Source organism: Elephas maximus, chromosome 6 (assembly GCF_024166365.1).
Source record: "Elephas maximus indicus isolate mEleMax1 chromosome 6, mEleMax1 primary haplotype, whole genome shotgun sequence".
Classification (NCBI taxonomy): Eukaryota; Metazoa; Chordata; class Mammalia; order Proboscidea; family Elephantidae; genus Elephas; species Elephas maximus.
Genome location: NC_064824.1, coordinates 41,128,912 through 41,201,000, shown reverse-complemented (window position 1 = coordinate 41,201,000; position 72,089 = coordinate 41,128,912). Strand labels below are relative to the sequence as shown.

At 38.0% G+C, this 72,089-nt stretch overlaps 1 long non-coding RNA gene across 1 annotated transcript; it reads right to left on the bottom strand.

The window, feature by feature from the left end:
• Positions 1–28,946: 28,946 nt before the first annotated feature.
• On the bottom strand, positions 28,947–36,466 carry LOC126078428 (uncharacterized). Its single transcript, XR_007518036.1, has 3 exons — positions 36,414–36,466; positions 35,439–35,475; positions 28,947–28,957 (listed from the first exon to the last, which is right to left on the bottom strand). It is a non-coding gene; the product is annotated as an uncharacterized LOC126078428 (long non-coding RNA).
• Between the last annotated feature and the right edge of the window lie 35,623 nt (positions 36,467–72,089).

Sequence of the window (72,089 nt, the reverse complement as noted above, 5' to 3'; positions counted from 1 at the left end):
GCTCAATTCTGCTCCTCTGACTTTCTACTGGGTTGTCTACTTCTGTAATTTTATTGTTAGTCTTCTGAATTTCTGATTGCTGTCTATGGATTTTTCCAGCTTATTAAATTTTTCATTATGTTCCTTAATAATCTTTTTAATTTCTTCAATTGCTTTATCTGTGTGTTCCTTGTATTGTTCTGCATATTGCCTACTTTCCTTCCTGATGTCTTGAAGGGTTCTGTATATTAATCTTTTGTATTCTGCCTTTGGTAATTCCAGAAAACCACTTTCAGCTAGAAGATCCCTTGATTCTTTGTTTTAAGAGCTTGTTGAGGCAATCTTGGTCTGTTTCTTTATGTGACTTGATATTGACTGTTGTCTCCAAGCCATCTATAAGGTATTGTATTAGTTTATTTTGTGTTTGCTTACTGTGTCATAGCTTTTTGCTTTGTTTTGTTTTGATATTCCCAGATGGGTTGCTTGAGTGAGCTAGCTTGATTATATTTACCTTTGGAGCTCTGACATCCTGTCCCCGGATGGCTAGAGCTGTTACCAGCTATATCAGTCTAGGATTCCATTCACTTTTCTTGTATGAATTCAGCTCAGGTGTCCAGGTAGCTGATCATCAAGTGTGTGGTACAGGCTCTGTCCTACAGTCTCAGAGGGGCAGGGGTGATTGGTGTAGGTACCGGTATCTGGTTGCACCATGGTATCACACTCTGAACAAGGCAGGGGGCTGAGAATCGTCCCCCACATGTCTCTGAGGAAAGCGTGTCCTCATTCCCTAGAGTATACAGGTGGGTGGGTTCTGCAGACGGTCCATGGGCACACAATATTTTTGGCTGTAAGAACTGGGAGGTACTGGTTATCCTTGGAACCCTGTCATGTGTGGCTGGGTGACTTGAGTGGAGCTACCAGTCCTTAGGCCCCTGATGTGGGTAGGTGAGGACCCTGTTTAATAGGCAAAGCAATGTCAAACATCAAACACCCACCTTTCTGCCGTACAGCTGAAATGGTTGGAGTCTGCCAACGAGGGCCTATATTCTCCTAAAACAAGCCCACACAAGTTCACACAGAGGGGAAAGGCACTCAACATCCACAGACTGTTTTTACTTGGATAGGAGCTGCTTCTGTCCTGAGCTCCCCTGCTTAGTGGAGCTGGCAAATTATCGTTTCCCCCCCAATTGCAAATTTATTCCTTCTCCAAGGCCAAGAGGATGGCTCTAGGTGCTTAACAGAGCCTATCTCAGGCCCAGGGAAGTCATCCACTGTAACCAGCTTGGGAGCGGGGGGAGGGGGGGGCACAGCAAAATATATGCAAGTACTTAGGTTTTGCCGGGAGTGCCATTCTTCTCTGGTTCCGGAGGTGTGAATAGGCTGTGTGGCTGGCTGCTTCTCCCTGAGGAAACTGTGGCCGAATGCTAGTACCAGCCCACTGCTGTCATTCCGGGAATGGTGCCTGAGGGCTCCCCACCATTCAGGTCCAGTAACTCCTCTCTGCTTCTGAACCATCTCTTCCTCCCCCTGCCCCTCAGTTTGTTTTCTAAGCATGCTTTTGATGTCCAGGGCTCCTAGCTTGACATAAATATACTCGTTTCACTTGTTTTTTGGGTCTTTGTTGTAAGACGGCTTGCCGGAAGTGTCTTTCTATTCTGCCATCTTGGCTCCGTCTACTCTGATTTGATTCCTGTGTATTCTGTCTGGCAAGGTCTATGTGTTTATTTGCCATTTATGTTGGTGAAAAACGGTATTTGCAACAAAGAAGTCGTTGGTCTTGCAAAATTCTATCATGCAATCTCCAGCATTGTTTCTATCACTAAGGCTGTATTTTCCAACTACCGATCCTTTTTCTTTGTTTCCAAATTTTGCATTCTAATCAGCAGTAATTATCAGTGCATCCTAATTGCATGTTCAACAGTTTCAGACTGAAGTTGGTAAAGATCTTCAATTTCTTCATCTTTGGCCTTAGTGATTGGTGTGTAAATTTGAATAATAATTGTATTAACTGGTCTTCCTTGTAGGCATATGAATATATCCTTCCACTGACAACGTTGTACTTCAGGACAGAATTTTGACATGTTCTTTTTGATGATGAATGCAACGCCATTCTTTTTCAAGTTGTCATTCCTGGCATAGAGTAGACCATATGATTGTCCAATTCAAAATGATCAATACCAGTCCATTTCAGCTCACTAATGCCTAGGATATCAATGTTTATGCATTCTATTTCATTTTTGATGATTTCCAATTTTCCTGGATTCGTACTTCATACATTCCAAGTTCTAATTATTAATGGATGTTTTCAGCTGTTTCTTCTCATTGTGAGTTGTGCCACATTAGCAAATGAAGGTCCTGAAAGCTTGACTCTATCCATATCATTAAGGTCAACTCTACTTTGAGGAGACAGCTCTTCCCCAGTCACATTTTGAATGCCTTCCAACCTGAGGGGCTCATCTTCCAGCACTACATCAGATAATGTTCTGCTGGTATTTGTAATGTTTTCACTGGGTAATTATGTTCAGAAGTAGACTGCTGGGTCCTTCTTCCTAGTCTGTCTTAGTCTGGAAGCTCAGCTGACACCTGTCTACCATGGGTGACCCTGCTGGTATTTTAGCATCACAGCAACACACAAGCCCCCACAGTATGACAAACTGACAGACATGTGGGTGGTTGAATGTATTGTATCAGGCATAAATATAGACACTTGTATGCATCAGCTAACAAAGTACACAATTATCATGGCCTCATGTAGCTTACATTCCCTACAAGGAATGACAAATAGTAACTATAATAAATAAGTCATGTAGTATATTAGAAGATGATAAGTACTATCCAAAAATCAAAAAAAGGGAAATGATTAAAGGCAGCTTGTTGGGGTGGAAAGGGGATGAGGTGAAATGTTGCAGTGTTAATCCTGTTATGATATATGGCCTTATTGAGAGGTGAGGTTGATCAATGAATGAAAGGACTGGAGAGATCAATCAAATGGACATCTGTGGAAAAATACTTCAAGGAGAGAAAACTCTCAGGTAAATGCCTTACTGAAGGATAGAGATTCCTCAGTGTCCTGGAGCCAACAAGGATGCTAGTGTGGCTGGAGCAGAGCGAGCCAGGGGAAGAGGCCAGGAGAGCCTGTCTGAGAAGAAGCAGGAGGCCAGATCATGGAAGGCCTTGTAGGGTGTTTTAGTTTGCTAGTGCTGCTGTGACAGGAAAACCACAAGTTCTTTAAAGAGCTGAAATTAATTTTCTCACAGTTTAGGAGGCTAGAAGTCCAAATCCAGGGCACGAGTTATAGGGGAAGGCTCTTTCTCTGTCATCTCTGGGGGAGGATTCATGTCTCTTTCAGCTTGTAGCCTGATGTTCCCCAGTTCCTTGGTGATCCATATGTGACATCTACTCCTCCTCCCCCAAATCTGCTCTCCTTCCTGTGTCTAATTGTCTCTTTTTGTCATTCAGAAGTGATTAGGTTTAGAACACACCCTACACTGATATGAGCTCATTAACATAACAAAGAATATCGTATTCCCTAATGGAATTACATCCACAGGTATATGGGTTAGGATTCCAACATATATTTTGGGGGGACATTATTCAACCTGTACCATAAGCTATTGTAAGGGTGCTGGCATTTGTTATAATGAATAAACAGATTGATACTGGATAAAAATACGTTTCAATGAACCAAAAAGTAGAAATTATAATGTGGCAATATTTTCTCTATTTTAATATTACTAAGAATTAACATCTATCAACCAATAGGATGGAGAATCTCACCATGAACAAATTATTTTTAATTCATAATTATGTAAAATGGACCTTGAATGTACATTCTTTATGTCATGGTCATTTTGCACACAGACAAATGGAGGCCGAAGATAAGAAATACAAGTGGAATGAGAATTCAAGACCTCAAAAATCCTTTTTACCATTTCATTTATTTATTTATTTGGCTTTAACAAAGAGAAATTTATTTTCTCTCAATCTAGTAGTTTACAAGTCCAAATTCAGGGTGTCGACTCCAGGGGAAGGCTTTCTCTCTCTTTCTGCTCCTTGTCCTCAATCTTCCCCTGGCCCAGGAGCTTCTCAGGCACAGGGACTCCATGTCCAAAGGACGAGCTCTTCTCCTGGTGCTGCTTTCTTGGTGGTACGAGGTCCCCCCACTTTATTTTATTTTTTATCATATTCCAAGGCAGATATTTACTCACTGTCCATCAGAACTTAAGAAAAATGTCCCAAAATAGAAAATAGAATTGAAGTAAAGTTAGCATGTTTTAATAATACATAGTAATATGAAATATATTTTAAATATTATGTTACAAATATACTAGTATCATACATATAAAATATAAGCACAACATATAAAGTATAGAGTACAGAAGTATTCAACATTAAAATGATATTAGTTTATAATATACTCTATTCTGAGATTTTATAATAGAGCTATTTCCTATATTTAAACAGCATATCCATCCTGCAAATTCTTTATTGTGAAAAACACACAAACACACACACACACTCACCTTCCTAAAAATATTTCCATTACCCCTCAGAAGTCACCAGACAGCAAGCCTAAATGATTAGACTAACTCACCCAGCTCACTAGTCAATTTAGAAAGAGAAGGAGGTCTTTGGAGTGAGGTAAGTGGACAGATTGAAGAACGAGGAGGTGAGTAATGTTTTCTGGAAGTAGCTCTTAGAAATCCTGTTCACAGCCTGGAACTGCATAAATTTTCTCTGCATATGTTATTGCTACCTTGGGGGCCATGATAGCATATGCATTTTGGGTTTTTCAAAAAATAGATATATGTACATGAATATGTGTGTTTAATGCATAAATATTATGATGACTTTTCTTTCATGGGGCTCCATAGTCCCTTCAGACTTATGATAGTATATACAGTAAACAAACAGTAATCCATTGAGATTGCATATATTTTTTGAGAAAACACAAAGTATGGTTGAAATGGGACTGGATATTATCGTCCAATTTAGAATATCCCAGAAGTGAAAAATTTTCAAGCAAAATAAACTCAGCAAGACAATGAAGACTTTTGATGGCAACACTGAATGCAGCAGAAGAATTGATATGAATACATCAACTGGAACACTGAAAAGCAAGAAAATCACACTTATGCACAAGTGTAACAGAAAGAGAAGTTAAAAATGCAAGCTAACATTGTTAAAATGCATTATATCATAGGATTAGAAGAAAACATACCTCTGGTCAGGCGACTTTAATAAAACCAGTAAGTTTAGTTTCCTGAATACCTATAGGTTATTATTATGAAAAGAATATTATTATTTGAACACATATTCAGTCCTTGATGTATTTCATTTCTGAGAAAAGATATATGTTCAATATAGTTAGTATTACTATTCATCGTATACATGATAGAACAGTACGATAAAAGCAAATGATTGTAACATATTTTGTTTCCTGGTAAGTTTCATCAAACACAGACTGACAAATCTAATATGAATCCACAGAAATTCAGTTACTTTTAGGCTTCAGTACTCTGGAATACATAAAAAAAAAAAAAAAAAATGTGATCAATGAAATGAAATATGACAAAATGCTTCATATTGATGTTTTCTTCTTTCAAAAATGCCTTTTTGGTTAATGCCCTAAGTCACTTTTTCCATACATTTCGGTTTTTGCAATGTATAGATTTCCTAGTTCTGATTTCAAGTTCAGGGAGCCTGGGGAGAAGTGGGCGATTTCTTCAAACCAGGGCTGTTCCTCAGCCTTTCACATGAGAAAATTGTTAGGAGCGTTAAAGTATTCCTGACTATGCTGCATTCCTTTGTTCAGAGTGAGTTTTGGGAACACATCCTTTTCTCATTATATTTCCATAAAATATATTTGATCTATTCTATTCTTAGAATACCTCTGATGTGGTCTGTGAGTGGAGCACAGTATAAAAATATTTCTTTTTTATATGAGACAAAATGTTTCCATTTCTTAGACACATTAAAAAAAAATCACTATATAGCACTCTAAGAAAGTAAAACTTGTCTGATACATTTTGTGGAGCTCAAAACAGACCACAGAGGCCCCTCCTCTTCCATTGTAGTTCAGAACCTCACCCAAGGCACGGAGTTGTCTGCAGAACAAAAGGAAGGCAGAAGAGAAAAGGAGAGCGAGGAGGGCTGGGAAAGATCCTGGATAATACGACTAAGAAAGCAAGTTTATATTTAGAAGAAAAGAAAGAAGTTAAGCCTCTTTTGCTGGGATCAAATGAGTTCTACTAAATTTATATTGGGAACCAAAACATCGTCAAAAATTTTAATGGTTTAATGTTAATAGCTAACGTTTCCAACTGGCGGTGAATAGTTGAAATATTTGCTTGGTTAATTCAATTTGGAAACCACTGGAAGCCAAACATGTCTTTCCTGCAGTTTTCTACCACAAGACCCCAGTACCGAGCACCAGGCCACACATCTATAACCTGGCCTGGTCAGGATTGTTGATCGTTCCATTAGCAAGCAATTCTTTTTGAGAACATTTTCTTCAAAATATCTATTTTGGCATTCCCTTCTAGAAAAAATGACTACCTAAATCTAATTTGTCAAGGTCCAATTGAAACTAAGATTTTATTCAGAAGGATTGCCACCTTCAGGAGAATTGCCACCCAAAAACTAACTCCAAAACCAAAGACAGAAGAATTCTACCATTCTCTTTTAATACCCATGAGCTCACATAATATTAATGCCAAATATAAGCTCAACAAGGGGAAGGATTTGGTCTGTCTTGCCCCAATGTCCAGCATGTCTAGAACAGTGCATGATACACAGTAATTACTCAATAAATATTGGGTTAATGCATGAATAAATGAATTGCGAATTTGAATATCATTCCCTGTTCTCCTAAGAACAGAAAGGGAAATATGCAAATGGGTAATAATCAGCCCAGTTAACCAAGAACATACTGATTATCCAAGAAGACCTTATCCTTCCCAGAAGAAATGGGGAAGATGCCTGTATGTTTGGGAAACACTGGCACCTTGCAAAAGATATTGTCATAATTACAGACATGTCTGAATTATTTCTATAAGAAGTGAGTGCATTGTTCCAAAAATTTTAAATATTTCTGCACTAGATGGAAATACAGGACAGTTATGTAGTTTTAATCTTTCACAAACCTCCCAGTGTCGGAGATTTAACATCATCAGTATTACTACCTTTATATTATACCAAAATAAGCATAAATATGCACAGTCCCGCTATCATGGGATAGATGCAAAATCGTACAATAAAACAACAGGGCTTATGAGGAAAAGAGTGTTGGGGTACAACACTAAAAACTTTGTCAGTGTCACATAAAAAAAAAGATAGGAACCTAGTAAAAATAGGAGTGTAGTTTTACACATGATTATTGTATTTTTATGCAAATAATCGGCCACACTTTTTGTTTCTTTGCTTACTGCGCCATCCTTCCCCCCTCCCCCTTGAAGTATTTTTGTAAAAATTATCAGATTAGCATATTAGCCTTTCTGAAAATACCTCACAAGGGGAGGACGTGGTTGGCAAAGAAAACATAGAACACACACATTATTTGCATAAAAATACGGTAATGGTTAAAACCAAAAACCAAACCCAGTGCCGTCGAGTCAATTCCGACTCATAGCGACCCTACAGGATAGAGTAGAACTGCCCCATAGAGTTTCCAAGGAGCGCCTGGCAGATTTGAACTGCCAACCTTTTGGTTAGCAGAGGTAGCTCTTAGCCACTATGCCACCAGGGTTTCCACGGTAATGGTTAAGAAATACATACATACTACAATAAATACTACTTTACCTTGAAAAGGAAACCTGGTGGTATAGTGGTTAAGTGCTATGGCTGCTAACCAAGAGTTCAGCAGGTTGAATCTACCAGGAGCTCCTTGGAAACTCTGGGGGGCAGTTGTCCTCTGTCTTATAAGAGTCGCTATGAGTCAGAATGGACTTGACGGCAATGGGTTTGGTTTTTTGTTTTTGTTTTTTTTCAGTTTTACCTTGAAAAAGACCAGTAGCTTGCTTCTAGAAGTGGGTCTCAAAGGTTGCAGTTCATGAGTTTTTGTGAAGGGGTGGGAAGAAGACTACCTGGAATTAGAATCAAAGTTGTAATACCTGGTGTATATGGGTGTGGCTCTTAACATGTGCTGTGAACAAGATAGATGTCTGAGGTGTGTGCCTGTGTGTATTTGTGTATTCCTACATTTGTGTATTCCTACTGCCTGCATTTCTCTGTGTTCACCTTGCTTTTCTCACAAACAAAATCATGCATAAACAAGCACAAAATTTGTTTTATTCAAATTGTTCCCTGATACCTCAATCACACCAGAATAAATTTGTGTGTTCAAAAGAAGCGTTATGGAAACTGACTGTATCATCTTCTAGTAGAATGAACAAGAAACTACTATACACATCTTGGCCCAAATCAGTACAGGATTCTTCTAGCACAGTTTGCATTTGACTCTGAAGCCCTAAATAAAATCTGTTTTATCTGGATTTTATGCTTCTTAAGAGCAATAGATATACAGTACCCGGAAGCCTCTTCTCCAACCATGTTTAGTATAATAGGATTTAAGAAATACTGTTTGGTGAAAATGCTAGAGGAACCATTGTAATATACAGCTCTAGGTATGTAGCCTTTGACTCCGAAAGTAGCAGGGGGTAAAGTGTAGAAATGACAGTATAAAACAGTGACATTATAAGGCCATTGTGGTTTTAAATGGAGTTTGGCCCTTGAGACCTGAAAATTTATATGCACAGATAGGCATCTAATAAACTATACAACAGCTACCCATCTAAATAGAAATTGGTGATGTTAAATTCGCATGATTCTATATAATATTGAAATTTATTAAAACTTAATTTTGAGGATCTTTGGAAAGCTGATCAAGGTAGTTCAATATTTTTACCTGTAAGTTAGTTATGTTTTCTATAAGTTAGGTAGATGTATAGATCTTGACATGTAGCTCCATATTTTTGGTTATTCTGGCTATTTAATGACACCTGGCTGGATGCGAATTACTTAAGAATTAACCACTTGCTGAATACCTCCAATATATGATTCACTGTTCAAAATCATATGCAGGATATTGTTTCAAATCCTTTTTTTTCCCTCCTGTATTACCTATTTTAATTCATTATGCCTTCGTCCATTGCTATTTGAAAAAAGAAAATGATCTTTTCCTTCTTGCTTTCCACTGTTTGTTACATTTTCATTGAAAATATATTTGCTCATCTAAATAGAAAGCATTTATCTGTTCCTCATCCCAACTGAGGAAACAAAGATAAAGATGTTATCTAATTGAGACAAAGTAAATTGTACCTATGAACATACTTCAGTCATTATCACCTCCCTTTCTCATGTTTACCTCAAAAGCGCAGACATTCGTGCAGTATTTGTAGAATTTTTGCCGTATCTATCCAAAACTTGTCTTCTTGTTCACTTAATACTTTATTAACTTTTTATCTGCAAATGAATGTATTTAAAAGTGAACTTTATATGACTGTTGTTGCTGTTGTTAGGTGCTGTTGGTTGGTACCGACTCACAGTGACACTTTTACAACAGAATGAAACAGTGCCAATCCTGTGCCATCCTCACAATCATTGCTGTGTTTGAGCTGATAGTTGCAGCCACTGTGTCAATCCATGTTATTGAGGGTCTTTGTCTTTTTCACTGACCCTCCACTTTACCACACTCGATGTCCTTCTCCAGGGACTGATTCCGCTTGACGTCATGTCCAAAGTACATGAGATGAAGTCTCGCCATCCTAAGTTCTAAGGGGCATTCTGGCTGTACTTCCTCCAAGACAGATTTGTTTGTTCTTCTGTCAGTCAGTGCTATATGTATTCAATTCTTCACCATCAACATAATTCAAAGACAACAATTCTTCTGTCTTCCTTTTTCATTGTCCAGTTTTCACATGCATATGAGGCAATTGAAAATATCGTGGCTTGGCTCAGGTGTACTTTAGCCCTTAAATTGACATTTTTGCTTTTTAACACTTTAAAGATGTCTTTTGTAACAGATTTGCCCGTTGCAATACGTCATTTGATTTCTAACTGTTGCTTTCACGAATGCAGATAATGGATTCAGGAAAAATGAAATCCTTAGCAACTTCAATCTTTTCTCCATTTGTTATCATGTTGCTTCTCGGTCCATTGTAAGGACTTTTGTTTTACGTTGAGAGGTAATCCATGCTAAATGCTGTGGTCTTTGATCTTCATCAGTAAGCACTTCAAGTCCTCTTTGCTGTCAGCAAGCAATGTTTTGTCATCTGCATATCGAAGGTTGTTAATAAGTCTTCCCCCAATCCTGATGTCACATTCTTCTTCATATAAGCCAGCTTCATGGATTATTTGCTCAGCATACAGTTTGAATAAGTGTGGTAAAAGGATACAACCTTGACGCATACCTGTCCTGATTTTAAACCATGCAGTATCCCGTTGTTCTACTTGAACGACTGTTTCTTGGTCTATGTACAGGTTCCACAAAAGCACAATTAAGTGTTCTGGAATTTGCGGTGTTATTTATAATTTCTTATGATCCACACAGTCGAATGCCTTTGTATCGTGTATTAAACCAAGATCATGTCCTATATAAAGAAAGTATCTGTAAAATTAACCACAATGAAAACAAAACAATCTTATTATATTCCATTTAGATGTTGGTGCCCAAGGAAGACTCAGAGTCTGAGTGCTTTTCTCTCATTAATAATAGTAAAAAGAACTTTTTTTAAAGGTATTAACAAGTGTTAAAAAGTAAAAACACACTTAAAGATACATTAGCACCAAATGGAAATTTTTCATTTCATTAATCGAAAGGAATGAAAGAGAATTAAAAACAGATTCATTCTCTCTATGTGATTCATTATCATTTAAGTTAATATTCATATCACACCTAAATTCACCTCATGGAGGCCATTGGTACATATGTCAAATTAGGAAAACATTGGTGTAGTGGACAGAATATACTACTCCGGGCAGCAGATAACTGATTCTGGAATTGAATCTGTCTTGATCTCGTTTGTAGCTGCAGGCAAGTGCTGAGACTTCTCAGGGCCTCCATTTTTTTGTTAGTTGTCTTAGTTATCCAGTGCTGCTATAACAGAAATTCCACAAGTGGATGGCTTTAACAAAGAGAAATTTATTCTCTCACAGTCTAGGTGGCTAGAAGTCTGAAGTCAGGGCACCAGGGAAGGGCTTTCTCTCTCTGTCAGCTCTGGGGGAAAGTTCTTGTCATCAACCTTCCCCTGGTCAAGGAGCTTCTCAGTGCAGATACCTCATGTCCAATGGGCACTCTATGCTCCTGGTACTTCTTTCTTGGTGGTAAGAGGTCTCCATGTGTCTTTGCTTGCTTCTCTCTTTTATATCTCAAAAGAGATTGGTTTAAAACACAACCTAATCTTGTAGATTGAGTTCTGCCTTGTTAACATAACAAAGGTAGGATTTACAAACCACAAGAAAATCATGTCAGATGACAAAATGGTAGACAATCACCCAATACAGTGTTTCATGGCCTAGCCAAGTTGACACATATTTTGGGGGGACACAATTCAATCCATGACATTGATAAAATGAAGAATTTGGACTTCGTATAAGCAGGATAGTCTGGGTTATGCCGTGGTAACAAACAATCACAAAAATTTCATTGGCTGTAAACAACAAAGTTTTATTTCTCCTTTCACCTACATGTCTGTGCAGATCAGCTGGGGCCATTTTCCTGATTTATCTTTATCTTCACCCTGAGACTCAAGATAACAGTGCTATCTCTATCTGGAATATCACCAGTTACACTGGCAAAAGAAAATCACGTACTGCCTCTTAAAATCTTTGACGAGTAGTGATGTGTTACCTCTGCACATGTTTCATTGGCTAAAGCATGTCATGTCACTACACCTAGTTTCAAGTTGATGGGGAAACACAGTTCTATGGGCCCCGGAGGTGGGAATGCCAAAATATTTATGAACAGTCATAGTAACATCCATCAATTTAGTATTCTCCGAAGTCTTTTTTTACTAATTAAATTCCATAGCTATTAGAAAAGAGCACTTTGCAATTTATGTGTGTGATTTTTTGAAATGTGTCAGATTATTTAATTTGGAAATTTCTCTTATATGAAAAAGACATTGTAGAAATTCACCATATCCTATCCTTCAGAGATCCGTTAGTAATCCCAGTATAAAATTTCAGGAGATTTCAATTTGATTAAAACCAATCAACCAGGGTTTTAATGGTTAACAGCGAAAGAAAGGATTTTTTGTTTTTTGTTTTGAACGTTATTTAGCTAACACAAAAACTCTTCGCATGAATCTTTTTGATGGCAGTGAGAATTGTGTGGAATAAAGGGAAATAAATGTTTTTAGAAACTTGTAAATGTTAGGAAAGTTTTATAATCATTAAATAGCTAAGGTCTGATGTTAGCGGAAAAACATGGTTTGATCTCCATTAACGTGCCCTCATTCAAACTCTGCAGGCTCACATGTCTGCCGTGGACTTGCCATGTCTGGTTAGATTTGTCTTCTTCAGTTACCACTCAGTCACTAACATAACCAGGCTCAGCACCTCCTCCCCAGCATGGCTTGGCCATCACATGTAAAAGTGATCTGGTTCGTTTAAACAAAATATTTTCTTACTGTTCTCTTTGTTATTATATATCATAGCAGAGAGATTCGAGTTAATAAACCAGCATTTTTCCAGTGCCCACATGTCAAAAGAGGTCATAGAACATTCAAGGAACATCAAATCAGAAGATCAATAACTTCACCATAGCTTGTGCCATACATTTTGGAACCACTCTGCCTTTCAGTCCATCACCAATGTATTCTGCCTTCAATTAGTCTTTCATGTTCTTTGAGTGAGTATTAATCTTCTCTCTCCAACTTGATTAAAAACTTCTTAGTGCAAAAACCAAGTTGTGCATGTAATACAATGCTGATGCATAGTGAGTCCTCTGAAACATTTTGTGACAGTTATTTAAAACGTAGGGAAGACAAGAGATTTTTCTTCATTCACTTGAAAAAAATATTTGGGGTTTTACCAGAGCCTGGACTTTATAACATTTAGGTAAACAACAGAAAACAAGATACAAATCCTAGAGCAGCAATTCTCAACCAGGGTCAATTTTGCCTCCCAAGGGACATTTGGCAATGTCTGAACACAGTTTTGATTGTCACAATTGGGAGATGCTACTGTTATCTAACAGGTAAAGTCTAGGAAAACTGCTAAATATCTTAGTGCACAGCAGAGCCCACGATAAAGAATTCGCTGCCAAAGGAAAAAAAAAAATTTTTTTTCTCAGGTTGAGACCATGCCTGAGAATATAATGGGGAAATCAGAGAATGAAAAGCAATTTTAATACAAACTTTCCAGTAATGGCTTCTTCTTTTTCCCATTCTTCTTAAAGGCAACAATTTCAATATTGGTATCTCATTAAACAATGTAACACTGATAATGACGACTTAACATGCAGACGCATGACAAGATCTATATAAAGGAGTTACTGAGAAGATTGTGGATGGAAATATAAACAGTTATTTCAATTATTTCTTAGAATAGAATTAGCATCTTCCTCATTAACGGAAATAAAGAAGATAATAGTAGGTGAGGTTAAGTTTAGGAAAGCTATATTTATACTACTATTGTGTTTCTGAAACTCCGATAACTACTGGGGCTACTCCACAGCTTGAGATCTAGTTAAGATTGGCTAAGACCCAAATCCTCTTTGCTCAAGAGTGTTGAATAGGAAAATAATGTCCAATAATTTTATATGTAATAATAAATATGTAATGCAATAATAATATTTCAAAAGAATAGGCAATATCCAGTTCACTTACTGAGGTTATGTTTTAGCCAGATAAAGATGAACCATAACAAGGCAGCATCACTGGGATTTTGAAGCCTTACCTTCTTGCCACTGTTGCACAGTTTATGTTGAAAATGTTGTGCCAGTAATTTAATGCAAACTAGCATTTGTTTGACAGTAAAGTCTCCACTATTAAAGAGCTAGCCTAGAGTTGGGGAAAATCCTGTGTGCAATCTAATTTTTCTAACCCATGGGGAAAGTGCCAAAAGGCAACACCCCATTTATGTCTATTATTGCAAAACTGAAATAAAGTGTTAACTCTTTATGCCCATCATAGCTTCAGAGAGTTATAGTGATAAAATGTTTCAAGGACACCCACTGCACTTCCCTTTTCTATATGAGAGCCTACTTATATTACTATGTTGGTCTCTCTCTCTTTCTATGTGTGTGAGCTTGCGCATATGCACGTTAATACTTCCTCTACATCTTTTTTAATCTTTTTTTTCTGATGTCCTGGGAAACATCGGCAAAGAGTATGTCCTTCTCTCGGTACCTCTTTCTCTACCTTACCTAGAGAAGAATTAGCAAACTACTCATCTCTGTCTTTATATTTGCTAATCTGTTATCACATTTTACCCTTTGAGTCCTTTATTCTTGTTCTTATTTAGCTATGAGTCTCTCTTTCACTTAGTTAGCCGTTCTGAAGAATTTCCTCTGCTCTTGTTTTTCTTGTTTTAGTAATTGAATTATTTTACATTTCATTTTCAAAGTTCATTTATTCATTCATTCAATTATTTCACATAATATTATTAAAGACCTACTGCATTCCTGGTTCATGTGAAGCCCTAGAAATACGACAATTAATGAAACATATGTTGCTTTTACCATTAGGTGCCTTATAATAGTCTTTACACTATTATAAAATAGACAAGTAATTGGGTGATGATAATACAGGATGATAAGCACTTTAATATGAGAAAGGAAGTACTATGAAGACAGGCATCTAAGTTATTCTTAATGGGTTTGGGTCTTGAGGAAAAAAAAAAAAAACCCGGATGTTTTGATATTTAGGCTCAAATTTAAAGAAATATTAGCTGCTGGAACACAGAAAATGAGTATTCCAAGTGGTAGAAACAGCATCTAAAAAGTAACATAATCAGATGTGTATTTTCAAAATTTCACTTTCTTTTCCATACAGTACTGCAATGGGGGCAGGATTGGAAGCAGGGAGATCAGCCAGGAGACTATTGCAATCATCCATTCAAGAGGTGAAATAAGTCTGTAGTAGAAGACAGATAGAAGAAAATGAAAGAGATGAACATAAGAATTCTTAGTCAGGGATGAGAGCAGAAGAACCAAGGCTGATCCCAAGGTCTCTGACTTAGACAATTAGTAGATTGTAGGATCATTCCCTGAACTTGGAGACCATACAAAGGGAAGCAGCTTCAGGGTCAAGAGATGAAGAAAGAATAGAATGTGTTCAGTTTTAGACATATTCTATTTGAGTTATCTGGGGGGTCTCCACACAGAACAACCATGGGGACAGTTGGCTATATAGATCTGAAACTCAGAAGAGAAGAAAGTACAATAAACAAATTTTGAAGTTTTTTTTTCTTAATAGAATAAGGAAACTGTATAGATAGTAAATCTTTCAAATACGGAGCCAGGAGAGAAGGGTCTCTTACCTTCATATGTATCTTCAAAAACTGTGGACATTTATGTATCCTTGATTTGTATCATCAAAAGCTTTGGACTTTTTTTCCCCTCTTACCACTATACACTTGCATTCTTTATTAGTGCTTTTGTCAGAAGGTTGAATCAAAATAACATTATTAATCTCTTACATTTGTATAGTCAGTCACAGTTTACAAAAATAATTTCCCATACAGTTCTGGACAAAGTCTCAAGTTTGTGAGCTGGCATTAGAGAAGCAGCCTAGAGCCAGGAAACCATGATAGAACCACAGACCAGAAGTTCTAATGAGGTTGCTGCAAGTATTTATTCTGGGGTCACAGCCAGTGTTCAGAACCAGAAGTCACAGAGTTAACTAAGCCAAGGCCCAAGATCCATGCCAAGAGTAGGAGCCAAGGCTAAGGAAAAGCCAAGAAGCGGTCACAGGATTAGCACATCAGAACAAGCCCCAGAACTGCTGTTGAACCCAGGTCCTCCCTCAGGCCCAAAACCTTTGGAGTCATCCTTGGTTCATGAACTGGTACTCTTGGAGGAAATGTGATAAAAGAGGTGAAAGGGAGCATGTGAGAATTTCCTCTGCTCTGGAAGACATTTGTTTGGAGACCACAACCAGAAATCCATCTATCTAAAGCATCTTGACTATCATCTGTGAGTTCTTTTAAGCAGGTGAAGTTATTTTTTTAAAAAGCAATTTTGAGTATCATTTATGGATTCATTATAACCCCAAGATGTAAAAAATCATTCTTTTATGTTCAATTAGAATCTACAAGAAAAAATAAAAGAATGCATTCCGAATTCAACAGAATTTCTTTCAAAGAATCATAAAAATAGAAAATGCCAGGAGGTGGACCCAAGATGGCAGAATAGACAGATGCTTGCAGCTAGCACTCTTTACAACAAAGACCCAAAAAAACAACTGAAACGAGTATATCTATAACAAGCTATGAGCCCTGAGAATCAAAGACAAGCTTAGAAAACAACCTGAGGGGCAGGGAAGGAAGAGACAGTTCAGGAGCAAAGAGAAGTTACCACACCTGAATCGCAGGGACCCCTCAAGCACCATTCCCGGAGCAGCAGTGGTGGGATGGTACGAGAGTTCGGCCACAGATTCCTCAGGGAGAAGGAGCCAACCACACAGCTTACTAACACCTCTGGAACCAGAGAAGAACGGCGCTCTCGGCAAAAGCTAAGTACTTACATATATTTTACCATGCCCTGCCCCCGCCCCCCCCCCCCCCGCCCAAGCCTTCTTCAGACGCTGAATTCCGTGGGCCTGAGTTGGCCCTGTTGAGTGCCTAGAGCCATAAACCTGGCCTTGGAGAAGAAAAAAATTTGCAATTGGGGGAGAAGATAATTTGCCAGCTCCACTAACTGGGGGAGCTCAGGACAGAAGCGACTCCTGTCCAGGCAAAAACAGTCCGTGGACTTTACCCTCTGCAAGGACCCGTGTGGGCCTATTTCAGGAGAATAGGCCCTTGTTGGCAGATTCCAACCATTTCAGCTGTACGGCAGAAAGGTGGGTGTTTGATGTTTGACTTTGATTTGCTTATTAACCAGGATCCTCACCTACCCACATCAGGGGCCTAAGAACTGGTAGGTCCACTCAGCTCACCCAGCTACCCGAGACAGGGATTCAAGGATAATTGGTACCTCCCAGTTCTTACAACCAAAAACACCAGGTGCCCATGGTCCATCTGCAGAACCCACCCACCTGTACACTCTAGGGAACAAGGACACGCTTTCCTCAGAGACACATGGGGGACGATTCTCAGCCCCATGTTTCTTCAGAGTGTGACCCCCTGCTGCAACTAGATACCGATACCTACACCAATCACCCCACCCCTCTAAGGCTGTAGGACAGAGCCTGTACCACACACTTGATGATCAGCTACCTGGACTCCTGAGCTGAATTCATACAAGAAAAGTGAATGGAATCCTAGACTGATATACTTGATAACAGCTCTAGCCATCTGGGGACAGGACATCAGAGCTCCAAAGGTAAAAATAATCAAGCTAGCTCACTCAAGTAACCCATCTGGGAATATCAAAACAAAACAAAGCAAGAAGCTATGACACAGTAAGCAAACATAAAATAACAAATACAATAACTCATAGATGGCTCAGAGACAACAGTCAATATCAAGTCACATAAAGAAAGAGACCACGATTGCCTCAAAAAGCTCTCAGAACAAAGAATCAAGGGATCTTCTAGCTGAAAGTGGCTTCCTGGAATTACCAGAGGCAGAATACAAAAGATTAATATACAGAACCTTTCAAGACATCAGGAAGGAAAGTAGACAATATGCAGAACAATCCAAGGAACACAAGGGTAAAGCAACAGAAGAAATTAAAAGGATTATTCAGGAACATAATGAAAAATTTAACAAGCTAGAAAAATCCATAGACAGAGAGCAATCAGAAATTCAGATTAACAAGAAAATTACAGAAGTAGACAACCCAGCAGAAAGTCAGAGGAGCAGAATTGAGCCAGTGGAAGGCAGAATTGGTGAACTTGAAGATAAATCACTTGGCACTAATATATTTGAAGAAAAATCAGTTAAAAGAATTAAAAAATAAAGAAATCTTAAGAATTATATGGGATTCTATCAATAGAAATAGCCTACGAGTGACTGCAGTACCAGACCAGGGAGGGATAACAGAAAATACAGAGAGAATTGTTGAAGATTTGTTGGCAGATATCATGAAAGATGATATCTATCCAAGATGCTCATTGAACTCCACATAATGTAGATATCAAAAGAAAGTCACCAAGACATATTATAATCAAACTTACCAAAGCCAAAGATAAAGAGAGAATTTTAAGAGCAGCTAGAGATAAACAAAAAGTCACCTACAAAGGGGAGCCAATAAGAATAAGCGTGGACTACTCAGCAGAAACCATGCAGACAAGAAGGCAATGGGATGACTCATTTAAAAACTTGAAGGAAAAAAATTGCCAGCCAAGAATCATATACCCTGCAAAACTGTCTCTTAAAAATGAAGTTGGAATTAGGACATTTCCAGATAAACAGAAGTTTAGGGAGTTTATAGAAACCAAACCAAAACTACAAGAAATATTAAATGGAGTTCTTTGGTTAGAAAATCAACACTATCAGGTACCAACCCAAGACTATAACATGGGACAGAGCAATCAGAAGTCAACCAAGACAGAGAAATCAAAAAAACAAATCAAGATTTTAAAAAATGCTGAAAACGGGGTAACAGTGATGTTATCATATAAAAGAAGTCAACATTAAAACAGTAAAGAGGGACTAAGGAATGTCGTCATAGATCTTCCATACAGAGAGGACGACGAGGTGAAACAAAGAAATAAAAGTTAGGTTTAAATTTAAATAGGGAAAAAAATGATAAGGTAACCACAAAGGAGACAAACTATCCTAAACATCAAAATAAAATACAAGGAAAAAATAGAGACTCAGCAGAAACAAAATTAACAACAATGAATATGAGGAGAGGATGATATATAAAGACAATCTACTCACCACATAAAATTAAGTGGGAAAAAGAAATTGTCAACAACGCATAAAAAAGACATCAAAATGGTAGCACTAAATTCATACTTATCCATAATTACCCTGAATGTAAATTGGCTAAATGCACCAATAAAGAAACAGAGAGTGGTAGAATGGATTCAAAAACACAATCTGTCTATATGCTGCCTACAAGAGACACACCTTCAACTTAGAGACTCAAACTAAAACTCAAAGGATGGAAAAAAAAATCAAGCAAAGGACAATCAAAAAAGAGAAGTGACAATATTAATTTCTGACAAAATAAACTTTAAAGTTAAATCCATCATAAAGGATAAGGAAAGACACTATATAATGATTAAACGGAAAATATACCAAGAAGATATAACCATATTAAAAATATTTATGGACCCAATGACTGGGCTGGAAGATACATAAAACAAACTCTATCAGCATTGAAAAGAAAGATAGAAGGCTCCACAATAATAGTAGGGGACTTCAGCACACCACTTTCTGTGAAGGACAGCACATCCAGAAAGAAGCTGAATAAAGACATGGAAAATCTAAATGCCACAATAAACCAACTTGACCTCATAGACATATACAGAACACTCCACCCAACAGCAACCAAGTATTCTTTCTTTTCTAGTGCACATGGAGCATTCTCTAGAATAGACCACATATTAGGGCATAAAGCAAGCCTTAGCAGAATCCAAAACATTGAAATATTACAAAGCATCTTCTCTGACCATAAGGCTGTAAAAGTGGAAACCAATAACAGAAGAAGCAGGGAAAAGAAATCAAACACTCGGAAATTAAACAATACCCTGCTCCAAAATGACTGGGTTATAGAAGACATTAAGGATGAAATAAAGAAATTCATAGAATCCAATGAGAATGAAAACACTTCCCATCAGAACCTTTGGGACAGTGAAAGCAGTGCTCAGAGGTCAATTTATATCAATAAATGCACACATACAAAAAGAAAACAGGGCCAAAATCAAAGAAATATCCCTACAACTTGAACATATAGAAAGAGAGCAACAAAGGAAACCCTCAGGCACCAGAAGAAAACAAATCATAAAAATTAGAGCAGAACTAAATGAAATAGAAAATGAAAAAACAATTGAAAGGATTAACCACTTCGGAAATCTGTCTGGTGTTTTCTTAAAAACTTAGAAATAGAACTACCATACAACCCAGAAATCCCACTCCTCAGAGTATACCCTAGAGAATAAGAGCCTTCACACGAACAGATATATGCACTCCCATGTTTATTGCAGCTCTGTTTACAATAGCAAAAAGCTGGAAGCAACCAAGGTGTCCATCAACGGATGAATGGTTAAATAAATTGTGGTATATTCACACAATGGAATACTAAGCATCGATAAAGAACAGTGACGAATCTGTGAAACATTTCATAACATGGAGGAACCTGGATGGCATTATGCTGAGTGAAATTAGCCAGAGGCAAAAGGACAAATATTGTATAAGACCACTATTATAAGATCTTGAGAAATAGTATAAACTGAGAAGAACACATACTTTTGTGGTTACGAGAGGGGGAGGGAGGGAGGGTGGGAGAGGGTTATTTACTGATTAGTTAGTAGAGAAGAACTACTTTAGGTGAAGAGAAGGACAATACTCAATACACAGAAGGTCAGCTTAACTGGATTGGACCAAAAGCAAAGAAGTTTCCTGGATAAACTGAATGCTTCAAAGGTCAGCGGAGCAAGGGCGGGGGTTTGGGGACTATGGCTTAAGGGGACTTCTAAGTCAATTGACAAAATAATACTATTATGAAAACATTCTGCATCCCACTTTGAAATGTGGCGTCTGGGGTCTTAAATGCTAACAAGCGGCCATCTAAGATGCATCAATTGGTCTCAACCCACCTGGATCAAAGGAGAATGATGAACACCAAGGTCACACAATAACTATAAGCCCAAGAGACAGAAAGGGCCACATGAACCAGAGACTTAAATCATCCTGAGACCAGAAGAACTAGATGGTGCCTGGCCACAACCGATGACTACCCTGACAGGGAGCACAACAGAGAACCCCTGAGGGAGAAGGAGATCAGTGGGATGCAGATCCCAAATTCTCATAAAAAGACCAGACTTAATGGTCTGACTGAGACTAGAGGAATCCTGGCGGTCATGGTCCCCAAACCTTCTGTTGGCCCAGGATAGGAACCATTCCGGAAGACAACTCATCAGACACGGAGGGGACTGGACAATGGGTTGGAGAGAGATGCTGATGAAGAGTGAGCTACTTGTATCAGGTGGACACTTGAGACTGTGTTGGCATCTCCTGTCTGGAGGGGAGATAGGAGGGTAGCGAGGGTTAGAAACTGGCAAAATTGCCACAAAAGGAGAGACTGGAAGGGCTGACTCATTAGGGGGAGAGTAAGTGGGAGTATGGAGTAAGGTATATATAGGCTTATATGTGACAGACTGACTTGATTTGTAAACGTTCACTTAAAGCTCAATAAAAATTATTAAAAAAAAAAAGAGAATTAACAAGACCAAAAGCTGGTTCTTTGAAAAAATCAACAACATTCATAAACCATTGACCAAACTGACAAAAGAAAAATAGGAGAGGAAGAAAATAACCCAAATAAGAAATGAGATGGGTGATGTTACAACAGACCCAACCGAAATTAAAAGAATCATATCAGATTACTACGAAAAATTCTACTCTAACAAATTTGAAAACCTAGTAGAAATGGATAAATTCCTAAAAACACACTACCTACCTAAACTAACACAAACAGAGGTAGAACTAAATAAACACATAACATAAGAGATTGAAAAGGTAATCTAAAACTCACACCAAAAAAAAAGCCCTGGCCTGGACGGCTTTACTGCAGAGTTCTACCAAACTTTCAGAGAAGAGTTCTCACCACTAGTACGAAAGGTATTTCAGAGCATAGAAAAGCATGGAATACTCCCAAACTCATTCTATGAAGCCAGCATATCCCTGATACCAAAACTAGGTAAAGACACCACAAGAAAAGAAAATTACAGACCTATATGTCTCATGAACACAGATGCAAAAATCATCAATGAAATTCTAGCCAATAGAATTCAACAACATATCAAAAAAATAATTCACCATGACCAAGTGGGATTCACATCAGGCATGCAGGGATGATTCAACATTAGGAATACAATTAATGTAATCCATCATATAAATAAAATAAAAGACAAGAATCACATGATTTTATCAATTGATGCAGGAAAGGCATTTGACAGAGTTCAACACTCACCAATGATAAAAAACTCTCAGCAATTAGGAATAGAAGGAAACTTCCTCAACATAATAAAGGGTATTTATACAAAGCCAATAGCCACATCATCCCAAACGGAGAGAGCCTGAAAGCATTCCCCTTGAGATCGGGAACCAAACAAGGATGCCCTTCATCACCACTCTTATTCAACATTGTGCTGGAGATCCTAGCTAGAGCAATTAGGCTAGATAAAGAAATAAAGGGCATCCAGATCGGCAAGAAAGAAGTAAAATTATCTCTATTTGCAGATGACATGATCTTATACACAAAGAACCCTAAGGAATCCTCAAGAAAACTACTGAAACTAATAGAACAGTTCAGCAGAGTATAGGGATACAAGATAAACATACAAAAATCACTTGGATTCCTCTACATCAACAAAAAGAACATCGAAGAGGAAACCACCAAATCAATACCATTTACAGCTGCCCCTAAGAAGGTAAAATACTTAGGAATAAATCTTACCAGAGATGTAAAAGACTTATACAAAGAAAACTACAAAGCACTTCTGCAAGAAACTAAAAGAAACCTACATAAAGAACATCCCTTGCTCATGGACAGGAAGATTAACATTATAAAAATGTCTATTCTACCAAGAGCAATCTATAGATTTTATGCAATTCCTTGCTAAATTCCAACGACATTCTTTAATGAGATGGAGAAACAAATCACTATCTTCATATCGAAGGAAAAGAGGCCCTGGATAAGCAAAGCATTACTGAAAAAGAAGAACAAAGTAGGAGGCCTTACTCTACCTGAGTTTAGAACGTATTATACCACCACAGTAGTCAAAACAGCCTGGTACTGGTATAACAACAGACACCTAGACCAATGGAACAGAACTGAGAATCCAGACATAAATTCATCCACATATGAGCAGTTGATATTTGACAAAGGCCCCAAAAGAGTTACATGGGGAAAAGACAGTCTTTTTAACAAATGGTGCTGGCATAAATGGATATCCATCTGCAAAAAAATGAAACAAGACCCATACCTCACTCCATGCACAAAAACAAACTCAAAATGGGTCAAAGACCTAAATATAATATCTAAAACAATAAAGATCATGGAAGAAAAGAATAGGGACAACGTTAGGAGTCCTAATACATGGCATAAACAGTATACAAAACATTATTAAGAATGCAGAAGAAAAACTAGATAACTGGGAGCTCCTAAAAATCAAACACGTACGCTCATCCAAAGACTTCACCACAAGAGTAAAAAGATTACCTACAGACTGGGAAAAAGTTTTTAGCTATGACATTTCTGATCAGTGCCTGATCTCTAAAATCTACATGATACTGCAAAAACTCAACTGCAAAAAGACAAATAACCCAATTAAAAATGGACAAAAGATATGAATAGACACTTCACTAAAGAAGACATTCAGGTAGCTAACAGATATATGAGGAAATGTCCACGATCATCAGCCATTAGAGAAATGCAGATCAAAACTACAAGGAGATTTCATCTCACTCCAACAAGGTTGGCATTAATCCAAAAAACACAAAATAATAAATATTGGAGAGGCTGTGGAGAGATTGGAACACTTATACACTGCTGGTGGGAATGTAAAATGGCACAACCACTTTGGAATTGCTTTGGTGCTTCCTTAAAAAGCTAGAAATAGAACTACCATAGGGTCCTGCAATCCCAGTCCTTGGAATATATCCTAGAGAAATAAGAGCCTTTACACCAACAGATATATGCACACCCATGTTCATTGCAGCACTGTTTACAATAGCAAAAAGATGGAAGCAACCAAGGTGCCCATCAAAGGATGAACGGATAAATTATAGTATATTCATACAATGGAATACTATGCATCGATAAAGAACAGTGATGAATCTGTGAAACATTTCATAACGTTGAGGAATCTGGAAGGCATTATGCTGAGTGAAATTAGTCAGTTGCAAAAGGACAAATATTGTATAAGACCCCTATTATAAAAACTCGAGAAATAGTTTAAACAGAGAAGAAAATATTCTTTGATGGTTATGAGAGCGGGGAGGGAGAGACGGTGGGAGAGGGGTATTCACTAATTAGATATCAGATAAGAACTACTTTAGGTGATGGGAAAGACAACACACAATACAGGTGAGGTCAGCACAACTGGACTAAAAACCAAAAGCAAAGAATTTTCCTGAATAAACTGAATGCTTCGAAGGCCAGCGTAGCAGGGCGGGGGGGGCGGTGGTCGGGAGACGATGGTTTCAGGGGACATCTCGGTCAATTGGCATCATAAAATCTATTAAGAAAATATTCTGCATCCCACTTTGGAGAATGGCATCTGCAGCCTTAAATGCTAGCAAGCAGCCACCTGAGATGCAGCAATTGGTCTCAACCCACCTGGAGCAAAGGAGAACGAAGAACACCGAGGACGGAAGGTAATCTTGAGCCCAAGAGACAGAAAGGGCCACATAAACTAGAGACTATATCAGCCTGAGACCAGAAGAACTAGATGGTGCCCAGCTACAACCAATGACTGCCCTGACAGGGAACACAACAGAGAACTCCTGAGGGACAAGGAGAGCAGTGGGATGCAGACCCCAAATTCTCGTAAAAAGACTAGACTTAATGGCCTGACTGAGACTAGAAGGACCCCAGTGGTCATGGCCCCCAGACCTTTTGTTGGCCCAGGACAGCAACCATTCCTAAAGCCAACTCTTCAGTCAGGGATTGGACTGGACAATGCGTTGGAGAAGGATGCAGGTGTGGAGCGAGCTTCTTGATCAATCAGGTGGTACTTGAGACTATGTTGGCATCTCCTCCCTGGAGGGGAGATGAGAGGGTAAAGTAGGTTAGAAGCTGGCAAAATGGAAACAAAAAGAGAGAGTGGAGGGAGGGACCGGGCTGTCTCATTAGGGGGAGAGCAATTGGGGGTATGTAGCAAGGTTTATATAAGATTTTGTGTGAGAGACTGACTTGATTTGTAAACTTTCACTTATAAAAAAAAAAGCACAATAAAAATTAAAAAAAAAAATAGAACATCCCAAATTCTAACTTGAATGCTTTTCTATACATCTTATAAGACTTCCCTCGTTCATCCGCTTTTGGGGAATTTTGGTAATAATGACCAGGTTATTTCCTTTTCTCTTTCTCAGTTTTGATGTAGTCAAAAGACCCTAATATCCACCCAAATAAGAGAATAAACTTTTAGTAAACGTTTATTCTCAGAAACAAATTTAGCAAAATAAATTTGTCTTTTTAAATATAATTTCAAATAAATAGTATATTCACATGACTTAAAATGTCAAAAGTATGTAGTGAAACTTTCATTCCCCGTTCAGTTACTTTTCTGTTTTGTTCCATACCACGACACATGACGATAACCATCAGAATTAATTTCTTGTTATCTCTTCAGAATTTTGTAACACTAAATAAGAGCACATGTAAATATGTCCTCTTATTTTGCCCCTTTTTAAACAAAGTAGAACACATGACGCACATTGTTCTTAAACCTTTTTTCTCACCAAGTGTGTGGAGAGATTTTTTAATTTATTTTTAGAGTTGCGTAGTATTTCATTGCATAGATGCACCAACCAATTATCCAACATAATTTACATAGACACCCAACTTGTTCCCAGTCTTTTACTATTACAAACAATGTGGCAGTGAATAACCTGTATAGACATCATTTTGCACATATGCAAGTATATCTGTAGGATAAATTACCAGAGGTGAAATTGGTGGGTCAAGAGGTGTTTCCATTTGTGATTTTAATAGATACAGCCAAAGAACCTTCAATAGTGCCATCAAATTTCCACTTTTCCTCAACAATAGGGACTTTTAACAAACATTTAGACTTCTGCCAATCTGTAGGTGAAAAAAAAAAGATATCTTGATACAGTTTAATTCATGTTTCTTATTATGAGCTTAATTAAGAATATTTATATTTAAGAGCCAAATGTGTGTTTTTTCTTCCCAACCTTTGTTCATAATTCTTTTGAGTTCTTGGCCTTTTTTAATCATTGATTTCTAGAGAATCTTTATGAGATTAACCCTTCTTCTAGAATGTGAGTTGTATCTCGGAATTGTCTTTATCTTTTAACTTTCTATACAGTTTTTGGTTATTAACAAGAGTTTTATTTTTGTGTGCCAAATTTATTAATCTGTTCTTGGCTTCTAAAATATCAATAAAATTAAAATTCATGAATAGCTCAACATGATAAAATGCGTTTACGTCTTCCCCAAATTTAGCATCATACCTATTTAGAATATATGAGATGTAGGAACAAAACAAGAATGCCCAAAATCATCTCTATGATTAATTAACAGTGTACGGAAAGCATTGAGTAACAGGTTAAAAGGGAGAATGAAAACAGAAGTTAAAACATACCTAAGTATAGCCCAAGAAAGAGCAAACCCCTAAGAAAAAATCTTGTAAATACTACTAAAGAACATAAAAGAAAGGAACAAATGCAAAGACATGCTATTTCCTTGGGCTAGAAGACCCAACATCATAAAGATACCAATTCGCCTTAAGTTAACTCAGGCATTTTGTAAATAATCCTCTCCAAAATAACAGCAAGGCTTTTTGTGTTTGTTTTTTTTTTTTTTCTTATTTTGTTTTAAGAAATAGAAAAATGGTTGTCAAGCTCAAATGGAAAAATAAATACACAAGAATATTCAGGAAAACCTCAATGAAGAGCAATAAAGGTAGATTAACTCTATAATATATTAAAAATCTAAATCTTCAGTAATTAAAAGTGTGTCAGTATTACACGAATATTAACAGAGTAATAAAATATTATAAGGAATCCAAAATTAGACCTAAATACATTTGGAAATTTAGTTTATGATAAAGATGGCATCTCAAATTAGTGGTGAAAAGGTGAACTATGCTATAAATGCTGCTGGGACCTCTGGTTATCCATCTAAAACGAGACGTTAGACCCATACTTCATTCATTCCAAGCACCAGACAAATTCAAAATGGATCAATATTCTTGAAATTAAGAGTGGAAGGGAGGGAGGGAAAGAAGAAGGGAGGAAGGAAAAGGGAGGGAGGTAGGGAGGAAAGAAAGAAAGAAGGGGCTAAAACACCACAAATGTGTTGTGGGTATATTCTTTTATAACCTTGAAATTGGGAGGACTGCTTCTAACTATGAAGCAGGTATAATTTTTTTAATTAAATAAAAACATGCTCTGAACGATTCTAAAATCTTAAGAAGAATATTTGCTTAAATAATAAAGTATCAGCCATGTCAAACCTTAAACAGACATTTTCAAGAAATGAATGGTCTCTATTTTCTTTCAAACATGAAGATATATATAAAAATTTTGAAGGACTATAAACATAGAGAGGAATAAAATTTTAAAGGGCCTTGCAGTATGATAGATCACTTTTCTGTGGCCTTTCTTGCCATGGTCTTGTAACTCCCACCCAAGTGATTGGGTGGGACTGTACAAATAAGGTAATTGTGGCCCACAAAGGGGATTGGAGAATGGGAATTCCAGAGCACTTAATTGTGCTCATGGGGGAACCTTTACATAGATCAAGAGGCAGTCGTTGGGACAGAACAAGGGGATACTGATTGGTTTAAAGGCAGCGAAGGTGTGTATCAGGGTTGTGTCTTTTCACCATACCCATTCAATCTGTATGCTGAGATAATAATCCAAGAAGCTGGACTATATGAAGAATGAGGCATCATGATTGGAGGAAGACTCATTAACAACCTGCATTATTCAGATGACACAACCTTGTTTGCTGAAAGTGAAGAGGACTTGAAGCACTTACTAATGAAGCTCAGAGACCACAGCCTTCAGTATGAATTGCACCTCAACATAAAGAAAACAAAAATCCTCACAACTGGACCAATAAGCAACATTGTAATAAATGGAGGAGAGATTGAAGTTGTCAAGGATTTCATTTTACTTAGATCCGCAATCAACAGCCGTGGAAGCAGCAGCCAAGAAATCAAACGATGCATTGCACTGGGTAAATCTGGTGCAAAGGACCTCATTAAGTGTTGAAAAGCAAAGATGTCACCTTGAAGACTAACCCAAGCATCATATGCATGTGAAGCATGACAATGAATAAGGAAGACTGAAGAAGAATGGGCACCTTTGAATTGTGGTGTTGGCAAAGAATATTGAATATACCACTGACTGCCAAAAAAAACATACAAATCTATCTTGGAAGAAGTATAACCAGAATGCTCCTAAGAAGCATGGATGGCGAGACTGCATCTTACATATTTTGGGCATGTAGTCAGGAGGTATCAGTCCCTGGAGAAGGACATCATGTTTGGCAGAGTACAGGGTCAGCGAAAAAGAGGAAGACCCTCAACGAGGTGGATTGACACAGTGGCTGCAACAATGAGCTCAAGCATAACAACGATTGTGAGGATGGCACAGGACCGGGCAGTGTTTCGTTCTGTTGTGCATAGGGTCACTATGAGTCGGAACCAACTTGACGGCACCTAACAAGAACAAACAACACTTCTCTACTAAACCCCACAGTAGTGAGTATTGTCTGTGAGTTCTGTGTAGCCGTTGCAATGAATTATCGAACACAGCAGAGAAGTAGAGGGTGCCATGGGAGGGATGGTTGGTATCAGAATTGGTAAAGATGGCAAGAGAGAGAAGGCATGTCTGACCTCCACCTCACAGGAATCAGCATTGGTGATTAGATCTTGATTTTCCTTCCACTTTGTGAAGTTAGATGAGGTCAGGTGACTCTGGCATGCCTCCAGTTGAAATACTGAAAAAAAAAATTGAGATGTCTTTCAAATTGAGTATGTTGTTGTTGTTATTACGAGTCATTGAGTTGATTCCAACCCATAGCAACCCCAAGTACCACAGAACAAAACACTACGTGGTCCTGGGCTACCGTCACAATCATTGTTATGCTTGAGTCCATTGTTGCAGCCACTGTGTAGATCCATTTCATTGAGGGTCTTCCTCTTTTTCACTGACTCTCTACTTTATCAAGCATGATGTCCTTTCCCGGGGACTGATTCCTCCTGAAAACATGTCCAAAGTATGTGAGACAAAGTCTTGCCATCCTTGCTTTTAATGAGCATTCTGGATATACTTTTTCCATGACTGATTTGTTTATTCTTCTGGCAGTCTGTTATATATTCAATATTCTTTGTCAACAAAATAATTCAAAGGCTTCAGTCTTCCTTATTCATTGTCCAGCTTATGCATGCATATGAGGTGATTGAAAATACCATGGCTTGGGCCAGGTGCAACTTAGTCCTTAAAGTGACATCTTTGCTTCCCAACACTTTAAAGAATTTTTTTTGCAGTAGATGTGCCCAAAGCAACGCACCCTCTGATTTCTTCTCTGCTGCTACCATGGGTATTGATTGTGGATACAAGTAAAACAAAATCCTTCACAACTTCAATATATTTTCTCTGTTTATCATGGTGTTGCTTATTGGTGCAGCTGTGAGGAATTTTTGTTTTCTGTATGTTGAGGTGGAATCCATATTGAAGGCTGAAGTCTTTGATCTTCATCAGCAAGTGCTTCAAGTCGTCTTCACTTTCAGCAAGCAAGGACTTGTCATGTGCATATCCCAGGTTGTTAATGAGTCTTCCTCCAATCGTGATGCCATATTCTCCTTCATATAGTATATTTTAGAAAGGACATGGATTACAGTGATGTAGAATCAAAAGATATGGGTTCAAGTTCTTAATCTTTCACTTACCAACCACAACTAATCTTTCTGAGACTTAGTTTTCTAATCTATGAATAGGATTAATAGAATAATTCTTCTGCATGTCACTAGGTTATTGTTTTGATCAAACACTGTCCAGTCTTAAGCCATCTTCATGATCATTAGTAAGCTTGAGTCTATCATTATGATCCATTCGATTTTCACTAATTTTAAGAAGTAGATCGCCAGGCTTTTCTTCCTAGTCTATCTTAGTCTGGAAGCACCGTCCAACATGGGTGAGCCTGCTGATGGTGTAGCCTTCAGCATCATGACAACACATAAGCCACCACAAGACAACAAACTGACAGCTGGTGGGAGCAGTAATTAGAACAAATTTTTACTGTTAATGAAACTGCACTCTATTGATTTCAGCCTTTTTATTTAAAATTAATTTGGATGAATATATAGAGAAAGCATATTCCAAATGGCAAATTGTCACCTGCAAGAGGCCAGTGGAAAGACGCAGCCATGGGTACCCTAAGGAACTGAAGGCAAACCCTTGTTTTCCATCACCAAAGCCAGTCTGTGTAGCAGAGTGCACAACAAAGACTTTTGGCTGGGATGCCTGAGCTACCAAAGAAGCAAAGAAGGCACCCGTCTCTTTTCTCACACTTGCCCACCGCTCCTGTGTTCAAACCTCTGTATCAATCACTTCCAAGGAGTCACGCTAACGGTAAAGGGAGGAAGACGACCGCTTTCCCCTCTCAGTTTTAATAATGGAGATGATGGAAATTTCAGGCACTATGTGTGACATACCCTGACAAGAAAAAGGCATTTTCAATTAAGGATGCAAGGAGGGAGTAGTGGCTTTGGCTTTGCTTTGGAATCTTAACTCTAATAGGCGAGCAGGGCCAATTCAGTCCCAGTAGTCCTGCATAACAATACCCATATGGGTTCTTTATTTCTAGACAAAAAAATGATTTGCTGAGGATGAAGGAGCTCATCATCTGTAATGGAAAAGATAGATAGTTTACTATATGTATGTTTACATACTTTAAAGGACAGATAGTGGATTCTGATCATATTGTTTCCTCAAGATAATAAAATTAAAAACAAACCACTCCTCTAAAAAAAGGGAGGGGGGGGAACGCTGTGTTCAAGAAAATTAATTTGTTCAAATTAGTTTGAATCCTTTCCACTATGTTGCTCTGTTTTTATCCCACATAGTCTTCTCCATTCTTTGTGGTATACATTACTTGCTTTAGAAAATTCTTCTCCTGTGTTTACCCATTTGTGCAAAGGGTTGCTTTTATCAATTGGATTATTTGAGCAATTATTGGCTAAACTCTAAATAGAGCTCAGCTTTCCTCCGACATGCTCTGCAAGTTGCTGGTGCCTCTGTTGACACCTAGAATGACTTGGATTAGCACTCTGCTACTCTAACTTGAAGGTTCTGCTTTTGAGTTTCACCTACTACCAGTGGTATGCTGGAGTTGGCTTGCACTGCTTGCCAGAGCCAATTAGGTGCATCTCTTTCCAAAGCTAAGTTCAGCAGCACTGTGGTGGTAGCTTAAAATTGGCCAGGGCAGAAGTATTAACACCATAAAAATTGGCAAAAGCTAAAAACTAGGATTTTTCCCCCCAGAGAGCCAATTGTTAACTATTTACCAATACACCTGACTAACTACAGTGTTCTTTCCAGGGGAACCACTGTTCTCTGGTAAGTTGTGGTGAAAGGGTCACCTTGAACATGTTTTGGCAGACAGACTTACATCCTACTTGCAGTACAAACTGAAAATGCGTGCCTACTCAAAGCAAAACTTAGAAACAGGTTTTATCTATGTCTAACATCTGTTGCACATAGGGTTGCTATGAGTCAGAACTGACTTGATCGCACCTAACAACAGCAATACCATCTGATATCCCCCTGAATCAGAACCTTGAGCTGTTAACTATATAATCACCTGTGGGACTGCTGAGAACCCATTCTTGAAAGACATTCACATTTCCTGATGGCATCATAAATTGACTCCAGTTTTTTGGACTGAGTTTTTTTGTTTTGTTTTGTTTTCTGTTTTTAACTTTCCCCAGTGCAGTAGGATCAGCAGGATTTAGTGACAGCTTGCTGATGGTGAAGTTGACGGACTGAGTGATTATAGCCAGATATGAGCAGGTTATCATAGTGTGCTATTTTCCGTACCCCCCTACTCGCAGTGAGCCAAAAGTTCAAATGACAATTTGCAAGGCTTAGAATACAGAGGGTGGGGATTTGGAGAGGTGAATGGCCACTGCTCAATGATAAACTAATGAATTAGGAACCATTACTCTAGACAACAGTGGGCAAGGAATATTGGTGCAAAGAAGATACCATGCCTCCTTTCCCTGCCCCTGGCTTTCAGCAAATATGGTGATCGGAGAGCCCAAAACATTTTCTTTTTCAAATTCCAGACAAGTTAAAATCTCCCTTCACAGATATCCTACAATATTCCTTTTCCTTTGTATGTTTTGCTGCTGAGTAGGTAACAGAGCATCAGCAAGTGAACGCAGTTACCTGTGAGGCTACATCCAAGATGGAAATCTGAGAAGAAAGTAACATCAGCTTGTTTTTCCAAAACTTCAAGACTATCTCAGATGAGAAATGAATAAGAAAAGGGTTACATATCATAACTTTACTATCCTGTGGCTTTAGGCTTTTTTAATTTTTTGTTCTTGATATTGTTCTTTAGACCAATTTGGTCAAAATTAGAAACATAAAGAGTACAGAGACTGTTGGTTACTGGTAGATAACCAACACCAAACCCTAGCTGGTTGCTATCGAGTCGATTCCGACTCATAGCAACCCTATAGGACAGAGCAGAACTGCCCCATAGGGTTTCCAGGGAGCAGCTGGTAGATTTGAACTGCTGACCTTTTGGCTAGCAGCTGAGCTCTGAACCACTGCACTGGTAGATAACCAAAAAACAAAAAAATCCAAACCCATTGACTTCAAGTCAATTCTACCTCATAGCGACCCTGTAAGACAGAGTAGAACCACCCTATAGGGTTTCCAAGGAGCAGCTGGTGAACTCCAACTGCTGACCTTTTGGTTAGAGGCTGAGTTCTTAACTACTGTGCCACCAGGGCTCCAATAGTAACACTCAAAAGGGGCTACCTATTCTGCTCTTGGGACATAATTCTTCACCTAAGTCACACAGCAACAGAGATTTTTTTAGGAATAAACATGATGGCTCCTCACTCACTAGGTTATCATGCAGTCTACCAACGTCAGAGTCATCCCATGTACGGTGAGGTACTGTGATGCCCCTTGGACTCTGCATTCTGAAACAACCCCAGGTGAGTCAGTGACTAGCACTGCGGAGGAAATTAGAAAGACTGCTGTACTGGATATGTTTTCTTAGTCCTCCCAGAACTACTTTACGTCCTTTTCAATCCTGCTCTGTGCTTTGGAAAGTGACCAGTATAGATGTTGTCAACAAATTCCCTTTACCCTCTGCCTTCTGGTTAGGTTTACTGGTAGAGTGTAGCCAAGGACTAGAGGAGAATGAAGCTAAGGTATTTATTCTCCCGAATACCCCTGCCAGGTCACTGTGGGCAGATTGTGTCCCTCTGTTGCAGTAAGCAGCCCTATCTATATAGATACCCTCTCTGAGCTGCTGTAACTTCTCTTATTTGACCTTTAGGCACGGAGTGGCAAAGGCTCCCTCTTCTTTCTAGAAACTGGTTACTGTAACAATCCTTATCATTTTCCTAAATACTGACCACAGCTTTGTAAACAATCCCTTATTAAACTCTCCTTTATTAGCCCATTTGTGCCATCTGTTTTCTGCCAGGAATGAGACAGTCGCATGTGCCAATTAGGGTCAAGGACATAGCTGATCCAGGCGATGCCCGTAGATGACCCAGCTGATGATCCATCATCTGCATCAGCTATGCCCAAAATACCAACTCTTCCACAAACCCCCAGGCCAAGTTACTGTGCTCTAGTACATTCCCACCTCGGGGTGTTCGTATTTTCTCTTCTGAAGAGCTCTTTCCGCTTTTCTTCACATGACTGGCTCCATCTCATAAGTCTGAATTCATTTTGAACATCACCTTTTCAGAGTCCTCTCCTGTATAAAAGAACTCCCTCCTTTTCCTTGCCATCACTCTCTTTTATTTCTTCTAACATTTCCCAGATTCTGTATGAATCTTTATTCGTTCAGTTTATTGTCTATCACCCACATTTAGTCCACCAGGTCAACGATGTTGGGAATCATGTATGCCTTATTACATCTCTAAACAAACAAACAAACAAACAAAACGACAACAAAAAACCACTGCCATTGAGTCATTTCCAACTCGTAGCAACCCTATAGGACAGAGTAGAACTGTCCCATAGGGTTTCCAAGGAGCCGCTGGTAGATTTGATCTGCTGATCTTCTGGTTAGCAGTGGCGCTTTTAACCATTGCTCCACTAGGTCTCCTCTTACACCTTCTATGCTCACATATGCGACTGGTATATAGCAGGTTCTCAAGAATTAGATACATTCACTTATCAGTCCCTCACTACTCCCTTCTTCTCTTCATCCACACAAACACACACACACACCCTCTCCACCATGCACATATTCCTTTAAGATTACACACAAACAATTTTTAATAGCTGATTTCCACAAGCTGCCATGGATGCTATATTGATTTCATTTATAAAAATGGTTTTGGGTGCAGTGGGCATACTGTACTATTTTCCTGTCACCTAGAACCTTCAAGCTCCCTTTGACTAAGGCAATGAAGCAATAAATTATTTTACTAACAAGGAGTGTTCCACTTTCAGTGAAGGACTTGGGCATTGTGGAAAGGTGGTCTCAATCATTGATTTATTCAGCCAATTTCTATTCTTTTACATAAAATGTGGAACATCAATAGAATGCTTAAGGATAATCATAGAACACTTAATATTAAGTGAAAGAAAGACCAAGGAGATGTGGATGAGAATTGAAAGACTTTGAAGTCCACACGAGGAAGGATTTGGTCATTTGCCTTCCACCTAGAATACATAATTAAGATGACTTTGGCTCCAGTGGGGCACTTGGGGACTGTAGAAGGATTGAAACTTTTAAGGATTTAAAACATGTCTACAGTTGTCTCTGCCTTAATTACATAAGGGGAAAGCTTTTATTTTAACTCTGGCCAAGGAAACCCTAGTCGTGAAACTGTTTTTATTTGATGAAATGTTTACTCTCACAAGAAAGAGGCAGGGCTGTGCACATTTGATGAGCCAGCATTGAAGTGGTTATACATGAGCGGAGGGAGAGATCCAAGGACTGGGCATGGAAAAGTTGCCAAAATTATCATGACACTGAGGTCACAGATCAAATCCATGACCTTCTTGCAAATCTTGGGAAATTCATGTTTATAAAATACATGGCACAATCAAGAAACTTCTAAGGACTTTCTCCAAACAGTCATATATTCCACACTGCTAAATTGTATATTGCAGTGAATAAGATGTTAATGTTTCAAAGACTTTGAAAGCAAACATGCTTACATATGCAGATTTCAGTTATAAAGAAGCCCTCACTCTAAATCAACTGTGCATACCTTTTCTTTGCACAAATGTAGCCAAACTTCCAAGCAGCTGAAAGATAAAGACAAATACTGAAAACAAAACACAGTATCAGAGCTAAGAGAGATTTGATTCACGTTCTGAGGGCCCATGCCACTTCTGACTGCCATGAGATGTTTACTCTTCATGAAGGAGAGAAAGAGTGAGCATTGATTATGAGCTCACTCAAAAGGCTCTTGCACCCAATAAACTGTGTTGTATTTAGGAGGCCTGGTTGGGAAGGGCTGAGACCATCCTATCAGCATGACTGTGCTGGAGGTTATGAGATAATCTTGCATGGCCAAAAATATTATTACTTGATCATTAAAAAACCTCATTTTGCAATGCTGGGATGATGAAGATAAATAATACATGTGCAATTAATGACTATGTCTAGGGTCTGAAATTCAACAACCTTGAGGTCTAGTCTCAATTTATCCACTGTTTTGCCAAGAAACCCAGAACATTCATACTCTCCCTCAGTTCCCTCACTCAACTTCAATCATCTTCTATGTACAAATCACTTTCCTAGAAGATGGTGGACACCAAGATTAATAAGAAGTACATCCTTCGATAAAGACTCCAACACAGAGACAGTAACATGAGTTAATACAGACAGGGAAACACTAGAATTAACTATGTATGGAGGCACCAAGTTTTAGAGGGGAGTGAAAACAAAAGATCTATACAGCCAACCCCCCTATCTTGCTCTCACAAAAGCCACTACAAGCTGGACATTATAATTTTGTATACTCTTGATTTCTATTTATTGATCGCTCCCATATGCTTGACACTTAAGTGAAAGCACAGTTTTCGGCCTTATGCAAATTTAATTCCAATAAAAAACCAAGTCTGATTTCCATGAGATATAAGACTTACCATTTCTGGAGAAAAAAAATGGTTCACAGATGAAAAGTATGATTGAAATTGTAATCTTTATGCAATCATTTTGTAATCTGTTACAAACTCACCTATGCAACCTTGTTGATTGCCGTGTGGCATGACGTTAAGAATTTCATTCTCCTTTGGATTGTATCTCCAACTATAAGCTATTAGAAGAGAAAACCTTAGATTTACGCTGATGGATTAAGAATATATAGCACTAAAAATTAAGCATATTGGACGTTCAAAAAATCTTTTTAGGCAGCGTTTGATTTTCATACGAATCTGCATCTGCCAGTATAATCTCTAATTAAAGTGGAAACAAGAAAAAGTTTTAAGGTAAACTAAAATACATTTAATGCACATGGTATGGGAAATTGATCACAAAAAGAAACAAAAAGTTAAAATTTTGAATTATACCTGTATGTGTCCTACTGAGTCTCCTGTACCCAGAAGAAGGTCCTTGCACCTAACTCATTAAACCAAGGAATTAATCGATTAGTCTCTGTGACAAAATGATGAGCACAAAGAACTTAAAATATGAGGTAGTTTAGCTCTGCCTCATGAGAGAAATAATATGATCTGTTTGGCTCAAAAACAATCTGTAGGCATTCAGCCAGCATTTGCACATCCAGGACAGGGAGTAATAGAAAGGGGAAAAAAATGAGGTAATAAATAAATAAACAAACAAACCACATGAAGGACTTCCATGCTGGAAGCTAGGCCACTCGTTTTTCAAATATGTGCAGGGTCACCCATGGTGGCAGTTGCAGCAGAGATCCCAGATTAAGATAGACTAGGAAGAAAGGTCTGGTGATCTACTTCCAAAAATTAGCTAATGAAAACCTCATGGATTACAACAGGACATCGTCCAACCCGCTTGCTTTGGACACATCATCAGGAGGGATTAATCTCTGGAGAAGGACGCAAAGTTTGGTGAATAGAGGCCCAATGATGCCAAGGGAGACCCTCAGTGTGACGGATTGGCACAATAGCAACAATGATGGACTCAAACATGCTGGCGATCATGACGATGACACAGAACCAGACAAACATTTTGTTCTACTGTCACCATAATTTGGAGTTGACTCAACGGCATCTACCTATCTATCTATCTACCTACCTGTCTGCCTGTCTATGGTGAATTAACCTGTAAGCAAGGTATGCCAGATTTTACCACATCTTGAAATTGTGCACTACAGTTAGCAAGTAAGCACTTGTAAGCCAGTGCTTACCTTGCTTATTGGGTAATCTGTCCTTGTATCTATCTAAATACTGTGCTACTTCCTTCAAAAAAATCTTCTTTAATCCTGAAAAGAACCCTATAAATTAGGTACTATTATTCATTCTACAGATGAGATAAATGAGCAAGAGTAATAAGCAGACAACTCATAAAAAAATAGAGAGAAATAAAACACATTGCTTTTCAGGTCAGAGAAATAAACTACCAGAAATTAAATAATCTTTCAAAATGGTGACATGTTAATTAAACACTTTTACTAAAAACAATAATAAACAAAATATTGACTTAAGGAATCTGTATGTGTTTGCACATATATGCACATTTCCATTGGATGAGGAAATAAAAGCACCTTTCGGAAAAGTATAATGATCAAATTCAGAAAAACTGTTTAACCAAAATCTCCTATAAATGATCTCAACTCTGGGAAGAAACTGCTCTCTAAGGAGCAATGAAATAAGTTTTAGTTTCAACATTCACTGTCTTTTTGTGTTGTTTGTGAACAAACTGAGCTAATTGTTGAATGTGAGAGGTGATGGTTTTATGATATAAATTACTGCCCCAAAATTATTGGTTACTGAAGTCGTCATCTTTTAACCCAACAAGTTAGGTTAAAGCTAGATAAAAGAGAGATGATTCTCACTGTATATTCCCTAAGCTCTTTGTGATCCCCATACGTCTCTGTGACAGGTAACTTCAATTACCAAGTACACAAACCTGAAACACTGAAGGAGTTTCAAATATCACATAGCATTTCAATATTTAATATGTAGGTTAAGCATATCAGTTTCTGCATATAAAGAGTGACTAGCACGTCATGCATTACAATGTCATACTAGTTCTGAGGAACAACGGCTTTCAATTTAAAGAATAAAACACCCTCCAGCTGAAGAGAATTCTCACATTACAATATGTTTAAAAGAATCTATTCCAGTTGTGGTTGGTTGTCTATGAGAAATCTTTTTCATAGGGCGGAAACATTGAACGTTCCCATGTGAAAGTCTGTCTTGCAAGAGAAAAAACTGTACGTTGCATTTTATACAAACTAGGTGAATTCAAAATGATGGATCATTTTAAAAATATTCATTATACTATTTACTTACATAAATGTGGTTGTATAAAAAGTAAAAAAAAAAAAAAAAGGAATGCATTCACAATTGGTTTAAGTAATTTTCTCTTGGCACACCACCATATAAAACAGGGGCGTCATGGCGCCACAGAATTCTGAACTGTGGTGGTGCATCCCAGTACAGATGGCATTAATCTTTGTCTCGTTGCAGGAGACACCCTCGCTTGCATTAGTGGGCTGCCTCTTAAATGTAAGATGGTGTAATGTAACTCAGGTTTAAATAACAAAATAAATAAGGTCTATTCTTCTTCGGTCCTCCTCACCAATCTCTTCCAAACCCTCTTTGTTAAAGTGCTTCAATGTTTACACGATTTAATGTAAGTAACAATTCTTGTTGGGGAGGGGGTGGACTTTTCCAAAAGAGTGTGGAAAAGGAAGAAACGTAAGGGGTTAATCTCAAAAGTTTTTATTACTGTTAAACAATTGAATGATTTAAAAAAAAAAAAGGCCTGTGTACGCCAACATAGCATAATTACTCCCCCTACTTTCTTACTCATCTTTTAACAAACTGACAATCCCAATATTTTGGGAATCCCACTGTTTTATATCACTTCATGCTCCCCATGACAAGAAGGGCATTTAGCTGTCTTTAATGTCTTCTAATTAAATACTCATAGCATTCGTAAAGTCTACTTTTCCCAAATATAGATACATTTTAAAATAATGGACTTGTTCAAATGCATTTTTCTATGGAACTGAGAAGCTTCCAGAAACTGTCCCCACTGAACATAATAACTATTTAAGGAAACAAGCTATTTATGTGGAAATATTAAGAGGGATGATTTTGATAACCCACACTCAAGGCCAAAATAAGGATCATTGGGACTTTTACCGAGGAAGTTAATGGAGGCCAGGCCATTGGCAAATGACCTTGAAATCCCTCGATGTAGCCTCAAATTGGCTTCAGCACAAGCTTATTATTAATGCAAACAGCTAGTTTATACCATGAAAAGCACATGGTATCTCTCTCTGAAGCCATAGCTGTCACTTGGGCACCCCAGATACAAATAGGAGCATCTGTATGAGCACTTTTACATATTTTTAATAAATGTCACAAGTTTATTAACACTATTGTGCTACCTAAGAAAATTAAAATAACTCTTCGGTTTAATAGTAGCTTTACATAAATATATTAAAGAATTATCACATAGAAGGATTTAAATGAAATATATATATGTTGTAACACTTGATTCAGACTTAAAAGTCTATTTTCCTCTCTGATTAGTAATGCCCCAGAGACGTGTAATAAAAACCTTTGATTTTTAGGTACCTCAACATGTTAAAACTCTTTTCCTTAATGTTTTTGAAAATTGGTATGATATATTTCAGAATATGCACACAAGCACACACACACTGCTCGGTCAGAAAAGAATTGTTTGCTCAGTTTGCAGGTATGAAATCGTTACGGACTGGGCTTCACTATGGGAAATTTGAGTACCATGTATTGTTAATGTAAAATAAAGAAATGAAGCCTGGGAAGTTAGAAGATTATTTTTTGGGAAATGCATGTTTGAAACTTTAAAAAAAAGAAGAAAGAAATCTCCTAATGGTAAAGCATTAACAAATACTTTTTCATATGAATAAAATCTGTAATCAGTTAGATAAGAGCAATGTGCCTTTTTTTGGCATTTAATCAAACAATGAAATCATATACACATTTCCTGACACAAAAGACAAATGATGTAATAATCTGAAGGAGTTTCTCTATCTCCTTGGAACTTTGCATACTTGACTTGTTTTCCATATTTTGTGACTTTAAATGGTGGGAAAATTATATTAAAATGCTTGTAGCAGTTCGTCTAATCTAGCATCCTTTTTGTTTTATTGTATTTAATATAAAAGCAGCAATTATTTGATTTCAAAGTTATGAAAATATGTACCTTATGAGAAAACAAGCAATTTAAGCTTTAATTGGTGTCATTTTTCACAGAACTGGCAAGATTCTTGCATCCCTGGCACGTTGTTTTTCTATAAAACTGCAGAGCTGCCTTCAGTGAATATTTTACGAACGCAAAAGTTGTTATATGAAGGTATATGCAGAGATGCCTGGAAATATAAGATTTCTGGTGGGAGTTATTTACAAAAGATGTATTTCATTTGTTACTGTGTGTAACAACCCCTATTATTCTAAATGTTTCTCTCTTCTCAATAAGACTGTTCTTAGCTCATGCCCATGAAATGGTGGGGCTTGTGTCTAAAGGAGGATGAAAGCGGATGCTTGATGAAGGAAAAACAATGCTTCTGAGGAAAGTAAAAAAAAAAAAAAAATTATGATTTTATTTAAAAAGAAACCAGATTGTAATATACTGAAAGACTAATTTGGGTTTTAATCTGAAAAAAAAGACAATAGAATATACACTGGGAGACTTGGTTATATAAATTACATGTATGAACCACAGAAGCTTCTATTTTCTGGCATGTTGACTTACCACAAATACCTTGACTGATACTGTTCAGAAGGCAGATGAGGGTTCTTTTGTTCTGAAAGATGGCGGTTCTCTAAATTTAAGGAGAGTTTTCACAACCTTAGCATCTTTAAGGGCTTTAGTGGTTTCCACACCTAGGGAGGTTTTTGTTTGTTTATGTGTTTTGATTTCTGTTTTAAATGCAAATTCCCAGATCTACTCTAAAGTTTCTAATTCAAAAGATGTAGAATAAGAATTATTGCTGTTAGGTGCCCTCAAGTCGAGTCCTACTCAAAGCGACCCTGTGTACAACAGAATGAAACACTGCCCGGTCCCGTGCCAGCCTCACAATCATTGTTATGCTTGAGCCCATCGTTGCAGCCACTGTGTCAACCAGGATAGAGAATCATTTTTTTTTTTTTTAACTCCTGAATGGTTCCTATGATTACCAGGCTTAAGGAAAACTGCGGATTAGTGGACTTTATGCAGGTGGTCCTTACTGGATTACTAGATTTTAGGATGTGGTAATCGTTGTTGTTGTTACTGCCAACCAGTCAATTTGGACCCATAGCAACCCCATGTGGCAGAGTAGAAATGCCCTATAGGGTTCTTTCTAGGTTGTCTTCTTTACAGGAGCAAATTGCCAGGTTTTTCTCCTGCAGAATGGCTGGGTGGATTCAACCACCAGCCTTTTGGTTAGCAGCCCAAAGTGGTTAGTGCTTAACTGTTGCTCCACCAGGGCTCCTAGACATTAGGGTAGACAAGTATTTTTATACTGTATTTACATTTTTTTATTTTCTTAATGTTGGCAATTTTTATTTCTAGCAATTGCTAACATATAATGAATATTGCTATATGTCACACACTGTGCTAAGCACCTTCTAAGCTTGGATACCTACAGTCCTATAAAACAAATCATCATTCTCTCATCTTTAGAAATGAAGAAATTTTTTGTTAAGAAGTTACTTAGCACAGTCGTAGAGCAAGTAATGAACAAGTAACAACTAAAATCCAGGTCAGTATGACTCCAGAGACCTTTTTTCAACCACTGTTCCATACTAGACGATTCAAACATAAACAGAACACTGCACGTTTTGAAAGCTTTTTCCCTTTTTTATGTTGGTTATTCAAATTAAGAATTAATGCTACTAGAGCTGATGTGACCTAAACTATTGATATTATTCTCATTATCATCATTATTGGTCTAATACTTTGATTCAAAATTACCCATAGCAATACTGATTGATTTGCATTAGAACAAGCTCTCCACTGCTGCTATTTTCCATATATATTAATCTAGTCAATCCATGTATAACTGCCATCTTTTAAGTCACTGATCTGTGATTGCATTAAAATGCTCTACCAAAACATACGACCAAAGACTTCGAGAAGGAGATTAAAAAAGATTTTTTCCTGGGAAACAAGCAAACACACTTCCAAATGGATATGCATCATCCTGAAAGCTTCCCATGATTCTTCCAGTTTGAGTGATGAGTCCGTCCTTAGTTGCTCTCATCACTATGGCTTCACCCCTGTGGAGCACTAAGCTGTGAGTCTCTGAGGGGCAGACCTTGTGACTTTTGTCTCTCCATCTCCAGGATGCAGGTGTATTGTTCTGGGTATATCGTAGGCCATCGTGATGGTTAACTTTATAAGTCAAGTTGGCGAGGATATAGTGCCCAGTTATTTAATCAAACACTAATGTAAGTGTAGGAGTCACTTGGTGGAGCAAATGGTTAAGCACTAGACTACCAGCTGAAAGTTTGGCAGCTCAAACCCATCCAGAGGTGCCCCAGAAGTAAGGCCAGGCAATCTGTTTCTGAAAGGTGACAGCCTTGAAAACCCTATAGAGTGCAGTTCTACCATGTTCACTTGGGGTTTCCATGAGTCAGAATCAACTTGAAGGCAACCACTAACACCCAATGTAAGTGTTGCTATGAAGGCATTTAGTACATGTGCTTAACATCTACAATCACTTGATATTAATTAAAGAAGATTGCCCTCTATAACGCAGGTTGGTCTCATCCAATCAGTTGAAGGCTTAAAGAGCAAAAACTGAGGTTTCCAGATATGAAGGAATCCTGCCTCAAGACTACAGCATCAACTCCTGCTCAGTTTCCAGCCTGCCAGCCTTCCCTACACATTCAAACACAAAATTACCTACGTTTCCAATCTTCTTGCCTCTCCTCCAAACTTTGGACTTGCCAGCCCCCATAATTTCATGAGTCAATACCTTAAAATAAATCTCTTTAAATAAGTAAGCACACACATACACATACTATTGGTTCGGTTTCTCTGGAGAACCCTGATGAACACAGATTTTGATACTTAGAGTGGTTCTAGAGGACCAAAATCTTAAGGATTAATTTCTGAGTTGGATCTGGAGTTTCTAGAATTGGTTTGCTAATCTGATTAAATTAAAAGGCATTAATGACTATTTTCAGTGGTAAAGAGAATACTGATTGTCCAAGGCATGGTTTAAAAAAAAAAACAAAACTAACCTGTTGCTCTAGAGTCAATTTTGACTCATGACAACCCCATGAATGATAGACATACACAAAATACAACCACTCTATTATCAAATACTTATAAAAGACAAGGTTCTGGGTGACCAGATACATTAGACCATGTTTGTCAAATTAATGAGTATAATGAGACTGACTGGTTACTTCCAACTCCAATGGAGAAAGTAGAGAAAGGAAAAGATAGCTCAGGGCTTTAAATTCCCACCTCAATGCCACATAAATTATCTGAAATTTCCATGCGTGCCCTGAAAAAGACCTTATCTCTTATAGACACCTATCTGAGATTGCAGGAAACCACACTCAGGGTTTCATTCTGAATGTGGTTGAATTACAATGCAAATTGAATTCGCAAACTTACAGGTGTCTGCTATTAAAATGAGGACATTTATTGGGATGGAATGGATCCTGAAAATTGGAATGGGGACATATGGGCAGATCCTGATGAATCTGGAGACCTTGAGCATTCTGTTGAATCTTCTTCACCAGTATAAACTGCCCTTCCACCCTTATCTGAGGAGTTAACCCTGCTTTGCCCGAGGAAACTGTAATGGCCTCCCCCAAGTAGCTGCCTGGAAGACACTGCTCGTTCTTCTCAGGACCCACCCTCAACACCCCTAGACTCAGCAGGCCACAAAAGTTGAGGTACAATGTGTGATCCATGAGGAAACGAACTACCCTCCAAAAAAACTGCATAATCCTTTCAATCTATACAGACAAAAAAAGGGAATATGTATAAGAATGGATATTAAGGGCATGGAATAATGATGGAAAGAACATAAAATTGAATCAGGCCAAATTTTTCAATATGGAACCATTAAGCAGGGATTCTGGATTCAGTATTATAGTTCAAGAGGTTAGAAAGGACTTGACTGAAACATGAGCTGAACGCTAACTTACACTATATAAAATTGAGATGACATAATTGCTTTGGTATACTGTAGAGGAAGGTATCCAAAGGCATAGAAAGATTGGAATTTTAGAGTGGATTTATCATGTAAGACCTGCTCAGTTACCCAGGAGGGTTCAGAGGAAACACTTTTCACACGACCTTGAGAAATAAATTTGTGAGTAGAGCCCCAAAATTCTTGTAGAGTCTTATGCTTGCTCTTCTTTGAAGGTCAGAAATTATGGTAGGAACTTCTGCCTCTGAACTGGAGTCCTTAAATTCAGTGGGGGTAACTGAATCACATGAAGGCAACAAAGGAGTAAATGAAAATGATTAAAACAACTCTATGGAATCAAAAAAGAAAGTGAAAGAGGACTTGAAGCACTTCCTGATGAAGATCAAAGGCTGCAGCCTTTAGTAGGGATTATACCACAACATAAAGAAAACAAAAATCCTCACAAATTGACCAATAAACAACATCATGATAAACAGAGAAAAGATTGAAGTTGTCAAGGATTTCATTTTACTTCGATCCACAATCAATGCCCATGGAAGTCAAGAAATCAAACGATGCACTGCATTGGGCAAATCTGCTGCAAAAGACTTCTTTAAAGTGTCATAAAGCAAAGATGTGACTTTCAACACTAAGGTGCGCCTGCCCTAGCCATGGTGTTTTCAATCACCTCATAGGCATGTGAAAGTTGGGCAATGGATGGAAGACTGAAGAAGAATTGACGCCTTTGAATTACAGTGTTGGCAAAGAATATTGAATATACCATGGACTGCCAAAAGAACAAACAAATCTGTCTTGGAAGAAGTACTGTCAGAATGCTCTCTAGAAGTGAAGATGGTGAGACTTTGTTTCACATACTTTGGACATGTTATCAGGAGGAATCAGTCCTCAGAGAAGGATGTCATGCTTGCTAAAGCAGAAGGTCAACAAAAAAGGTGAAGACCCTCAAGACCCTCAATGAGATGGATTGATACAGTGGTTGCAACAATAGGCTCAAGCATAACAACAATTATGAGACTGGCACAGGACCAGGTAGTGTTTCATTCTGTTGTACACAGGGTCCGATATGAGATGGAACCAACTCAAGGGCACCTATCAACACAACAACAACGGAATCAGAAAAATACGTACAATTCTCTCAGTCATAGTTCTATTCAGCAAACTCTAAGCAATAGCCTGAGAATTTTGCGTGAATGCTGAAAGATTTATTCATCTTTCACGCTGGACATCTCTGAATGTGTTTACGGCTGCTGGTCCTTCTCTATGCACCTCCTGCTATTCTTGACTCTTACTAATATACATGGGAATCTTGTGCTTCATTTTTGTTCTTTACAGAAAAATTTTGTTATTTTCAATATTCACAGTTTTCTAAATACCAAGTCTTCCATGGTGTTTTAAAAGAGGTCTGGTTTTCCTCTAGTATATTTGGTAAAATATTTAGCCCTAAGGATATTCTTTTTTTTTTTTTTTTTTGGACAGCCTATGTCTCCTCAATCTAAGTCCATGTATTTTATCCATTTTCTCAGGCTACCGGGCTGTGCCTCACCTTTAGAGGACAAACTCCGTTCTGTCTAATCTTCATTTTGTCCCTTCCTGCTCTATGTGACAGTGACGTACTGAACTGAAACAAAACTCCCATTGGGCAGAAATAGCATTTCCACCTCAATTTTAGTTACCAGTAAATCAGTTGCCATCGAGTTGACTCTGATTTATGACAAGCCATGTGTGTCAGAGTAGAAATGTGCTCTATAGGGATTACAATGGCTGATTTTTCAAAAGTAAATTACTAGACCTTTCTCTCAAGGAAGCTCCGGGTGGACTCGAACATCCAACCTTTCATTTAGCAGTGAAGTGCATTCACCATTTGCACTACTTAGGAACTCCGTATTTTTGGTTAAATACCACTTAAAATCCTACTTGTCAGCTACATTTCAGCAGTGTAAATTACCATTTCACTCTTAAAGTCATGGAGCCCACTTTAAAATATAGGAAAACAAGGCATATACACATTTTGTGAAAAAACAAATAATTATCTCTGAGTGTTGCTGAGTGGCAGAAAACAGGGGATGTGCCAAGAGGGGCAAGAGAGGGAAAGGATAAAAATACAGAAAAAAATAATTTCTCTTTCAGAAAAGAAATTTTTAATTATTATGTTATCAAGGAGGTAGGAGAAATATTTTTTCAATGCTAAATTTTGTAACACCATAGAAGAATTCAATGAGAAAGAAACGAGTGAGTGAAAACATTGAGGCTCTGTGATTTGGAAGATTACAAAAAGGTTTGGGCTGAATTCCCTTTGTTTTGTTTTTATAGTCACTCCTTTTCTGCATGCGTGAATGAATCTGTGTGAATCTAGAAGTAAAATGCTGTATATGTGCAAAGCACTAAAAATTCCTCCAAATAGCTGCAGTGGTTGAAAATAGGCATGATAACTCATTGCCATCGAGTCAGTTTCAACTCCTAGAAACCCTAAAGGACAAAGTAGAACTACCCCATAGGGTTTCCAAGGCGTGCCTGGTGAATTCGAACTGCTGACCTTTTGGTTAGCAGCCGTAGCTCTTAACCACTCTGCCACCAGGGTTTCCTGATAATCAGAATAACTACCTGTAAATACTGTGGGTCTATCTCATGGTAAATAAACATCATCAAATATTGGTGCATCCACATATGTATATTGGAAACCCTAGTGGCGTAGTGGTTAAGTGCTATGGCTGCTAACCAAAAGGTCAGCAGTTCGAATCCACCAGGCACTCCTTGGAAACTCTATGGGGCAGTTCTACTCTGTCCTATAGGGTCGCTATGAGTCGAAATCTGCTCGAAGGCACTGGGCCGGGGACATATGTATACAGAGAGAGAATGGAGAATAGAGGAGGCAGAGAGAAGGCAGAAAGGAGGCAGTGGAGAAGAGAGAAGGCAATGGAGAAGAGAGGTGGCAGAGAGAATATTTCTGTTAATGCTTGCCACTAGTTGGCAAATATATACCCTACAATGTGACTACATTGCATGGGACTTATGGGAATATGTCTTTCTCTATTGTATACATACACATAAACACAGAAATTGGAATGTTCACATGTACACATGCACACATATTTAAAATAACATTTTAAATGAGCTTTGAAAATACATATGCATACACATACTCACATTCCGAAATGCCATCATTCAACATAATTCATGATGTGTATTGAAATGTATCAAAGCAGAAACACATTCCAAAAAGAAATACTCACTGGTGCAATTAAATCATAAAGGAGTTTAATTTGTTCGCTTAGTAGCTAAATGTTTATTTCAACATTTTGGCCTGCAGTTTCTTTAATGAGAATGTACCTGGAATGAATTAAATTCAGTTATTATTTAAGCTCATGAGTTAAAGTGTTTCTTCAGGGAACGCACTTATGCTTTGATGCATTTCAATGAATACTGTTCTTGAAAATGCCTGTTTCAACTACTTTGAACTTGAAACATGAACATACTCAAGATAGTCTGGTTCATGAAACTGATCGTGAATATCTGTGGAATACACATACAGGAAGGGTAACCCACTCTTTTTTTTATAACATCTTTAATTGGTGGCGTAGTGGTTAAGTGCTACGGCTGCTAGCCAAAGGGTCAGCAGTTTGAATCCACCAGACGCTTCTTGGAAACTCTATGGGGCAGTTCTACCCTGTCCTGTAGGGTCGCTGTGAGTCAGAATCGACTCGACGGCACTGGGTTTACTGAGATGTTATTTATCCTTTTAAGGTGAACCATTCAATCGTTTTTAGTATATTCACAGAGTTGTGCAACCATCCATTTTAGAATATTTAGAATATTTTATCACCCCAAAAAGAAACCCCTAACTATCAGCAGTCACTCCAAATCCTGTCCCCAGCCCTCGCCTTAGACAAATCCTAATCAACATTCTACGGATTTGCCTGTTCTGGACACTTCAAATAAATGGAATCATACAATATCTGCTGTTTTTTATGACTGGCTTTTTTCAGTTAACCTAATGTTTTCCAGGTTCATCCATGTTGTAGTATGTACCCCTACTTTATTTGTTTTTATTATTGAATAATATTCCAGTGTATGGATATAATACATTTTATCTATTCTTCAGTTGATGGACATTTGGTTTGTTTCCATTTTTTTGGCTATTACGAATCATGCTATTATAAACATTCATGTATTAGTGATTGCATAGACATATGTTTTCATTTTTCTTGGGTATATGACCAGGAGTGGTGTATACTTAATTGGCTGGGTCATATGGTAACCCTAATGTTCACCAAGCCATGGTGTTTTCAACTGCCTCATACACATGCAAAACCTGGACAATGAATAAAGACTAAACAAGAATTGATGCCTTTGAATCATAGTGTTGGTGAAGAATATTGAATATACCATGGACTGCCAGAAGGATGAACAAGTCTGTCTTGGAAGAACTACAGCCAGAACGCTCCTTATAAACAAGGATGGTGAGACTTCTTCTCACATACCTGGGAATTTTACCAGGAGGGACCAGTACCTGAAGAAGGACATCATGCTTGGTAAGTAGAGGTTCAGCAAAAAAGAGGAAAGCCCTCCACGAGATGGATTGACACAGTGGCTGCAACAATGGGCACAAAAACAATCGTGAGAATAGCACAGGACCGGGCAGTTCAGTTGCTATGAGTCAGAATCAACTGGAGGGCACCTAACAAAAACAACATGGTAACTCTATGCTTAACCTTTTGAAGAACTGCCAGACTCTTTTTTAAAGTGGCTGGACCATTTTACATTTCCAACACGGTTCCATTTTTTCCATGGATAACTCACCCTTGATGCCTGTGGTCACTATTCCTGATTCATCAAATCAGTGGGTTTCCTAAATGCTGAACTCTGTGTTCTTCTTTGTCTTCTTGCCGAATGTATGTAAGTGCAGCCACAACAGGCAAGATATGAGCTCCCTGATTTACTATTCTTATCTTCATGGCCAAAGCATACATATGTCCAGAAATACCAGCCATCCTTCAAGCACACTATTAAAGTTGTCCCGAGAACACTGTATACACTGAATTTTATCAACTGTAAAATGGTGGGTATTGATCCGGAGTGAACTAGGCCTCTTCCAGACTAATTTATGAAGCTAATGGTTTCAGTTTGAATCCTATTGGACTAATCCAGCTCTAAGAACAAGCTAGGTACCTAAGGAGGTACAGATACTATTGTAAACCAACTTAACATGTTAAAAAATAAAAGAAGCTTAAAACTATTTAAACAAAGCCTCTTAAATATATCAGCTCAGTAAGGGAAAAAAATTCTATCAGTTATTTAGAATCTTTTGAATAATTACTCTCCAAATTCTCAGAAGAGAGGTCAGCCTTCTACTACTAGACTAAATTTAGGAATATTGTTCTTTCCTCAAATTATAATATGGCACATTTTCCAATTTTTTTTAATGAATTACAATTTACTAGATTTTGTGAATTTTCCAAGTTGTTCTGCTAAGTCCAAAGACAAATTTAAAAACTGCATGTAAGAGATACACTAATGAAGGTCAATAAACCATTTAATTAATTGAATTGTTCACTTTTTCATGCTTTGAGCATACTATAGACACAGTCTTAGTGAATCAGTGGTATACTTATTAACCCTTACTGTAATGCAATAACACTATTTCATAGTAGGGTTTAGGTCTTAAATAACTTAAGAACAACTGTAATAATGATGATGTTAATAACAATAACATCCCTAAATTCTATTGTGTGCCAGATAGTATACTAATTATTTTACATATATAGTGCAGCTTAACCTTCACAACAGCTCATTGAAGCCAGTATCATTACTATCCTCATTTTACAGATAAGAAAACTGAGGCTTACCCAACACAGAAACCCATAGCCATCAAGTTGATTCCAACTCATAGAGACCATGTAAGACAGAGTAGAATTGCCCCCATAGGGTTTCTAAGGCTGTAAATCTTTAAGGAAGCAGGCTGCCACATCTTTCTCCCACAGAACACCTGGTGGGCTCAAACCCCTGGCCTTGAGGTTAGCAGCCAAGTGCTATAACCTTTGCACCACAAGGTTTCCTTAAACTGAGGCTTCATAAAAACCTGTTGCCTGAGAGCGATTCCAACTAAGCAACCCTATAGGACAGAATAGAACGGTCCCATGGGGTTTCCAAGGCCACAAATCTTTACAGAAGCAGACTGTCACATCTCTCTCCTGTTAAGCACCTGGTGGGTTCAAACTGCCCACCTTTCAGTTAGCAGCCAAGCGCTTAACCACTGTGCCACCAGAGCACCTATAAACTGAGGCTTTAAAAATATGCCTCTAGTCGATTCTGACACATAGAGGCCCTATAAGACAGAGTAGATAAGGCAGAGTAGAACTGCCCCATAGAGTTTCCAAGGAGTGCCTGGTGGATTTGAACTGCCAACCTTTTGGTTTGCAGCCATAGATCTTAACCACTATGCCACCAGGTTTTCCAATGGAGGCTTAGGGAGATTAAATTACTTTCCCTTTGATATGCATTGAGTAAATGCTGGGCCAAGACCAGACCCATTTTTGTCCGATTTTGATGTAACTTCCAAGAGATACTGCATCTAATCAAACAAGATTTAACCACACACACACACACAAGTGAAAGTTTTGAAATGTATTTCCTACAGCAGTGATTTCCATATATTGACTCCCGTTGAAAAGCTCACTATTTCAGTGAATCACTGGGAACAAAACATTATCCATAAAGAAATGGTATATATCACATACATATTAACTACTTTTCAAATATGTATAGAATCTTTCATATTTGGTAAAGTACCAAGTCACTACGAAATAAATACTAGACTTTGTGCTACTATGTAAGAGTTTAATCAACAGATAATGAAAGTACAACCACTTACTTGTTGGGATCTGCAAAATTGTATTGGAAAAGGAGCTCAGTGCTTGAAAATGCTAATATCTATAGAGCTAGAGAGTTTTCATAACCATAGTGAATGAAATGTACTTAGATGTATATGGAAATAGTTATATATGCCTATTAATAGTAAATTGTAGAGCTAGAGAGTTTTCATAACCATAGTGAATGAAATGTACTTAGATGTATATGGAAATAGTTATATATGCCTATTAATAGTAAATTGTTATGACATAGCACCTATAAAATACAGCATGTGATTAAAAGTCACCTCAAACAAAAAAACAGAGCCGTTGCCGCTGAGTTGATTTCAACTCATAGTGACCCTATAGGACAGAATAGAACTGCTGCATAGAGTTTCCAAGGAGGGCCTGGCATATTTGACCTGCCTACCTTTTGGTTAACAACCATAGCACTTAACCACTACATCACCAGGGTTCCCAAAAGTCACCTACTTATCTCTATTTTGTAGATTTAAATTCTAAAATACTAAACACTATCTTGTTATGCAATTTAAGAAATCGCCGTCATAACCAAGAAGTGCATCTAAGAGATTCCCTCGGAGTCCAGCTCCTGGAACATACTAGAAATTTAACTGATATTTTAAAATAAATGTTCAATTAATGACCTGTACTTTATGCTACCCTCCAGAGACCTTTTTACTTATTGTGCTAAAACTCAAATGTCTTTCTAGTTTGCTAAATTTAGAGCAGCAGTATCTTAACATTGCCTTTAATTAAAATTCAATAAAACCTTTCAATTTAAAAGTTATTGTGGTCAAAACTGTGGGTGTGCTACAGAATCCAGAGATAAAGGCAGTTAAAATAGATTTAACCACCTGTGAGGTGTAATAATCATGCTGAAATGCATGGCCCGGAGTGTTTTCAATACTATTATAAAAGCAAGCAGACATAAGAATAAAGGAAGCTTTCAGATATGACCATTAACAAATGATTGTGAAATACTTGATAGCAAATAAGAAATTCCTTATTAATCCAGTGTACCCAACATTCCAAAGCAAATTCAAAACTATCCTTTAGAAAATTCATGAATTTATCAATCATACACATATAAGAATGTCACCTACCCTCTCAACAATAGCATATTCTCAATATTAGAAGGGGAAAGATCTAGAGAGGTCATCGGGTCCAGAGGGGATCCGTGTCTGAATCATTAAAAGGTCTGTCCTGAAGAATATGACATTTGGATGGAGACAAAACCTTATATAATTATTTTATATTGAGAATGATGGTGGCGTTGTGTGCCCTTGAGTCAATTCCAACTCATAGTGACCAAGGCCTACATAATTACTACTGTAAAAATTTACTGATATTTACTCATAATATAATTTTGATTCTGATATACTCATGTTTTATAAGATCATGCTCAGCCTCAAAAAACAATATTCATTGATGAACAAATATCTGTTAAGTGTATACAGAATACAGCTATAAAGTGAATGGTGTTTTAAAAGACACTAGCCTAGAGTCCAAAGTTGTATCTCTGTGCTTACCTGGGTACTCAAGATATAAATTTTTTATAACTCAATTTTTCAAGTACCAAATAAATTAACTACACCCATTTCTTAAGGCTATTTGGAAAATTAAATGAAAAATGTATGTGAAACAATTTTGTAAACAGTGAAATAAATCACAATATTGACCAAATCAGTTGTCTGGCATCTATTCGCATGAAAAACATAACTGACTGATTTTTAAAATATTTTCAAACATTCATTTTGACAAGCATAAAAAAGTGATTACTATTTGTAAAAATTAACAAAACTTACAGTCTCAATTCATGTAAGTAGAGAAGAGTGGCTTTGAATCAACTGATTCACATCAAAATTTGTCACCCTGCAAATGTGTTTTGAGTACCTACTAGATACAAATAGCTTATATGACCACAATACTATGAATATATTTTTACTTTTCAGTTTTCTTTTGTTTACAAGATATCAAAATGACGAGTTTATTCTCTTGTTATTACATGCAACTATTGTTATTAGGGATCCTTGAGTCAGTTCCCATTCACAGCAACAGAACGAAACACTGCCCGGTCCCGCCCCACCTTTAAAATCATTGTTATGCTTGAGCCCATCATTGCAGCCACTGTGTCAATCCATCTCATTGAGGGCCTTCCTCTTTCTCACCGACCCTCTGCTTTACCAAGCATGATGTCCTTCTCCAGGGACTGATCCCTCCTTATAATGTGTCCAAAGTGTGTGAGACAAAGTCTCATCATCTTTGCTTCTAAGGGGCATTCTGGTTGTACTTTTTCCAAGACAGACTTGGTCGTTCTTCTGGCAGTCCATGGTGTATTCAGTATTCTTCACCAACACCGTAACACAAAGGCATCAATTCTTCTTGTCTTCCTTACACATTGTCCAGCTTTCTCATGCATGTGAGGCAATTGAAAATACCATGGTGTGGGTCAGGTACACCTTATTCCTCAAAGCGACATCTTTGCTTTTCAACACTTTAAAGAGATCTTTTGCAGCATATATGCCCAATGCAATTGGTCCTTTGATTTCTTGACTGCTGCTTCTATGGGCATTGATTGAGGCTCCAAGTAAAATGAAACTCCTGACAGCTTCAATATTTTCTCTGTTTATCATAATGTTGTTTATTGGTCCAGTTGTAAGGATTTTTGTTTTCTTTATGTTGACGGCAATCCATACTGAAGGCTGTAGTCTTTAATCTTCTTTAATAAGTTCTTCAAGTCCTCTTCACTTTAAGCAAGCAAGGTTTTGCCATCTGCATATCCCAGGTTGTTAATGAGTTTTCCCCCAATTCTGATACCACCTTCTTATTCATATAGTCAAGCTCCTCAGATTATTTGCTGAGCATAAAGACTGAATAAGCATGGTGAAAGGATACAACCCTGATGCATACCTTTTCTGATTTTAAACCGTGCAATGTCCTCTTGTTCTGTTTGAACGACTGCCTCTTGGTCTATGTACAGGTTCCTCATGAGCACGATTAAGTGTTCTAGAATTCCCAGTCTTTGCAGTGTTATTCATAATTTGTTATAATTCACACAGTCAAATGCCTTTGCATAATCAATAAAATACATCCTTCTGGGATTCTCTGCTTTCAGCTAAGACCCACCTGACAGCAATAAATCCCTTGTTCCATATCCTCTTCTGAACCTGGCTTGAATTTCTGGCAGTTCCCTGTCGATGTACTGTTGCAACGCTTTGGAACGATCTTCAGCAACATTTTACTTGTGTGTGATATTAATGATATTGTTTAATAATTTCTGCATGTTGTTGGATCACCTTACTTCGAAGTGAGCACAAAAATTGATCTGTTCCAGTCAGTTGGGCAAGTAGCTGTCTTCCAAATTTCTTGGCATAGACAAATATGCACCTCCAGGGCTCCATCCATTTGGTGAAATTCTCAATTGGTATTCTGTCAATTCCTGGAGCTTTGTTTTTCACCAATGCCTTTAGTGCTGCTTGTACTTCTTCCTTCACTACCATTGGTCCTTGATCATATGCTACCTCCTGAAATGGTTGGACATTAACTGATACTTTTTGGTACAGTAACTGTGTATTCCTTCCATCTTCTTTTGATGCTTTCTGGGTCATTCAATATTTTCCACGTAGAATTCTTCGATATTGCAACTCGAGGGAGGCTTGAATTTTTTCTTCAGTTCTTTCAGCTGAGAAATGCTGTGTGTTTTGCCCTTTCAGTTTTCTATCTCCAGGTCTTTGTCAAGTTTCATTATAACAGTTTGCTTTGTCTTCTTGAACTGCCCTTTGAAATCTGTTCATTTCTTCCTTTTGCTTTTCAATGTTAAAGAGCAAGTTTCAGAGTCTCTTCTGTCATCCATTTTGGTCTTTTCTTTCTTTCCTGCCTTTTTAATGACCTTTTACTTTCTTCATGTGTGATGACCTCGATATCATTCCAAAACTTGTCTCGTCTTCAGTCATTAGCGCTCAGTTCGTCAACTCTATTCTTTAGATGGTCTCTAAATTCAGGTGGGATATAGTCAAGGTTGTATTTTGGCTCTTCTGGACTTGCTCTAATTTTGTTCAACTTCAATTTGAACTTGCATATGAGCAATTAATGGTCTGTTCTGACTGATACTATTGAGCGTCTCCATAGTTTCTTTCCACAGATGCAGATGATTTGATTCTTATTGTATTCCATCTGGCGAAGTCCATGTGTATAGTTGCTATTTTATTTTGTTGAAAAAAGAGTATTTGCAATGAAGAAGTAGTTGGTCTTGTAATATTCTGTCATTTGATCTCTGGCATCGTATCACCAAGGCCATATTTTCCAACCACTGATCCTTCTTTGTTTCCAACTTTCACATTCCAGTCACCAGTAATTATCAGTGCATCTTGATTGCGTGTCTAATCAATTTCAGACTGTAGAAGTTGGTAAAAATCTTCAGTTTTGTCATCTTTGGCCTTAGAGGTTGGTGTGTAAATTTGAATAATAACCTTATTAACCGGTCTTCCTTGTAGGCATATGGATATTATCCTATCACTGACAGCATTGTACTTCAGGATAGATGTTGAAATGTTCTTTTTGACGATGAATGTGATGTCATTCCTCTTCAATTTGTCATTCCTGGCATAGTAGACCATAGATTGCCCAATTCAAAATGACCAATACCAGTCCATTTCACCACACTAATGCCTAGGATATTGATCTTTGTATGTTCTATTTCATTTTTGACAACTTTCCATTTCCTAGATTCATACTTCATACATTCCACGTTTTGATTATTAATGGATGTTTGCAGCTGTTTCTTCTTTTTTTTGAGTTGTGCCACATCAGCAAATGAAGACTCTGAAAGCTTTACTCCAGGCATGTCATTAAGGTCAACTCTTTTTTGAGGAGGCAGGTCTTCCCCAGTTGTATTTTGCGTGCCTTCCAACCTGAGAGGCTCATCTTCCATCAGTATATCAGACAATGTTCCACTGCTATTCATAAGGTTTTCACTGGCCAATTGTTTCAGAAGTAGACTGCCAGGCACTTCTTCCTAGTCTGTTTTAGCCTAAAAGCTTCACTCAAACCTGCCCACCGTGGGTGACCCTGCCAGTATTTGAAATACTGGTGGCATAGCTTCCACCATCACAACAACAGGCAACCACCACAGTACAACAAACTGATAGACTAGTGGGGTACATGCAACTAAGAATAATAAATTAATTTCCCCTGTAGCAATTGATAACAAAATCTTAGTTAGAATCTAAGTTCCTAGGCTACTAAACAGAATTGTGAAACCTTCTTCAGGACTCTTCTTATTCCCTTATTTTCTATGAAAAGGAAACTTTCCTGCATAATGACTAAGATACAACTAAGCTGACTCAACCTTTGTTGTTAATTGCCATTGAGTAGGCTCCAACTCATGGAGACCTTATGTATAACAGAATTAAATGTTTCCTGGTCTGGTGCCATCTCTATGATTTTTGAGATTCAATCTTAGGAACAAGTATTTGTTAGGAACTGCTAATTGACCTGCCAGATATGGTCTTTTGAAATGGAGATACAGATGACCAAATGTTATGAGCAAATGACAGTGTTTATAAAGATGAAATAAGCAACAAGAATCTTCTGGAAAACTGTTGTGCATGCATTTGAGATAAACAAGTAATAAACTTTTAAGCATATTTATTAAATAACTCAACATACATTTGAGGATTATTATGGTCAAGTAATATGATCAGAGCTGTAGGGTTACAAAGGTAAATCTGACCCAGGCTATCCAAGTAAGGATCATGCATGGAAGAAGAGAGCTGAGAAAGAAACATCAGATAAAAATGCAGATAAAAATACAGATTCAGATATAGCTGTATAGAAGAACCATACTACAAGATCAACATTGGTGTGCCACAAAATATAGACAAATATACAAATTTCAGAAGAGATTACTTAAGTGGGAGGATCAGGGAAAACTTCATGGAAAACCTGGTCTTACGGAAAGCATGGTACCACTGAGCATGCTACAGTGGGCAGGACAGGCTTGTTAGGACTAGGAGAGTTGAGACCAAAGGTACAAGGGTGGGAGATTATACTAGTTTGGGCAATAGTGGAGCCATTTGACTCGAGTAAGGGAACCTGAAGAGAATCATTAGGGAATGTGCTTGTAAATACAGTAGAGCTATATGATAAGAGGAAAATCTGGTGGCATAGTGGTTAAGAGTTCTGCTGCTAACCAAAAGGTCGGAAGTTCGAATCCACCAGGCTCTGCTTGGAATCTCTGTGGGGCAGTTCTACTCTGTCCTATAGGGCCACCATGAGTTATAATCTACTTGACTGGCAACTTTTTTTCTTTTACATGTATGATAGGAGGAAATTGAGTATCAAGATGAGGACATTTGGTTAGTATCTAGTCAACTTTTTGAATTTTGTTTTGACAGGGCATGACATTATATGCTGAAGGAGCTATTTCATGGAAATATTAACTTGGCAAGTATTCATAAAATGAGTGGAAATAAGAAGAGCTAAAGGGAAGAACAGTGAATACACTAGAGGCAATATTATTGTTGTTATTAGGTGCCCTCAAGTCAATTTTGACTCATAGCAACCGCATGTGACAGAGTAGAACTGCCCTATAGGGTGTTCTAGGCTGTAATCTGTACAGAAGCAGATCACATGGTCTTTCTCCTGCAGAGCTACTGGGTGAGTTCAAACAGCCAACCTTTCCATTAGCAGCTGAGGGCTTAACTAGGTTAAGTTAAGGGTTCCTATAAAGGCAATAATACCAAACCCATTGAGGTCCAGTCAATTTTGACTTATAGAGACTCTATAGGACAGCTTAGAACTGCCCCATAGGGTTTCCATGGAGCAAATGGTGAATTCGAACTGCTTAATTTTTGGTTAGCAACCAAGCTCTTAACCACTGCACCACCAGGGCCCCATGACGGCAATAGACAGTGTAATAAGCAAATGGGAAGTTAAGGAGGCCTACACTAGGCTGCAAGAACAAGAGAGATAAAGAAAGTTGTAAAGACATTTTTAAGAGAAATTTGGCAAAGTGTAGTAACCATTTGGATTTAGAGTTAGAAATCTGATTTTTTCCCCCTTTTGCAGACAGTACCTGGCATTTAACTGGCAAATTTCCATGTCTGCTAAAGCTGTTGAGGCAACCATTTTAAAAGGAAGGAGAGAAAACGGTAATTACTTATTTCTTCTCTGTCATTTTGTGGAGTATATTTGATAAAGCGAACAGCCCCAGAGCTTCATGCTCTTTCCTTCCATATAATTTCCCATCTATTGACTGACCGTATGCTCTATCTCTTCCCTCCCCCTAATTCAGAAGCATCTTTGCTGATGACCTGGTGATTTGGACCCCCCCATGAAATCAAGGAAGCGTTACCCCAATCTGAGGTTAAAACACAGTTGAAAATAGCATCAACAGGATTTAAGTTGAATTTAAATAAGGATCTAATTTAAATTTAAATAAAAGACAAATAGTTCAAAGTATATAATAATTGTATCAAGACATGTCCACATCCTAAGCTGCATAATAAGTTGAAGACAAAAGGCTAAGCAAACAAAAGTCACCAAATCAAAGAAGAAGAAAAGAAAAAAGTAACACAAGACCTCACTAGAGTCAATAAATTTAGGTAAGTTTCAAATTAGCATCATTGCATCAGTGCCTCTGCACTCTGAATCTATGTCATTTGCCATGTTTTCTCCAACTCACATGTTAAAACTTGTGCTTCCTTCTTTTGCTGGAAACTGAGTCTAATCCCTTTATGTGCTCTAATTCTCCATCACTTATTTCCTGCTCTGTACTTACTAATTTCTTAGACCAGGATTGAGGTATTATTTTTCTATTCCCCTTCCCCAATATTTTCTTTCAAATGACTCATTCCAGGTAGACCCAAGAACACCTCAGCACAAAGAGCATCAGGGGGGTTAACCAGTGATATAAGCAATCAAGGTACCAAAAGCATGGTCGGTGTCTCCAGAGGTCCAACAAAAAGGTCGGTGTCTCCAGAGGTCCAACAGTCTTGATGTAATCTAGCCTCCTGTATTCCTTCAGGTCCTATGTCAGAAGATTTACTTTATTTTTCCTTGGAAAAATATTGCAAATTCAGAATATTTACAGATAAACCTGTGTTCAGCAAAGCCTAGTTTAGTCTGAAGGGCATACTGACACTCGAGCGTGATAGGAAAAAGTAGTTATCCAAATTGAAAAATGGAAAGTGTGTCTAAAATAATTAGGGAGGGAGGTGTGGAGGGGTAGAAAAAGGGTAGGGCTGAGCATGGAGGATGGGAGCAGCATGGCACGCCATCAAATCCTTTCTAACAGTGCTTCTCGCTTGGTTTGTGCGATGTGAACAGAATTTGGGGTTCAGTTTCTGTACTACTCGCTCCCATTTTTAGATTTAGTTTGCCCACATTATGACACACATGTTCCCAGTTACCATAATAGACTACATATGTAACATTAACTACATCGTTTCAGAGCTTCATTTGCAGATTCTACATTTTATTCAACTCATACTCCCCCAACCCCAAAGGAGACAGGCTGTTAATCCCCATCCTCTGTGGGAAGCTTATGCTATGGCTGGCAAAATGTAAGAGAGGAAAAAAAAAAAAGGCTTTGTATTCCAGTTGCCATGTTAGCTGTGATACACACACATATACATTTCATCTCTAGTGTTGTTCTTCATTAATTCATTTTGGAATTTGTAATGCGGTGTTTCAGCATCGTCTTAGGGAAGCTCAGAGCAGATTTTTTTAGATGTGCAAGGCATCACTTTATGGTGGAGTCTGGGGCTCTAGTGAGTGAAGACATCTAAATTTGTACTCTTTAGACTGAATCTTAAACTTTTGATAAGCTCTGTGTGGAAATACAGGCTCAGAACTTGTCACAGGGAATCTGTGTGTCACAGCACTGAGGGAAGCAATTAAAACAGATTGGCTCTTTCCCCCTACATATCCTGTATGACATCTAATTGTAACAAGAAAGGGAGAGAGTTATATAACATTTACGTGACTAGAAGATGGGGTTCAGTCACAGAACACACAACTTTTTGATTTTATATCAATATTTTCTAGCTATATTACACTGAAATACATGTCTCTTGATGAGACGGGAGAGTAAGTGAAAATAACTCCTTGTTTCTGTGTAAAAATTGGTAAAAATCATGGTTAAAGAGACACTTATCAGAAAAAGGGGATATAAGAGCAAAATGTTTACTGAAGGCTTTGACTTAATTACATGAAAATATCAGGACTTGCATTTTGGCACTTTGTAAAGAGATCTAATTCACAAAATAAGCTTTATTTCACTAGTTCTGTTAGAGCTTTGTTCCAGGAAAGATTGCTTCATTTATGACTTTTACAACAACTCACATAAAAATGACTGGACTGTTAAAAAAAAATATTCAAAATGGATCTGTACCTTCAACTATAGAAAATCTTTAACTCTATGTGTGTGTGTGTGTGTGTGGTGTGTTAGAAAATTGCTGAACACTTCAATAGGATTAATACCTTTGCATGACAATAATCTTTTTCAGCTGCAATAAACACAATTTTCCTAAGAAAACTTTTTAGTGAGAAAATATCCATGTACTTTTTCTCTCTAAAAATTAATAAAAGGATCATCAATTATTTTCAACCTTTTTAATCTTTTCTCCTAAGTTCACCTTTAGAAAAATCCTTTCAGTGGACAAAATGACAGTTTCCTTTTCAAGTAAACCCTTTGTAATTTCGAACTTAAAAAATACTCTATTAATTATGCAATGGCTGTTTGGTATGTTAAACAGAGGAGGGAACATACTGAAAAATCTTGTACCCTTTTGCCTACTTATTTCTGCTTAGTTTTTTTTTTTTTTAATAATTTCTGTTGTGCTTTAAGTGAAAGTTTACAAACCAAGTCAGTCTCTCACACAAAAACCCATATAACACTTGCTACACACTCCCAGTCACTCTCCCTCTAATGAGACAGCCCACTCTCTCCCACCACTCTCTCTTTTCGTGTCCATTTCACCAGCTTCTAGCCCCCTCCACCCCATCATCTCCCCTTCAGGCAGGAGATGCCAACATAGTCTCCGGTGTCCACCTAATCCAAGAAACTCACTCCTCACCAGCATCCCTCTTCAACCCAATGTCCAGTCCAATCCATGTCTGAAGAGTTGGCTTTTGGAATGGTTCCTTCCCTGGGGCAACAGGAGCTGTGGGGGCCATGATCACCGGGGTCCTTCTAGTCTCAGTCAGACCATTAAGTCTGGTCTTATGAGAATTTGGGGTCTGCATCCCACTGCTCTCCCGCTCCCTCAGGGGTTCTCTGTTGTATTCCCTCTCAGGGCAGTCATCGGTTGTAGCCGGGCACCATCTACTTCTTCTAGTCTCAGGATGATGTAGACTCTGGTTTATGTGGCCCTTTCTGTCTCTTGGACTTGTAATCGCCTTGTATCCTTGGTGTTCTTCATTCTACCTTCATCCAGGTGGGTTGAGACCAATTGATGCATCTTAGATGGCTGCTTGCTAGCGTTTAGGACCCCAGACGCCACTCTTCAAAGTGGGATGCAGAATGTTTTCTTAATAGATTTTATTATGCCAATTGACTTAGATGTCCCCTGGAACCATGATCCCCAGACCCTGCTATGCTGGCCTTCGAAGCATTCAGTTTATTCAGGAAACTTCTTTGCTTTTGGTTTAGTCCAATTGTGCTGACCTCCCCTGTATTGTGTGCTGTCTTTCCCTTCACCTAAAGTAGTTCTTATCTACTATCTAATTAGTGAATGCCCTCTCCCACCCTCCCTCCCCCCTCTCGTAACCACGAAAGAATATTTTCTTCTCAGTTTAAACTATTTCTCAAGTTCTTATAATAGTGGTCTTATACAGTATTTGTCCTTTTGCAACAGGCTAATTTCACTCAGCATAATGCCCTCCAGGTTCCTCCATGATGTGAAATGTTTCACAGATTCCTCACTGTTCTTTATCGGTGCGTAGTATTTCATTGTGTGAATATACCATAATTTATTTATCCATTCATCCGTTGATGGGCACCTTGTTTGTTTCCATTTTTTTGCTCTTGTAAACACTGCTGCAATAAACATGGGTGTGCATTTATCTGTTAGTGTACAGGCTCTTATTTCTCTAGAATATATTCCAAGGACTGGGATTGCTGGCTGGTATGGTAGTTCTATTTCTAACTTTTTAAGGAAGTGCCAAATCAATTCCAAAGTGGTTGTACCATTTTACATTCCCACCAGCAGTGTATAAGTATTCCAATCTCTCCACAGCCTCTCCAACATTTATTATTTTGTGTTTTTTGGATTAATACCAGCCTTCTTGGAGTGAGATCAAATCTCATTGTAGTTTTGATCTGCATTTCTCTAATGGGTAATGATCGTGGACATTTCCTCATATATCTGTTAGCTACCTGAATGTCTTCTTTAGTGAAGTGTCTATTCATATCTTTTGCCCATTTTTTAATTGGGTTATTTGTCTTTTTGCAGTTGAGTTTTTGCAGTATCATGTAGATCTTAGAGATCAGGCACTGATCAGAAATATTGCAGCTAAAAACTTTTCCCAGTCTGTAGGTAGTCTTTTTACTCTTTTGGTGAAGTCTTTGAATGAGCATAGGTGTTTGATTTTTAGGAGCTTCCAGTTATCTAGTTTTTCTTCTACACTCTTTATAATGTTTTGTATATTGTTTATGCCATGTATTAGGGCTCCTAACGTTGTCCCTATTCTTTTCTTCCATGATCTTTATCATCTTAGATTTTATATTTAGGTCTTTGATCCATTTTGAGTTCATTTTTGTGCACGGAGTGAGGTATGGGTCTTGTTTCATTTTTTTGCAGATGGATATCCAGTTATATGCCAGCACCATTTATTTAAAAGACTGTCTTTTCCCCCACTTAACTGTTTTGGAGCCTTTGTCAAATATCAACTGCTCATATGTGGATGAATTTATGTCTGGATTCTCAATTCTGTTCCATTGGTCCATGTATCTGCTGTTGTACCAGTAGCAGGCTGTTTTGACTACTGTGGCAGTATTAGGTAAAGTAAGGCCTCCCACTTTGTTCTTTTTCAGTAATGCCTTATTTATCCAGGGCCTCTTTCCCTTCCATATGAAGTTGGTGACTTGTTTCTCCATCTCATTAAAGAACGTCGTTGGGATTTGGATCAGAATTGCATTAAATCTATAGATCGCTTTTGGTAGAATAGACATTTTTATAATGTTAAGTCTTCCTATCTACGAACAAGGTATGTTCTTCCATTTATGTAAGCCTCTCTTGGTTTCTTGCAGAAGTGTACTGTAGTTTTCTTTGCATAAGCCTTTTACATCTCTGGTAAGATTTATTCCTAAGTATTTTATCTTTTGGGGGCTACTGTAAATGGCATTGATTTGGTGATTTCCTCTTCGATGTTCTTTTTGTTGGTGTAGAGGAATCCAACTGATTTTTGTATGTTTATCTTGTATCCCGATACTCTGCTGAACTCTTCTATTAGTTTCAGCAGTTTTCTGGAGGATTCCTTAGGGTTTTCGGTGTAGAAGATCATGTCATCTGCAAATACAGATACTTTTACTTCTTCCTTGCCAATCTGGATGCCCTTATTTTTTATCTAGCCTAATTGCTCTGGCTAAGACTTCCAGCACAATGTTGAATAAGAGTGGTGATAAAGGGCATCTTTTTCTGGTTCCCGATCTCAATGGGAATGTTTTCAGGCTCTCTCCATTTAGGGTGATGTTGGCTGTTGGCTTTGTATAAATGCCCTTTATTCTGTTGAGGAATTTTTCTTCTATTCCTATTTTGCTGAGAGTTCTTATCATGAATGAGTGTTGAACTTTGTCAAATGCCTTTTCTGCATCAATTGATAAAATCATGTGATTCTTGTCTTTTGTTTTATTTATGTGGTAGATTACATTAATTATTTTTCTAATGTTGAAACATCCCTGCATACCTGGTATGAATTCCACTTGGTCATGATGAATTATTTTTTTGATATGTTGGCTCAAATTTTGTTGAGGGTTTTTGCATCTGTGTTCATGAGGGATATAGGTCTATACTTTTCTTTTCTTGTGATGTCTACCTGGTTTGGTATCAAGGATATGGTGACTTCATAGAATGAGTTTGGTAGTATTCCATCCTTTTCTATGCTCTGAAATACCTTTAGTAGTAGTGGTGTTAACTCTGCTCTGAAAGTTTGGTAGAACTCTGTAGTGAAGCTGTCCAGACCAGGGCTTTTTTTTTGTTGGGAGTTTTTTGATTACCTTTTCAATCTCTGCTTTTGTTATGGGTCTATTTAGTTGTTCTACCTCTGTTTGTGTTAGTTTAGGTAGGTCGTGTGATTCTAGGAATTCATCCATTTCTCCTATGTTTTCAAATTTGTTTTTTATTTATTCATTTATTTATTTTATCCTTAATGTCTTCTATAATCCAGTCTTTTTTGAGCAGGGTATTGTTCAGTTTCCAAGTGTTTGATTTCTTTTCCCTGCTTTTTCTGTTATTGATTTCCACTTTTATGGCCTTATGGTCAGAGAAGATGCTTTGTAATATTTCATTGTTTTTGGATTCTGCTGAGGCTTGGTTTATGCCCTAATATGTGGTCTATTCTACAGAATGTTCCATGTGCACTAGAAAAGAAAGTATACTTGGTTGCTGTTGGGTGGAGTGTTCTGTATATGTCTACGAGGTCAAGTTGGTTGATTGTGGCATTTAGATCTTCCATGTCTTTATTGAGTTTCTTTCTGGATGTCCTGTCCTTCACCGAAAGTGGTGTGTTGAAGTCTCCTACTATTATTGTGGAGCTGTCTATCTCACTTTTCAATGCTAATAGAGTTTTTTTTTTTATGTATCTTGCAGCCCAGTCACTGGGTGCATAAATATTTAATATGGTTATATCTTCTTGGTGTATTGCCCCTTTAATCATTATATAGTGTCCTTCCTTAATTTAAAGTCTATTTTGTCAGAAATTAATATTGCCACTCCTGTTCTTTTTTGATTGTTGTTTGCTTGATATATTTTTTTCCATCCTTTGAGTTTCAGTTTGTTTGTATCTCTAAGTCTAAGGTGTGTCTCCTGTAGGCAGCATAGAGACGGATCTTATTTTTTAATCCATTCTGCCACTCTCTGTCTCTTTTGATGCATTTAGTCCATTTACATTCAGGGTAACTACGGATAGGTATGAATTTAGTGCTATCATTTTGATGTCTTTTTTTGTGTGTTGACAGTTTCTTTTTCCCACTTGATTTTATGTGCTGAGTAGATTTTCTTTATATATTGCCCTTTCCTCATATTTGTTGTTGTTGATTTTGTTTCTGCTGAGTCTGTATTTTTCCCTTGTATTTTATTTTGAGGAGTAGGATAGTTAATCTCCTTTGTGGTTACCTTATTACTTACCCCTATTTTTCTAAATTTAAAACTAACTTTTTTTTCTTTGTATCGCCATATCTTCCTCTCCATATGGAAGGTGTATGATTACATTGCTTAATCCCTCTTTATTATTCTAATGTTGTCTTCTTTTATATAATAACATCGCTGTTACCTTGTTTTGGCCTTTTGTTTTTTTTCACTCTTGCTTTGTTTTTTTGGACTTCCCTCTCTGGGTTGACTTCTGGTTGCTCTGCCCCATGTTCTAGTCTTGGGTCAATACCTGATATTATTGATTTTCTAACCGAAGAACTCCCTTTAGCATTTCTTGTAATTTTGGTTTGGTTTTTACGAATTCCCTCAACTTGTGTTTATCTGGAAATGTCTTAATTTCACCTTCATATTTAAGAGACAGTTTTGATGGATATATGATTCTTGGCAGGCAATTTTTTTCCTTCAATTCTTTAAATACGTCATCCCATTGCCTTCTTGCCTGCATGGTTTCTGCTGAGTAGTCCGAGCTTATTCTTATTGACTCTCCTTTGTAGGTGACTTTTTGTTTATCCCTCACTGCTCTTATAATCCTCTCTCTATCTTTGGTTTTGACAATCTTGATTATACTATGTCTTGGTGACTTTCTTTTCTTTTTTTTTTTTTTTTTTGGCTTTAACAAAGAAAAATTTATTTCAGGGTGCCAGCTCCAGGGAAAGGCTTTCTCTTTCTGTAAGCTCTGGGGATATGTCCTTGTCATTAATCTTCCCTTGGCCCAGAAGCTTCTCAGGGCAGGTAGCTTGAGTCCAAAGAATGCTTGCTTCTGGCTCTTCTTGCTCGGCAGTACGAGGTCCCCCCATCTCTCCACTCACTTCTCTCTTTTATATCTCAAAACAAACTGACTCAAGATACAACCTAATCTTGTAGATTGAATCCTGCCTTATTAACTAAACTGCCTCTAATCCTGCCTCATTAACATCGTAGAGGTAGGATTTACAACACATAGGAAAATCACGTCAGATGATGAAGTCGTGGACAATCACGTGATACTGGGAACTAGCCAAGTTGACCCATATTTTGGGGGAACACAATTCAATTCATAACAAGGAGGATTCAAATCAATGAATTTCTATTGTCCAAGATGGTTTAAGGATTCATTTTTTTTTAATAATTTTTATTGTGCTTTAAGTGAAAGTTTACAAATCAAGTCAGTCTCTCACACAAAAACCCATATACACCTTGCTACACACTCCCAATTACTCTCCCCTTAACGAGACAGCCCGCTCTCTCCCTCCAATCTCTCTTTTCGTGTCCTCTTCGTCAGCTTCTAACCCCCTCCACCCTCTCATCCCTCCTCCAGGCAGCAGATGCCAACATAGTCTCAAGTGTCCTTGGTGACTTTCTTTTAAGATCTACATTATATGGAGTTCAATGAGCATCTTGTACAGATATCTTCTCATCTTTCACAATATCAGGGAAGTTTTCTGCCAACAAATCTTCAACAATTTTCTCTGTATTTTCTGTTATCCCTCCCTGTTCTGGTACTCCAGTCACTTGTAGTTTATTTCTCTTGATAGAGTCCCACATGATTCTTAAGGTTTGTTTTTTTTTAATTCTTTTATCTGACTTTTCTTCAAATATATTAGTGTCAAGTGATTTATCTTCGAGTTCAGAAATTCTAGCTCCTACTTGCTCAGTTCTGCTCCCCTGACTTTCTATTGAGTTATCTAGTTCTGTAATTTTATTGTTAATCTTCTGATTTTCTGATTGCTGTCTGTCTATGGATTTTTCCAGCTTATTAAACTTTTCATTATGCTCCTGAATAGTCTTTCTAATTTCTTCAGTTGCTTTATCTGTGTGTTCCTTGACTTGTTCTGTGTATTGTCTCATTTCCTTCTTGATGTCTTGAAGGCTTCTGTATATTAAACTTTTGTATTCTGCATCTGGTAATTCCAGGAATGCACTTTTATCTAGAAGATCCCTGTTTTGAGACTCCGTTGAGGTGATCATGGTCTGTTTCTTTATGTGACTTGATATTGACTCTTGTCTCCAAGCCATCTATAAGTTATTGTATTTAGTTTATGCTTGCTTACTATGTCGTAGCTGCTTGCTTTGTTTTGTTTTGGTATACCCCTATGGGTTGCCTGAGTGAGCTAGCTTGATTATTTTCACCTTTGGAGCTCTGGTGTCCTGTCCCCAGCTGGCTAGAGCTGTTATCAGGTATATCAGTCTAGAAGTTCATTCAGTTTTCTTGTATGAATTCAGCTCAAGTTTCCAGGTAGCTGATATCAAGTGTGTGGTACAGGCTCTGTCCTACAGTCTTAGAGGGGCAGGGGTGATTGACGTATATACCGGTATCTGATTGCAGCAGGGGGTCACACTCTGAACAAGGCTGGGGGCTGAGAACTGGCCCCCAAGTGTCTCTGAGGAAAATGCGTCTCTGTTCCCTAGAGTGTGCTGGTGGGTGGGTTCTGCAGAGGGACCATGGGCACCCAAAGTTTTTTGGTTGTAAGGACTGGGAGGTACCAGTTATCTTTGGACCCCTGTTGCGGGTGACTGGATGACCTGACTGGAGCTACCTGTCCTTAGGTCCCTGACGTGGGTAGGTGAGGACATCGTTTAATTGGCAAAGCAATGTCAAATGTCAAACACCCACCTCTCCACCGCACAGCTGAAATGGTTGGAGTTTACCAACAAGGGCCTATTCTCCCTAAGTAGGCCGACACAGGTCCATGCAGAAGGGAAAGATGCTCAAGGTCCACGGATGGTTTATGCCTGGACAGGAGCCACTTCTGTCCTGAGCTCCCCCAATTAATGGAGCTAGCAAATTATCTTTTCCCTCCAGCTGCAAATTTTTTCCTCCACCAAGGCTGGGAAGATGGCGCTAGGTGCTCACCAGGGTCTATCTCAGGCCCGGGGACTCAGCCTCTGAAGCCGGCTTGGGGGTGGGGGGGTGCAGTAAAATATATGCAAGTACTTAGCTTTAGCTGAGAGCACCATTCTCCTCAGGTTCCAGAGGTGTGAGTAGGCTGTGTGGCTGGCTGCTTCTCCCTGAGGAAACTGTGGCCAAACGCTAGTACCAATCCACCACTGCCGTTCCGGGAATGTGCCTGAGCGCTCCCCGCGATTCAGGTCCAGTAACTCCTCTCCACTTCTGAACAGTCTCTTCCTCTCCCTCCCCCTTAGTTCATTGTCTAAGCTAGCCTTTGATGCTCAGGGCTCCCAGCTTGTCACAAATGTACTCATTTCACTTGTTTTTTCGGGTCTTTGTTGTAAAAAGGGCTCGATGGAAGCGCCTGTCTATTCTGCCATCTTGGCTCCGGCTCTCTGACATTCACTTCTGCTTAGTTTTTAGGGGACACCAAATCAAATCATTATATTAAACAATATGATTTCTGAGGCCTCAAGATACATAAAAATAATTATTTTTATATTAAAATTACAAATGTGAAAATAGATGCAGAAAGAATATTTTTTATTTAAAAGTGACAATAAGAAATCTGTAAAACTCTGAGCAGAGCTTTTAAAAATCTTAAGTATGCACAAAATTAAATAGTTACCTTCCAAAGGAAAATAAAAACTGGAAAAGTCATTGTAAAATATTAAAACTAGCAAGAGTAATGAAAAACAATTTGAAGTTTTATTATATTGGCTTTACTTTCAGCATTTGTTTCATTTTCATACAAACAAAAAAAGTGGTATCACTATATACATAAAAGCCACAAATTTTATAGGTCAACTTTCCTCTCTGAAAGTTTATATAATCCCTATTTATCGTATTTGATTAATCTCAAGTGAGTCAAGATCAGAGAAACTCCCGCAATTAAACGTCATATTATACTTCTCCTTTCGAAACGCTGCTTGGTGATTGACAGAATTCCATACTGCACTGTATATACCTTAGATCTATCACTCTCATCTATCACTCTGCATTTCATAACAAATTGAAGTTGACACATCGTATTTGAACAAAACAGTGGTAGACCACGCATACTCATTTACACGTCAATATTAATTGTTACACTTTTTATGCACTAAATAAATGTATATAATTGGTAAAACGCATGGGAATTAAGTCAAATTAGCCAAATATGCATTGTAAAAAACAAGCATTTTCTTACTTATGCATTGCTATACATCAAGATATGTAGTAAGATATATGCTATATACCATTATAGTAAAATTATTTACAGCTCTATATAGAATCGTTTAAGCTAAGCTAATATTCTTCCTAACCCAGTACCACAGAATAAGACTTCCATTGAGTTTCTATTGGAATTCAGAAAATATAATTCATCGTTATTCCAAAATTGAAGGAATGGTTTCCTAAACGGAGCACTACTGAGTGAACAGGTCAAAATTGGTGCGTTTTGTAGCTCTAGTTCAGGATCCCCAAAAGTTACACAGCAAGATTGCCCTTCAGGGTCAGTGATCTCTAACTACAGGAAAACCTATGAGAAGGGGTGAAGAAGGGCAAGATTATAGTCTTGACTTTCAATAGAATCTCCTATAAAAACAGCTGTCACAATAGACATTTTACCTTTTGTTCATCAAAACCACGTTTTCCCAAAGAATATGGTTTAACAAGGTGTGGAGAGGGCTCAGTTGACCAACAATTGTCCTAATACTTTCAAATCACAACAGTAAAACATGTCTTATGATTTGAAAAATGAGGTTTCTATTCTCCTAAAAATAGTTTTAAGTAGAAATTTTTAAATCCTTTAGAAACAAATTACATACTACAGTGTGTATACCAGAATGGTAATTTTTAATGTGAAATAACTTCTGAGCAGCCAGAGAACTACAGAGGAGTAAACAAATTGCTGGCTAATCCTCTTTAAAGCAAAATATTTATTAAATGCATGCAGGTATTAGGTACATTAACTTAAGAGTAAGCGCTAAGGGCCTCAATCCATGAGAATCTGTTGTTCTTAAGAAATAAAGGAAACCAGCCTGCCTTTCCAAATAACCCTGTGCTCACATGAGTTATTTTGGGGGTGAAAACAGCTTATGATGCACTGCCCAGGCTGTGGTACCGATAAGTACCACATGTGTAATGTACTTCATGGAGCATGGCACCCATATAGCCCAATTGCAACTGACACCCCATTGTTTCAAAGAATAAAAAACTACCAACAAACAAGGATTCAGCATCCATTCCATTAGTGAAAAAATATGGCATCACCAAAAATTTCCCAATAATAATAATAATTCATTCTTAAAAGTGTTAAGAAAAAAAATGATACACACAATTAGACATGAAAGGGAATGTTTCTTGAGAATGATTAAAAAAAAAATGATTACACATTTTTTTAAATGAGAAATTAAAAGCAGGGCTTTGGAAGAGTCCTTGCAAGTGAGTTGCCCTAAAAAAAAGCTTCATGAGCTTCATGTACATCTGTCTCTGGGGGTGGATGAGGATTAAAAAAGATCATGCGTGGAAACATATAATGCCCAGTATTAAGAATGTATCCTCAATAAATGTTATCATTCTTATTATTAAACAGGAAGATGTATAAACAGGTTCAGGCCAGGTAAGAAGTGCAGGACCTTGAACTTGGGGAGGGTGACATGAGATAAAACTGCAGAGGTGGTTTGGGCTGGAATTGCCGGCAATGTTAAAGAATTTGGCCCTTTTTCTTGATGGAACTCGAAGGCTAAGTAAGCATGGACGAGATAAACTTTGTAATAGCAGCCCCAGGAAAGTTGTATGGGAGTCACTCTTGGATGGGTAAAGGTGAGCGTCAGGGAGAGTGCCCTTGCTTAAGGCTGCACAGGTTGTGCACTGCACAATTCCACAGAGTGCCATTTCTATAGACTACAGTGGGAGCAACACTCCCGGAATGTTACACCATTTGCGATGACAGTAACCAGATGAGATAAAACAAGGAACAGAACCAAAGCAGATGCAATGAGGATGAGGAGCACGTACGAGTACCAAGAAATATTTTTGAGATGCAATTAGCAGGTGTGAAAGACCTGTATTATGTAAGACTATGAAAGAGAAGGATAGAATGGGTGCCACAGTATTTCCTCCAGCCAGTGAGGGGCATTCTTCATTACTAAAAATCTGCTGAGCAGGTGAAAGGGAGAGCTGCCATGTTATGATACATCTAATAATCAGACAACGGGCATGGTGGTTCAGTGGTAGAATTCTCGCTTCCATGTAGATCAGTGCACCTCAAGTGCAGCCACCATACATCTGTCAGTGAAGGCTTGCATGTTACTATGTTGCCGAACAGGTTTCAACAGAGATTCCAGACTAAGACAGACTAGGAAGAAAGTCCTGGAAATCTACTTTTTAAATTCAGGCAATGAAAACCCTGTGGATCACACTGGTCCAATTCCGTTGTGCACGGGATTGCCATGAGTCAAGGGCTAACTCCACG